Here is a 60,891-nt window from a genome sequence, read left to right as displayed (position 1 = left end):
CTAATTCTACCAGTTGCCCCACACACCTTGAGTAGATTGACACATTGTGTGTTGTCTTGGCTGGTATTTTTCTTCTTTAATTCCTTTCATTTTGGAAAGAATCTGATCTACCAGAGGAGGACTGATTTTCTTGTTATTTCTATAAGGGGATGACTGTTTTTCTGGTCTGGATAATCTCTGAACTACGATAATCTGCCTTATATCATATATTATACTGCTAATATATACATATAACTAGGCATTTCAAACAACCACAACTTTACGAATATGCATATGCTAAAGTGGGGTCACAATCTTCTCCTATAAAGGGATAAAACAAACTAGTTTAGGTGCTGTGAGCCACATGATGTCTGTTCCAACTACTCAGTTCTGCTGTTAGGGCCTGAAAGCAGCCATAGACAATAGGTAAACAAGTTATTCCAATAAAACTTTATTTACAGAACAAGTGGTGGATCAGACTGGGCTCTCAGGTTGTGGTCTGCCACCCCCCATTCTAAAGCAGTGTATCCAACAGAACTGTCCGTGATGATGGAAACGTTCAGTTACCTGTACTCTAATATGGAAGCTACTAGACACATGTAGCCATTGAGCCCCTGAAATGTGGCTAGTGTAATTAAGGAATTTAAATTTATTTAATTTTAATTAAAATGAAAATAGCCAATATGGCCAGTGGTTATGTTGGACAACCCCGTTCTAAAGAATTCATTATGGCCCGACACACTTCATTTTGATAAAAGAGGTGAAAATACATCCAAAGAATAGAAAGTCTTAAATTTTTTTAAAAATTTAACTTTAATTAAATTTTAATTTAATTTTAAAGGAGGATTTTGCCCAAATTTCAAAACCAGGTGGCTATTGTGAGAAAGAAAAAAACCCCCAAACTTCAAGGCAAAACTCTCTGTGTGTAGTAAATAATCCTGGAGACAGTAAGAAGAAAAAAAGACTTTCAATGCTAAGATAATAAAAGTTATAGGGCAACAATATCATCTCCAAAATATAAAGTGTTTCATAAAGATACAGTACCACTAGCACACAAAACTAGTAATACAACTGAGCCACTTCACTGCAACATTCCCCGGAGTACTTCGTGTTTAGGAGTAACTTTCAAGAACTACCTTTTATTCTATGTTCCAAATGAGCAGAACAATGTAACGTAAAAAGAACAAACTAAAAACTGCCCATAGTTATAAACTAGTCTCCTTTCCATTAAAGCTAAAACTCCAAGAACATACATCATAAAATCCTTTACAAAAAGTTGTCATGTCCAGGAGTCATTTGGGTTGATAACAACGATCTAAAAAGAAGCAAAAATAATTAAGTTGCACTTTGAATGTGTAAATTATTAACATTCTAAAGCAATAGACCAGATAAATGCTTACAATAATACTACACTTTGTTGCCCAGAATGATATTAGCTTGTTTAATGTCCTTATCATGATTTTGTACCAAACAACCTCTCTATAATCAAAATCACCCAGCCTCTACAAAATGGTTCACTGTATCTCCAAACAAATTCTATATAGGTTTTAGTTTTTATAATAATTGAAAAAGATGAAATTTAAAATAGCAGCCTACCTATAAAAGAAAAATGTTTCTAAATAAAATCAGACATTCCCTTCTTTAGTACAAAAATATTGCTTTTAAATTCATATCCCCCCTTACTCTTTCCTATCTGTAATGGTATAAAAGCACTAATCTTTCTTAAAGAGCACAAAACTTAATAATAGTTCATGCCTCAAGAATCTACAGCTATGTATTTCCAGAGGGACATTAATGGTGGAAACTTAAATTGTGCTAAGCAACCACCTGACAAGGAAAGAATGACCAACGCCCAAAGGAATTATGTTGTGAAAAAAAGAGTACTAAGAGCTAACTGTTCATGTAAATCTTTTAAGATATAAAGGCATCACAATAAAATTTCCATTATCACATTTCCCAGTTTCACACCTTAAACTTACTAGTATACCTACCTTGTTTCTGAATGCTGATATTCTGCTTTTCTTTTAGCAAAAATAGAAATATTCTAAAAATTACATTTTAAGTATCACATACAACTTCTTCATAGAAATAAATGAAGATAATATGTAATGTCATTTATTTCCTCTTAGTGAAGTTAATTTAGAAAACCTTCAAGAATTGAAAATAAAATCCTAAAATGGTTTCATCCTATCAATTCATGCCCTCTGCTTACAGTCACTTCTACAAAGTACCTTGGGCATGTACATTCCCTTCTCTGGGCTTCCATTTTCCCCAGATGCAATCTCTCCCAGAACCTTCCCTTCCCTTAATAACTGACCAGGCATATACATTCAACTTTACAGATGAACTTTACAGATGGTCTAATCTTGCTGATATGACTCTTAAGTCTCTCAACACTTGGGAAGACACAACCACACATACACGACAGACATTGCAGCACACTTGGGCTTTTAGAAAACTAGTACCTCAAATAGAATGTTTCAAAGTATTTTAATAGCAAAATGCCCCCAAGCCTCTGTTCTAGGTAAGTTAAGACACTTAGAACTTTTGTCTACCAGGCAACAGCATTGTAATGACTGCATACCTACAATATTTCAAACCATAAATTTTGAGAACTTAGAGGAAATGGTGGTATAAAACAAGGAAATGCCCAAAGATTAGGCAGCTGTGGTTTAAATATTAATTTGTATTTTGGGGGTGCTTATGTGTTAAGGACAGCGGTTTTATTCTGGGGTCATCATATGCTCCACGGGACGTGTGGCAATGTTTGTAGACCTTTATTTTGTCACGCTGGGGAAGTGGGGATGCTGATGTCTAGTAGGTAGATGGTATGGATGCAGCTAAGTAATGGACAAGGCACAGGAGAGTCCCCCACAACACAGGGTTCTCGGGTCCAAAATTTTAATTGTGCTGAAGCTGGAAAATCCTACACCAAAAAGGAAAAAACCTGTGAGCAAAACCAAAGATGGTCTTTGCTCGCAAGAGTTAAAAACTGTGCACATACGTCTATACATACCAGATCAACAACCAAGCAGATATTTCCTCAAGTGACTTATTTCTGTTTGCCAAACATTGATGTTAATTTTAGAGAAAACACATTTATCACTGAGTAGCTTGTCATAGCTAAAATCAAAAGTGCAATTAGTATACAAAATAAATGCTTCCCGCAGTCCTTAATACTAATTGCTGTTTTTCCACATTGATAATTTTACACCCTCTGATAATCAGGGGGGAAGACGGGGGGTAGGCAACAATATGGGACTGAAGAGAGAGGCCGAAAAAAGAGAAGGATGAGCAAATAAATTTTCCCTACTTTTGGGTATCACCATAGTGAGAATAGAAGGAAAACAAAGAAAAGATAAAATATATGACTGAAAACTGCAATTGTTTAATTTTTCAGACTTGGAGAAAATAATGAGATGTTAAGTAGAAACAGCAAAGAAAAATACCCCAAACCCCAAACAAAATAAAAACCACCCAACAATTCTATATACATGATATGATCTAAGCTACATAAAGCACACTAGCACTCAACAGTGGTCAACATGAGCACTGAGTTCAAAGGGCATTTTATTCCTCTTACATTACTTGTCTATATTTTCTATAATATAAGGATATATAATTTTTAATTAGAAAAGTTATATGTGTTTAAATGGAAATGCTTTAACTTCTTTTGAAGTTTAAACCAATCCCCAAAGGGTCACAAGTAATAATATTATCTGTGCATAAAGAGAAATATGACAAAGTATCTAAGTATCATTTCCTACTAAAAGAAACAAAGATCTCTTGGATAAATGGCTGACTCCAAAGTTGGAGCATGGAAGTTCCATACGATCCTAAGATGTCTTGTATCACAAAAGCGAATTGCTTTTAACGAAAAAAAAGTAAAAATAGATCAAACTACATAGAAATCATCCTGAGGACAAGCCACTAACATACCTGAGACAATCTGGCCATCAGAATAATTGAAAACAGCATGGATAATAACTCACTGAATAAAGTAAGAATCTACAAGTCCACACTCAATGTATTTTAGAGAAAGCAAATATATCAGTGCACTAGGGAAAGGAAAGTAATTGGGCAGAAATGAAAGTTTTCTTTTGTAGAATGCCAACTGATAAATAGGGAAGGAAACATGGAGTAGAAAATCATCATTTTGCAAACACTGCACCAAAAATTGATCCTTGCAAGAATCATCAATGTATACTGAAAGTGCCGAGACACGTGCGCATGCGGGCAGGTGTGCTTGACTATCAACAGGATATTCAGATCGCCTCAAAGCATCTTGGCAAAAATTACAAAAAGAAAAATGGTAACTCCACAGTGGAGAAACAAGATAACACCTTAAACCAAGAAACAACAGACATTACAGGGCTTCGAAGGGAATATGCTCTGATGTAATAAGGGACAAAGGGTACGCAACCCACTCTCAGATGGTTCAGCAATAAAGTAGATATCCATGTACAGAACCAAGAAGCAAAGGCAAACACTGAAGTCCTACAGACTTGAGTGAATGAGGCTGAGCAAGGAGAACAATTCAGGGAGCTGAAAGAGCCCAGGCTTAAACAACACAGGGATTTTGTATTTTCTGGGACTGCTCAGAAATAAAGATTGCCATAAAGAGAGTTCCTATAACTTCCCAGATCCTACAGAATTTGGTCAGCTGTGAAGTAGGAAATAACCCTGCTGTATGGATTGCACACACCAGTAAAAAAGCAAATAGAGCAGAAGTCAAATCTTGATTTGAAGATGCTTACAATATGTTACTCTGGTTAATATATCTCCTTGTATTTGACTCCCACGTGCAAGAAAAGAGTCCCCCCAAACACCCTTACTGTAACATCAGAATGGGGATTCTTTACACTGCTGCATACATAGACCACCATACATGAGCCAGCTATGACCTGCTTAACCAATTCCTGGAATTTTGTGTATTATTCCTGCCATGGAAATAGTCTTCTATGTTACAGGCTTAATTGAGGAGAGATTGAGAAGTATATAAAATCAAACAGTATTATTAAAGATTACCATCATAGAAAGAATGAAGTCAACAGTGAAAAAAATGTGTATGTATGCATGCAAAATAAGATGTGAGGCTTTTAACGATAAGAAGTTTTAACTTTTACTATTTCAAAACCAATACCTAAAGGCAAAATTATGGTTCCTAAACAGAAAAGGCTTTTAAAATTTTTTAAAAAAACAGACCAGTATTTTTACCTTTATATTTAAAAAAACATTTATCAAAGCAAAAATCATCCAAGTACAAAATGTTATATAATAACTGACTTAGAAAGATATATTCCAGAATTTACCTACCAAATTACTTTCTTCCTTCAATACAGGGTAACTATACATTAAACTAATACGCAGTCATTAATCGAAATTCCTTTTAATAGATATTTTTATGAATTCCTCTTTTTTTTTTTAAAAAAAGATTTTATTTATTAATTTGACAGAGAGAAGCAGCCACTGAGAGAGGGAACATAAGCAAGGGGAGTGGGAGAGGAAGAAGCAGGCTCCCAGCAGAGGAGCCTGATATGGGGCTCGATCCCAGAATGCTGGGATCATGCCCTAAGCAGAAGGCAGATGCTTAATGACTGCGCCACCCAGGCGCCCCTGAATTCCCCTTTTATACAGTGTTCAAAGGCAAAGAATATACTTATCTTAAAAAAAAAAAAAAGATTTTATTTATTTATTTATTTATTTATTTGAGAGAGAGAGAGAGAATCCCAAGCAGACTCCATGCTGAGCATGTGGGACTTGGGACTGGATCTCACAACCCTGAGATCACAACCTGAGCTGAAACCAAGAGCCAGACAGATACTCAACCAACTGAGACACTCAGGCACCTCTGAATATAGTTTTCAAAAAGCAATTTAAAACATTTATTGATGAGGTGCATGCCTGGCTTAGTTGGTAGTGTATGATTCTTGATCTCAGGGTTGTGAGTTTGAGCCCCACATTAGGTGTAGAGATTACTTAAAAATAATTAAAAAAAAAAACTAAAACATATTTATTGATCAACTGTGTTATCAACAAAGTAAATATAAAATCTCACAAAGTGATGATTTGGAAGGGCTATATCTACCAAGATATGGTTTCATGTTACCCATTGTTTGCTCATCTCATTAATATATGGTCATGTATTTTATATATTATAATGCATACCTGTGGATTACTGGTATAAGGTGTGAAAAAATACTTTTTACAGAGAAAATAATTTCTTAAAATTAATAAAATCAGCTCATCATAAATCCATTATTGCACATTTAGGGTAAATAGGGGAAAAAGAGAAAAAAATATCCATAATTCTAACTTTAAGTAATGGCCACTGTATACATTTTAACTACTGCTTAATCCTCCATTGGGGGAGTGCACACATACAGAAAACATTTAAATCCAATTCTATCATCTTTTCTGATATCACAACAAAGAACCACTTTAACAAAATTGCATTAGAACGTGCAGTCATGAAATTTGATTCAATAACATCCTCTAGGATCTTTATTTTAAAAGCCATGTGTTCTAATGCATCACTTTAGGAAAATTGGAAACATTTTATTTTATTGGGCTCTTTTAAACTGTAAAGCACTACTATAACACACTGATGGCAAAAAAAACCCAGCACAGTATAAAAGCGCATAAAAGTGAAAAAATAAAGACCACTACTTTTCAACTTTCATTCGTGATCTTATGTCCATTAGTGGAATGCCACTCCATAGAAAGAGTAACACATACTTTGACATTGTCTTATGTACCCTTTCAGAAAATGTCTGTGCATATATATCAACAAGTACACATACATGTGTACAGAAAATGGGTTCAGTGGCGCCTGGATGGCAAGCTGGTTGAACGTCGGACTCTCGGTTTCAGCTCACGTCACTTTCTCCCGGTTCAGAGACGAGTCCCGGGCCAGACTCAGTGCTCTGCGCAGAGTCTGCTTGAGACTTTTTCTCCCTCTCCCTCTGCCTCACCCATGTCTCTCAAATAAATAAATACCAAAAAAAAAAAGAAAGAAAAAAGAAAAGAAAATGGCTTGAACACTTACAATGGGAACCCAAGATATGCCAGACCATATGCTATCAAATCATCTGTAAACTCATCAGTTATACCGAATGTACTACTCTGGGGGGGAGAATGATAATGGCAAAGGCTATGTATGTGTGGAGGCAGAAGGTATTCGGGCAAATGCTGCACCTTCCTCTTAATTTTGCTATGAACCTAAACTGCTCTTAAAAAGGTAGTCTTTAAAAAAAAAGAATCAGTAGGGAGTGGTGCCAAATGCCATCGAGCAAGTGACTTTAGTAAAGCCGGTTTTGTATCAAAAGCAAAACTGGTAAGAGTATATATGACTACTAGTTCAAGCGGGAAGTTAGAAGATGTTATTATGTGCTAAGTGAAATAAGTCAAGCAGAGAAAGACAAGTATCATATGATTTCTCTCATCTATGGAACATAAGAACTAGGATGATCGGTAGGGGAAGAAAGGGATAAAGAAAAGGGGGGTAATCAGAAGGGGGAATGAAACATGAGACACTATGGACTATGAGAAACAAACTGAAGACTTCAGAGGGGAGGGGGTGGGGGAATGGGATAGACTGGTGATGGGTAGTAAGGAGGGCACGTATTGCATGGTGCACTGGGTGTTACACGCAACTAATGAAGCATCAAACTTTACATCGGAATCTGGGGATGTACTGTATGGTGATTAATATAATAAAATAAAATTAAAAAAAAAAAAGAAGATGTTATTATGACAAAGAGGATTGAAGTATATTTCATTTTTCTCTGGATTTTAATCAAGGAGAGGAAAATAGAATCCTCTAGAAAAAAAAAATAAAATAACACCCCTGACTAATAACCAGTGGGAGAATTTAGCTGTGGAGCATTTCCTTAAAAAAACATGATAATGGACTTTAAGGAAGCTCAAAGGTGGTGGTGGGCAGGCATCCAACTTTTCACATTTATGAGCTCTCTCAACCAAGGCACTCCTGCCCCCATCATCCCAGGAGGAGACCTGCCCAAGGCTGTTTAGCAGATGAAGCCTTATTTGACGTATTGCACACAAAAAATACTTACCCTACACACGAGTATTTTACAATGGGCAGAGCATGAGCCGGATAGAAATGCCAAAGCCAAGTCTAGGACTTAATGAATCACAGCACACTGATAATATGGGACTGTATTCCCTGAGAGAATTTTATAGCAGTGGACTTACAAACTCAAAATTAAAAAGACAAAAAACGGGAAACTCAACAAACAAAACAGCAGAGAGCTATAAATTCTCAGGTACACTTTTAAAAGGTTTAAACATAAAGAGAATCGTGTATTTATATTTATTTATCAAGCATATGACTGGTACTAGTCAACAGGAATTCAGCTGGGAGCCAGCCAAAAAAGGTGCATGGTGCTCACTTTCTAGCAGGTGGAGATTTGACCCAAGCACTGCACAAAAGCCTGGCAGGGTAAGTTAACAAGAAGCAATGGTCTCCAGCATGTTAAAGTGATCACACGATGCATGTGACGTACAGTTGTGTTTATTAATGTTTCAATAATTAAACATGTGTTTCTTAATTGATATCCATGAAGCATTGAAAACTTTGAAAACCAGGGACCTAACACCAGATCCTCATCTAACCATCTAAGAAGGCTCTGAGGTATCACACCACTTGCCTGAGGTCATGCATTCCATCCTAACCTTGGTGATGAAGCAGAGATGAAAGCAACAAATTCCTTCCCTCAGGAGCTTATATTCAGGGAATAGTTGGGGCCAGAATCTGACCAATCCAGTCTCCACTTAGTGCACGTTCCAAAAAGCCAACAAAAATTGTTGCCGTGTCTTGGGCAATTATTTATATGATACTCGAAGGCAGCTTTTTCATTCTTTGCCTCATAGATTTTATGGTTTCGAATTAGATAGAGTAAAGCATAAATATTAATTTTCAAGTCTGGTTCAGCACTTGGATAAATTGAATTGGCATATGCTACCTCCCAAACGCCAAATCGTTGTCCATGGAGTTCTATTAAGGAAAATACATTTATCTTTAGTGAGCGGAATTAACAGAAGTCTTGCCCCTCAGGGACATGTCAATAGAAGGAAATTTACGGCACCATGGTTTCTAGTACTACAGAAGCTGATTATCATATTGTTTCCCGTAGAGGCTCACCTCTAACAAAAACACAATCTTCACACTCCTGAATACTGATGCCACATCCCTTCCCCCAGCCAGCAGTTTCCTCTGTCCCAGCAATGTGGGGTTCTCCTTCCTGTTTATAATAACCCAATTCTATTACCCTGTACACTAAGAAAAACACATGTTATTATTTTTTCTTAGAAATGATCACATGGGACTTCATCAAGATAAAAAGCTTCTGCACAGCAAAGGAAACAATCAACAAAACTAAAAGGCAACCTACATAATGGGAGAAGATATTTGTAAATGACATATCGGATAAAGGACTAGTATCCAAAATCCAAAAAGAACTTATCAAACTCAACACCCAAAACCCAAAAAGTCCAGTCAGGAAATGGGAAGACATGAATGGATGTCTTTCTGCAAAGAAGACATACAAATGGCTAACGCACATGAAAAGACGCTCAACATCACTCAGCATCAGGGAAACCCAAATCAAAACCACAGAGATACCACCTGACACAGGTCAGAATGGCTAAAATTAACAATTCAGGGAATAAAAGATGTTGGCGAGGATGAGGAGAAAGGGGAACCATCCTACACTGTTGGTGGGAATGCAAATCGGGGCAGCCACTCTGGAAAACAGTTTGGAGGGTCCTCAAAAAATTAAATACAGAGCTACCTTACCATCCCGCAATTGCACTACTAGGTATTTATCCAAAGGATACAAACATAGTGATTCAAAGGGGCACATGCACCCCAGTATTTAGAGCAATGTCCACAATAGCCAAATTATGGCAAGAGCCCAGACGCCCATTGACAGATGAATGGATAAAGAAGATGTGGTATGTGTGTGTGTGTGTGTGTGTGTGTGTGTGTGTGTAATGGGATATTACTCAGCCATCAAAAAGAATGAACTCTTGCCATTTGCAACAATGTGGATGGAACTAGAGTGTATTATGCTAAGCGAAATAAGACAGTCAGAGAAAGACAAATACCATACAATTTCACACATATGTGGAATTAAACAAACAAAACAGATGAACATAGGGAAAAGGAAGGAATAATAAAATAAGATAAAAACAGAGAGGGAGGCAAACCATAAGAGACTCTCAACTAGAGGGAACAAACTGAGGGGTTGCTGGAGGGGAGGTGGGTGGGAGGATGGGGTAACTGGGTGATGGGTATTAAGGAGGGCCCTTGATGTAATCAGCACTGGGTGTTATATGCAACTGATAAGTCACTAAATTCTAACCCCGAAGCTAGTAATACACTCTATGTTAACTAGCTTGATTTAAAAAAAAAAAAATCTAAAAAAAAAAAAAAAGATCACAAATCCAGGAAGCTGCTGAAGTTAATTTGAAAAGCAGTAAGGTCCTTTGTGGGAATGTTCAAGAACAGGATGACAGTAGAATATTCTAAAACGGCTCACCTCGCAGTGGCTTATGATATATTCTCTGCAGTGTTTAAGAGTTGGTATTCCAGGGGCGCCTGGGTGGCACAGCGGTTAAGCATCTGCCTTCGGCTCAGGGCGTGATCCCGGCGTTATGGGATCGAGCCCCACATCAGGCTCCTCTGCTATGAGCCTGCTTCTTCCTCTCTCACTCCCCCTGCTTGTGTTCCCTCTCTCTCTGGCTGTCTCTATCTCTGTCAAATAAATAAATAAAGTCTTTAAAAAAAAAAAAAAGAGTTGGTATTCCTAAATGGCTAACAGACACATGAAAAAATGTTCAAAATCATTAGCCATCAGGGAAATTCAAATCAAAACCACACTAAGAATACCACATTACGCCAGTTAGAATGGCAAAAGTTGACAAGGCAAGAAACAACAATTGCTGGAGAGGATGTGGAGAAAGGGGATCCCTCTTACACTGTTGGTGGGAATGCAAGCTGGTACAACCACTCTGGAAAACAGTGTGGAGGTCCCTTAAAAAGTTAAAAATTGAACTACCCTATGACCCAGCCATTGCACTACTGGGTGTTTACCCCAAAGATACAGACGTAGTAAAGAGAAGGGCCATATGCACCCCAATGTTCATAGCTGCATTGTCCACAATAGCCAAATCATGGAAGGAGCCGAGATGCCCTTCAACAGATGACTGGATTAAGAAGCTGTGGTCCATATATACAATGGAATATTACTCAGCTATCAGAAAGAACGAATTCTCAACATTTGCTGCAACATGGACGGCACTGGAGGAGATAATGCTAAGTGAAATAAGTCAAGCAGAGAAAGACAATTCATATGATTTCTCTCATCTATGGAACATAAGAACTAGGAAGATCGGTAGGGGAAGAAAGGGATAAAGAAGGGGGCGGTAATCAGAAGGGGGAATGAAGCATGAGAGACAATGGACTCTGAGAAACAAACTGAGGGCTTCAGAGGGGATGGGGGTGGGGGAATGGGATAGGCTGGTGATGGGTATTAAGGAGGGCACGTATTGCACGGTGCACTGGGTGTTATACGCAACTAATGAATCATCGAACTTTACATCAAAAACCAGGGATGTACTGTATGGTGACTAACATAATATAATAAAAAAAGACATTAAAAAAAAAAAAAGAGTTGGTATTCCTTCTTATTACTTACCTCTGCCTGGGGGTTTTCTTGTGATTTACTTAGAAGTCCTCAAAGATAAGAGTGCATCTAACAACTGGGTTTTGTTTTGTTTAAAGTTTTTTTTTATTTATTTGAGAGAGAGAGAGAGAGAACATGCACACACACGCAAATGGGGGGAGGGGCAGAGGGATAGAATCTTCAAACCAACTCTGGGCTGAGCCCAGAGCCCTATGCAGGGCTCCATCCCACAACCCATGAGATCATGACCTGAGCTGAAAACAAGAGTCCCATGCTGAACCAAGTCACTCAGGTTCTCCTAACAACTGTTCTTTGAAAGTCTTCATCTAACATAAAAATAAATTGAAGTATGAATAGACAAAATATAATTCTACATCTTTCACAGATTTAAGTTATTGTTTTCCTACTAAAATATTATTTGTATAGTTGAGAAAATTAAAGGCAGCCCAAAATGATACTATATTTATGTATATATGTATGTACGTATTAAAGACCCCATTTATTTAAAAGAGAGAGAGAGAGAGACCGCGAGGGCGAGTGGGGGGAGCGGCAGAGGGACAGGGAGAAGTGGGTTCCCTGCTTAGCTCAGGGCTTGATCCCAGGACCCTGCAATCAGGACCAGAGCCAAATTCAGACTCCTAACCGACTAAGCCACCCAGGCACCCCAAGACACTACCTTTAATATTAATGTGGGGCATTATGCTTTCTAATATGTTATCACTATATTTTTCTTTTTTGACATAAACAAACAAAAGATGCAACTGATATTAAAAATCAAGAAAGAATAACAAAGGCACTGTCTCTTTGGCATTTGCCAAAAGAACAGTTCACTCAGTGAGTTACCTAAACCTTTATTTTCAAAATAGATGGTTTACAAATATGACCATTAGAACATTTTTTGGCACTCTTCACTCAACACATGCTAAATTCAGAACAAGCCAAATCCTTTCATTTGGCATTTAATTGCCCAAAAAACACTTACTAAAGAGACCCATGGCATCAATATCAACATTAGAGTGAGCTAAGAATGAAAAGTATTCTTGTGTATATCCTGCTAATATTTGTACATTTTATATTAAAAATCCAAAGATTATTCTATACCATCAAGTGTTTTATTCCCTAATAGTTACCAAGGGAAAATCCTACAGAAATTCCTAATGACAACCACAGTCCTGCATTAAGATGATTCACATTAATCCGATTATTAAATCCCTGTCCTAGCTCTCAGGTTTAACGGTTTCAGCATTCCATTGAGTAAAAGTAGGAAAAAAAATATTAGAATAGTCTGATTGGAAAATAGTCAAATTGAAAAAGTAAAAAGTCCTAAAATTCCTTTAACGGATAGATTTTTAAAAATGTCATAGATTAAATATTCAGACAGATTTTATTTAAAAAATAAACCTCACAAAGAATTTCCTACTTACTTTCTAGCTATTTGTATTCTAGTTATTTTGAATAATTTTAAATCATTGTATAATCAAGGGCAAGATATTCTAATAGATACATGATTTTCTCTTCCACTGTTTGTTTTAATGTCTATCATCAACTTCCTGCTAACACCAATGCTGAAGACGGTGGTTTGTAATTTTGAATTTAGTCTGAAACATGTGATGTCACGTTTTATAAAGTATTTGAGAGCAAGAACACCATCAAAGTGTGCTTTAAAATATAATCTACTACTTTTATGATCTTAAAAGTTGACACATTAAAAAAACACGTCTTTGCGTGAAATCATTGCTAGTTCTAGTATGGTTGGCCGTAAAACTGTAGCCCATATTTATCTTACAAATATTTATAATGTTACAATGTTTTTTATAATTGTTTTTCTAGGGGGTTGTTCTCCCTGGAATGCTGTCCATTCTCTGGCTTGCCAAATCCACCAGTCCTTTCAGATTCAGTTCAAAATCTCATTTTCTCCAGGAATTAGCCCTCCCACTGAGATCCACCCATTTTGGAATTTACAGTGGTGTCTGTACAGCTCTGGTTGGAGATTGGAGAAGGCTGTGTGGAGGAGGCGTCATTTGAGCTGAGAAGGATTTGAGTAAAATTTGATATGCAGAAATGGGTGGAGGAGGGCATTCCAGGATCAGGAAGCTAGTGGGTGGGTAGAGGAGTAACAACATTGTTCCAACTAGAGCTGAAAGATTGGCAGGCGTGAGAGAAGCCACTGGAACAAGCCAAGGGTTCTCAAAGGTATCTAACCTATGGGCTGACATAAGCAGGCCAGAGCTTTAGGACGATTACTTCATTCAGTCCCTATTGGTTCAGGGACTGGCGTGTCTCCTGAAGGATAATATAAGCCTCTTGAGGACAAAGACCATGTCTTATTCTTTGGGATTCATCGATCATAATAGATGCACACCAAGATTTTTCTCACTAACATATCAATTCTGAAATATAATTATTAGACATATCTTTTACGACTCTCTTTAAAAAAATAATTTTATCTTGGGGTGCCTGGGTGATTTGGTCGGTTAACAATCTGCCTTTGGCTCAGGTCATGATCTCAGGGTCCTTGGATCGAGTCCCACATCGGGCTCCCTGCTCAGCCTCTGCTCCTCCCTACTGCTTCTGCTTGCTCTCCCTCACTCTCTCTTTCTAAAATAAATAAATAGAATCTTCAAAAACTAATTTTATCTTCCCAAATCGCAAATAGCAAATATCCCAAATATCCCAAATAGCAAATACTAATGCCCATACAATTTTATATTGAAATGTTTTCTCAATTGGCCTATAATTGTGTTTTTTCCAACTGTAAGTAGACAGAATTGGCTTTTTTATAGCCAGAATTGTTTTTATAGAACATTTTACGGTACAGCGTACCCTCAAGCATTCTCAAAGTCACCCTATAGGTTTGGTGAGCATCTCTGGTGTATATATATGAAGAAATTGAAAGCAAGGGAAATTGCTTTGGAAAATACATCTCATCCCAGAAGCTGGAGCCATGGCTTTCTCCCTCCAATTCCCAAGGCTCTGGTTGTGCTTGGCTGGCTCCCAGAGACCATCCATAATCATTTCCTACAAGATCAGAAGAGGTTACTTAATGGGGCTGCTTTACTCGAGGATCAACAGACCAGGAAGAGATTCTGCTCAGAGGGTGATCAATGTAGTTTAAAGAGCTGCTTTGTCTTCCGGGTTTAACACAATCTCACAATAGACAAACAAATGGCAAGAGACAAAACCACCAATTTTCTAGCCTAAATGTATTAATTGGGAATTAAAAGAGAATACTAACTTTTCCCTTCTGATGCAGAAATAGCTTTCTATTTTTAATTATTGGAACCGTTCTGTTATACTCAGATAAGAGGCACCAGCCGAGAGTTTTAAACTGCACAGCAATATAGTTAATATAAATATGAGTTGAAGCTGGAGATACACTAATGTGTGCTTTAACAATATCTGGCAATGAGACTGGATTGGCTACACTGTCCTTAGACTTGTGAAGACTTCACTTTGAAGCTTAAGTAAATCTTCAAAAAATCCTTCAAAGTCTGGGAAGACATGTTAAAAATGATACAAAAAATTTCCACGTTGGCCTTGGGAAACATCAACATTTAAAAAGTCCAAAACATAAGAAGAGAAACAAACATCAGGAAACATTAAGTTATAAAGTTGTAAGCATCCAGGAAGTAAGTGTAAAAATTAGCATTTAGTTAAGCAAACCCTGAGTAAGAATCTTGCAGGCCCAAGTTCTGAGTCTGGCCCTTATATTCCTACAATAATATGTTGTCCTAACAATGCTGATATTGCTCACAACAGTTTTGGTACTTCTTTTTTGGGAAATGGTTTATGAGACAAAGAAGACAACCAGTATCTCCACTTCATTAACACCTTGTTTTTTTTCAGTTAAATTAAATATATTTGTACCCTTCGTTCACACTTGTCTGCAAATTACTTTGTCATTTTTCAAAAAAGATGAAAATTAGCTTCCAGTGAGATATTCATAAGCCTGTGACACAAGCACTGAGCAATGCCACCTACCTTTTAGTTTTGTGAAGCTAAAATGTGATATGCACAGTTTATGGAAATGCATTGTTCACAAGATAGTCCTTTGCAGACTGAGGTATAACTGTTTGAACACTAAATGAGTAATTGCATAAGCTAAACTCCAAGTACAGAGAAAGGACATTTGTATTCATATTATTTCTTCTGCTTTGTTAAACAACAACAACAATTTTTAGAGGCTGTACTACTTCCAAATTCTCCTCTTAAAAACTTCATTATGGAAAATTTCAAACATACCCAAAAGTAGAGAGAACAGTATAATGAAGTCAATGTAGTCATTACCCAGCTTCAACTGTTAACAAGTCAATTTCCTTATTAATACTCTTACTCAGTGTCTGTCCCCCATGGTCACAGAATTATATTGAAGCAAATCTCAGACATCATATAATTCCCTCCTTAAATAATTCCGCACATATCTCTAAAAGACAAGGGATCTTTTAAAAATATAGCTACAATAGTTTTTTCAAACGTAAAAAAATAAAATTCTGTAATAGCATCAAATAGTCTCTCAAGTCAAAAAATGTACCTAAGAAAATCAAATGTCAAGGAAACATTACCCAGAAAGATACAATGCTCAAAAACGAGCTATTCCCCTGCAACAAAAAGGAAACAGCATTCTCTAAAAGTAGAGAATTGGAGGTTGGGGGTTTTAATGGGGGAAATCCAGGAATGATAAGCAAAAATCTGTAACGTGCATATCAACAATTTTTTTTTCTTAGTTGACAGCATTCATCAATCAGAATGTCAAGAAGCTTGAGAATGAAACATTTGAAGACCTTCTGCCCTTGGTTACGCTGTGCGTGCTCAGTGCCACATCACTTCGCATTGCCAGGAAGGATTAGTACAGAAACAAATCCACCTAAAATAACTTAGAGATCAAACTAAATTCAAATCCGCAAGTGCTGAGTATACACTAGGTGCCAGACACTGGCATACGATTTTGAGAAACAAGGGTAAATTAGTCCAAGTTAATTCAGAGTTGAGAAAGAGATGGGGTCAAACAGATTAGTAAGAACCATAATAGAATGTCATGAGAAGGTACCTGCTTCAGGTATTTTCATGGGCAGCCAGATGAAGAAGCAATGATTGGGGTGGGGAGGCACTAGGGTTCCTAAGAAGGTAGGAGAGACGTAGAGCATGCCAATAATGGTACCAGCAACTACCCTATAAAGATTTCGCTTACCTCCCACAGAGGAAGAAATGTGTTTACTAGCATCTGTGATGCCCTCACCGGGTAAGATGGGAGAGGTGATCATGAAAGCTAGAGAGAAGGGTTTACATGTAAGTGGTATTTTGAAAGTTGAGCAATCCATCAGACTGAGGAGGAGATAAGAGACTTAGTGGTGAAGGAACGGAGGGCATTCCAGGAAGAGAAAAACAGGAACAAAGGGGTGGAAATTACTGGCATGTGAGGGAACCAGCAGTGTGGTGACCTTAGCATGTGTGGGAGGGGCTGGCTGACTGGAAATGCAGGCTGGGACCAGAAGTTGGAGCCTTCCAAGCAAGAACGGGCCTCTGTTCTGTGGCCAGTGGAAAGCTATTGACACGTTTTAAGTGAATCAATTCTGTCTTTACAGAGTATGTCTCATGCTTGGGTGGATGATGGGTGCTCAAGGTTTACTGAACTGGTGCCACCTTGAATTAGCTGCATGGAGTGAGATGAGAGAGAAGCAGGCTACGAGGAATCCACAGCAACAGGCCAGGAGAGGTCTAGGGTGGCAGTAATAGAAAAGAGAGGAGGAGACATAAACATTTCAGACATTTCAGAAAACATTATTTTTAAAAAGGTGACAAAAGAAACAGAAGAGAGACCAAAGCATCATGCAAATTTTATTATGCAGTGTGGAACAGTGTGTTTGTATGCTCCAATTTCTGTCAAAAAGTGGGAATATACATACAAGCTATAAACACATAAAATATCTCAGGAAGGATATGAGAGAAGCAAATTCCAGTGGTTGCAGGGCATGGAGAAAAGACTGGGAAAAGAGGCAAGAAGGAGGCTTTTGTACCTGTGGCCTGCTGAACCACAGGAATGTGCTATCTGTTAGCTAGTCGAAAGAATATATACTTTCCGCCTTACTGCCAGCCACGTAGGCTGAAAATAGTGGAAAGAGAAAAGGTTTTGGAGACAGATCTGGGTTCCAATTCTGCCTCTGATACTTCCTACTGTGGGGCGGTGGGCAAATTTATTAAGTTCTTTTAGTTTCTGTCCTCTTATTTGCCGAAACAGATTACATTGGCTAATTCAGGTCACTGTAACGATGGTTAAATTTAATCCCATACAAAGCATCTGCTAGAATATCTGGCACAAATTAAATACTTCATAAGAGGGCGGTAGCTATTTTATTACCAATAAAACTTCTTTGACATGAATACATTCTTAGTACCAGATAAGTTCCTTGATCAAGTTTAAGGTATGCTCATTAGCTAATCTTATTCCTACATTAAATATTTACTCTGTACAAAATGATTAATGTAATCCATCTGATGAATGCTATCCATTACACATCTAGGAATTTTAACAACGTATTATTTATTTGCATTTCTTCGTAGATGTTAGTTCTTGCCTTTAAATGGCATTGACTAAATTTACTGAAGTCATACTAAATACCAAACAGATGCCAATAAGCACCAAGAAAATAGGTAGTAAGTTGCTATCCTCGAGGAACTAACAACCTCAGTGAGACAAACAGATGTGACCTTCAAGTAACCATGGCCCCAGTTTGGCACAAGAGATGGAAATAGTGGCAATGAGGTACCCAATTCCGGACACATATCCACCATAAGATGTTCAGTCACATGTTAGAGGAGGTTACTCTGCAAGCATTTTCTTAGGTTTGTGGGTTTCTTCTGCATGATACTGTGCTTTTAAATTGATTGTAACTGTGGCAGTTAACAGCATTTTAAATGTTACAAAAGACTGGTCACTCTCAAAAGTCTTACTACTTGTTGTTTGAACAAGCCACATCATTATTAAAGCATCATCAAACAACAGTTTTTTTGTTATACATTGAGATGAATAATTACAAAGTATTTTCATGTGAGATGTTCTGGCTCAGATCTGCCCCAGCCTGTAAAGATGAAGCCTTAAAAAGAAAACAGCTGGAGTTTAGATAAGATTTTGTTAAATGCAGGAAATAATGATGAACATCTTCCAGGATTTCAGAAGTGTTAGTGAAAGCTCGAAAGAAAGAAAGAAAGAAAGAGAGAGAGAGAGAGAAAGAAAGAAAGAAAGAAAGAAAGAAAGAAAGAAAGAAAGATCGAAGGCATAAGGCCAGAGGAAAATCCATTTCATTTCATACATGGCACTGTGGGGAGAAAGAGGGTGGTGGGGATGCTTAACAAAAAAAGTCTAGATGATTATTCAAATATTTCTCTTTGAAGTAGATGGATCTAGGAAGAAAAATCAATACTAGTCCATAGAGAAACAACAGTAACACATGAACACTAATTTCTAAAGAAGCTTTCACTGAGGCCGTAAATATGTTATGGATGTGCGCGCTGGAGGAATGACTGACTTCGTATTAGCCAGCAAGACTTGCTTCTGAGCCACGGAGGGTACACACTCGTATTTACTGCAACATATTACAGTTGAATGAAGGTTGGATTAAGAGGCTAATCTAAGGCTATATATAGACAGCAACGCCAATTTAATCTCCGCCCCCACCCCCTCCCCTCCCTATTTCCATAAATCTCAAGATCTGAGTTACAAAGAGACTGGGAACTCTAGCAGAGCGGGGGCCCTTCCTTCCCCCTTCCCCCCAGGCCACCTCTCATAAACGAAGTATTAGTTTAAGTGTAAATTGTTTCCAAACATCCTTAACAGGCACCATAGGGCGATCAGATCCGGTTTTCTTCCACAGCTTCCACAGAGGCCAGAGGAGATGACAAGTAGTGTGTGTGTTTTGGACGGCGGGGGCGGGGGAGGTGGGGGTTGGCGGTCGAGGCTTGCCAAAAGAGAACTACCTTCTTCAGAGACTACTCTTCATGATGCGTTCACCTCGGTCGCACTGGGGAGCCCTCCTCCCCAACCCACCCCTAGACCAAAGCCCCAGCCCCGGCCTCTGGGGAGCCGCATCTGGCGGTGCCACGCACGAGACGATATGCACCCGCCGCTTCCCACCGCGTGGCCCGCCCCCGCCGGCTCTCTGTCCCAGGGTCTCCCCGGGCAGCCGAAAGTGGCAAGTGGCGAACCTTCAATCTGGGGTACTGATTCGCGGTATATGCGATGGTAGTGGGGTAGAGGGCAAGCTTCCCCACCGGGGGACGGGAAGCCGCCCCAGCAGGCACATGCTTCCTGCCCGCCAGTTTCGGCCCGGATGGAAGCCTCCCGCCGCAAGGCGGCCGCGGTTTCCGCCGTCTTCCGGGCTTCCCCTGTCCCACCTAGGTTGCTTCTCACCTGTCCGAGGAGGTAGCGGCGACGCGCGAGGCTGCAGGCTGCGACGATTCCGGCAGCGGCGGTGGCAACCGCGGCAGTGGCGGCGGCAGACAATGGAGGAGTGAAGGACAGACACATTGACATCGACCCACAGAGCCCGTCGCAGCCCCGCCTCCCGCGCCGCCCCGCCTCCCAGCCCGGCCCCGGCCCGGGCTGCGCCACTCCTGGGGAAACAGTGGGGGCTTGTAGAGAGAGCCAGGGACCTCTGCACGCCTTGAGCAGCCACGGACGGATACAGAACTTCTGAAAAGAGAATTTAAATATTGCCTGTGTCTAAATATTGAAGAGAGCGGCAGGAGGGGTGGGGAACGTGGAAGAGGAATCTAGTTCCCCCCTCTTATTTTCTCCATTGGGTTTTTCCTTGTCAGGCTGCTCCAATGGGAGTCTCTCGCTGCCGCCTCCTGTAGCTCCTCCTCCCGGCCTGGCCAATGACGCGCGGGCGGGCGGTGACTGTCGCTGGGCTTGCAGCGACAGACCTCCCGGCTCGCCGGAGCTCGCCAGCTGCTCTCCAGCCCGCGGGAGGGAGGAGAGAATTCGAACGCTTCCGCGGTTGGCTACTCAGCGTCCTGGTCTGGAGTTGCCCCACTGCGGTTGGCATTCCTAACACACACACATAGTTTCTTTTTAATACCTCCAAAGAAAGAATCATCTTCAAGCTGGCGGGAGCAATGGTTCATATAACGAAAGGCGAGTTGACCCAGGAAGAAAAGGAGCTGCTAGAAGTCATCGGGAAAGGTATGGGTGCTGGGCTGCAACGGGGCGCTGCCTGCCTGGTCTGGGGGCGTGGCGGAGCCCTGGGGGCGCCCCTGGCCGGGCTGACCCTCCGCTGAGGTTCTGCGTGGTTGGTGGCCTCGCACCGGGACATAGCGTTTCTCTCGGTGGTCTGGGACCGGTTGCGGGGGCGGAGAGGAGGGGACCGAGAAGCACTGCTGGGACAAGATTGGAGGTTGCAGGGGTTCGTCTCCCAAACCAGCTTTTGGAAAGATACACATTTCCAGGCCCCAGCTCAGATTATAATGAGCGATCTCTGTGTATGGGTCCCATGATGCGCATTCTTCAAAACTCTCAAGGTGATTTTGACCACCGTCAGTCTTGGCGACGGTGGCCTCGGGTTCTTAGAAGGGTGTCTAAAGGGCCGTTTGGACTTCCGGAGGCCGAAAGATCTGGATCCCATAGCTGTCCCCGCCCCCGCCTGGGGGGGGAACTCCTAAGGAGAAGGGTTCTTTATAAGGGCACAGAACTAGGTCTGTAATTTGCTACATTGAGGGTTCTGCGTCCCGGCCTCCCTGGCTTCCTTCCAGAAGCCCCCGGCCTCCGCAGGAACCCGCAGGGAAGCGAAGAGGTTGGCTAGGCGTCCACAGTCCTCGGCGCCCTTAGCACAGCTTGGATCCTCTCCCCGCGCTCTTCTGCGCCTTCCCTTTCACTCTCCCTATGCCTGTCCCACTTCCGCCGCTCCGGGTGCCGGGGAGGGAGATGTAGGCCGCCGGGACGAGCCAGAAGCCATGTTTCTCCTTCAGTCCCCGAGTGGATGTCCCAGAGGAGTTCACTGAATCCCGTTACCTGGCAGGTGCCAAGAGCGTGACTACGTGGCTTCTCCTGCAGTCACCGCTCCGGGATGGGTATGGGTGGGACTGCGGACAGAGTTAAAGTGGTTGTTGGTTTACTGTCGAGAATGAAATAGCCATATCTGTCCTGGAATGGCAGAGAGGCCAGTTGTCCCAGCTTGAAGGCTTCCCGGTTTCCAGTCTTCTTTCTGTGAAGCAGCCAGGCTCAAATCTGGACTCCCAGAGAGTAAGGCAAATTTATTCTTCATACTGACAAGGGAAGTCTAAATGTAAAAAAGAAAAAAAATCGGATTTGAACCCAACAGGTACTGATTAGCTGAGCCCACCTCATCTGATCTCAACAATTTTCAGTCAGTCACAGCTACAGTTATCATGAGCCTTCTTTGCCTAGAACCATGGGACATGGAGTTGGTTGTTTTGTTGTTTGTTCTGCACAGTTCTGGCTGAACTTTTTGGCACTGCCGTCTTTTGTTGTTCCTGTCTCTGGGTAATTTCTCCCTTCCCTCAGTGGCTCTGGGATTCAGTTCAGCAAACATGTGAGCCCCAGCTGTGTGCCAGGTACTGTGCTGGGCAAAAGGAAACAGGATCCACTCAAAATCCACCAGGGATGCACATTCTGCTTTTAAACAGTCCAGAGCTTTCAGTTTTTCAAAGTATAAACAAGTGAGCGGTTTTATAAAGTGCATTTCTGGAAGGGATGGGGGGGATCCTTGGATATTTTCTTAGGTGTACACCAGTTTTTATTTTAAAGATGCTATAAAAGAGAATTAATGTCAACTTTAGTCTGGTTAATGCTGTGATGTTTCTGGGTCTACATTGTACATCAAGGTGCTTTCTTGCAGAGACAGTGTGGTTCACCAATTGCATTGGCTCACGCCATGAGAAACTGAGACGGACTTAGTCTGTGTTACATTCTTGTCAAGTGAAGGTCCTTGGGACATCACTGTACTCTCAAAAATAATGGGAGATATGAGAAAATAACAACTGTAAGTGGCCTTTATTGAATGTTGGTATGAGCCAGGCATAATTCTTAGCACTTTACATGTGTTGATACATTTGATCTTGATGAGCTAGGAATTATTTTTAAGCAACAGCATGATGAGAGACGACATGGGATGGTGCTTCACCATGCAGGTCTGATTTGGAATCCTACTACAGTCATTTGCTGGTGATGTGGCCTTGGGCAAGTTATGGTTTCTGAGCTTCTGGTTCTCCTTGGTACCTACCTTGCAACATTGTTGGGAGGATCAGATGAATTAGTGTCTGTAAAGCATTTAAAGTGCTATTTGTCTTGTGTGTTATTATGGTAAATACAGTGATCTCTAAATTTATAGACACAGAAACTGGGGACCTGAGAAGTTAGATAACTTGTCCAGTGTCACACAGGAAATAAGTCGCAAAGCAGAGATATCATTTAGCCCATAGTCCTAGAAATACACTGGACTTGAAAACTAACTAAACAGGGGTGCCTGGGTGGCTCAGTTGGTTAAGGGTCTGCCTTTGGCTCAGGTCATGATCCCAGGGTCCCGGGATCGAGCCCTGTGAGCCCTTTGAGCCCTGCATCGTCTCCTTCTCCCTCTGCCTGCCACTGTGCCTGCTTGTGAGCTCTCTCTCTGTCAAATAAATAAATAAAATCTTAAAAGAAAACAAAACAAACTAAACAAAAAAATGAAATCAGAACCATAGCAGTCCATACCATATTCACTTCTAGAGGCAATTTAATTTTAGCAACACAGTATCATCTGTCAAGTTAAATTAATTTTAATTCTCAGTGTTACTGATTTTGTAGCTTTGTTTGCATTTAGTTTGTAAAATTTTTTTTTTTTTTTTGGTTTACAGTGGAATGAAGGTCCTAAGCAAAGTTTATGTTTATATTCATAAGAAACTTTTTTTCTTTTAAGTGGGTGGGTAGAGTTCTTAATTTTTCCCCCCTTTTAATACATTTCTCAACTTTGGGAGGTGCTAGATTAGTCAGCACTAGTACTTGGAACTGACAATAAATTTTCAGCCAAGTGTGACCTGTCATTTTGGCCAGTCCAAAATAAACTCAGCAAATTACTGAGTATCTCTCTTCAGCCAGTCATGCCCCTTCAGAAGTTAAGCAGACTGTGAGTGAGATTTGACAATCCAGAGAATACTGCACATTGCTCCTGGACACTTTTAGAGTGATTTCTTCTTCAAGTGAATTCACATGCTAGGTAGTTTACAGATTGTATATTTGTTAGAAATGCCAAAAAGAAGTTCCAGATAAAACTGAGAAGCTCTTTCATATATACCATTCATATCATAGTTAATGAAGGCATCCATTCAATGACATTTAAGAAGAGAAAATTGAAATCACTGAAGTACATCCAGTGGGCTTATATTCATGTAGATTGACCCATTTTTCTAAGTTCTAATATCTTTTTTGTTAAGCACTGAGGAAGTACTATTTCAAAACAAATTAAACTTTCCTTAAGGGTATAAACCAGAAAATCTTCCACTACTTGTTTAGTACCTGAGATCTCCGGGATTGTGGACTTAATGAGAAAGTGATGAATTTACTACTTTTTTTTTTCATTATTTACATAAAAGGAGTTATGAAACAGGCTTGGACAATAAGGTTTATTTTACCAACTACATTGAGGTATAATTAAGGTATGATAAATGGTGCATATTTTAAGTGTATTCTAGACCTTCTGTAATTTTCTACTAATGTCATTAAATTAGGAAAATAAAATTAGAAATGATCACAAGTTTTTCTTCTTTGGGTATTTTGCTCATCTATTTTCCAAAATCTGGAGGCCCAAACAGTTTGCAAAAAAAATTTTCATCTTGGTCCCTGCATTTTAAAAGGCCAGCTGGTATCCATTGGTATATGTGTGCATCCCTCGTCTTTATTTGCTTATTTTAAATTGCTTCCTGACAAGACAGATTTAACTTAGACTCTTGGCCATTGGGCTAAACATTTTATAGAATTGTTGACCTATTCTCTCACATGAGCCAAATGTTTATGATGGTAATCCCCCCCCCCACACACACACACAACATGCAGCATGCTTGGACATGCTCACAGTCCCTCTAGTATTCTCCCTTTCCTGTGTAAACATCTCCTGATCAGATGGAAAATCACATCAGTCATTTCTCACTGGATAACGGATATCAGCCAGAGCATCTTCCTGAAGTGAAATTGGGGTGCCAGAGTCTTTGTGCTATTTTAATTGCTTTCTAAAGATGTAGAAGAAAGTCTCTGATGAGAAGACCAGGTATGGATAATGTTCCATGTAGAACTTGCTTACATGCTTGAGGGCTTTCCCCCATTCATTCAGTAGCCCTTCAGCCAGTGATACTAACTGCCTTCACATGGAGTCCAGGGTCAGAAAAATGCACTATTTACAAGATAGCTGCTGTCATAATCCAGGAACTTGTAGATCATTTACTTGACACATTTCCCCAGCAGAGCTATTTCTCCGTCAATCTAGGACACATTTCTCTGTCTGTTCCCTGTTGGTGTGAGGCAACCAGATGACTTACCTAAGGAGCTGGTGAGGGAGAGGGAAGCATGCTCATCTTTATTCTGCATTCCACATTTAACGGGGAAAGCTGGCAAGCACATTCTTTTTTTTTTTTTTTAATGTTTTTTTATTATATTATGTTAGTCACCATACAGTACATCCCTGGTTTCTGATGTAAAGTTTGATGATTCATTAGTTGCGTATATCTTAAGCTGTAATTTTCAGTTGAAAAAGAGAAAAAGCTCCTAGTTGTGGGATGCTCCTATTCTTTTTTGTCCTTGTGGAGGAGAGGCTTATCTCATCCTTTCTTCCTGAGAAAGTTCAATTTCATTGTTCCTTTCCCCGTCAAACCAGAAATTTTTTGGCAGAACGAGTAGCTGACTATTATTAACGATGATAATAGGAACATTCTTTCTTGCAACTACTTGCTTGTGTCAGTATGCCTTACAAAAGACTGGAAAAACCTGACAGTTGTGGTCCAATTATAGCTTATTTCCAAATTTACAAAGAACTAACCTTCAGGTTTATGTTCAAGGACGTTCAGTGTGACAATCTACTCACCATAAGGCACTTTTCTGTGGAACCAGGCTTCAAAGAAATGTTTATGTAAGCATTTCTAAACCAAGAATTCTATTATAAGTATGTTACCATCAATTCACAGGGCCCAGTGATGACAGAGGATAGAAATACTGACTGTATTTTGAACTCCAATTATTACATTGACTGGAATTTAAGCTTTAGAGGGTGGGTTGGACTAGATGCCCTTTAAGATTTCAGTATTAAAAGTCTTACACTTTGTGGTTATTGTATCACTGCCAAAAGGAAAATATGGCCAATTTAATATACTCTAAGGTCAGTGGAAGTAAAAACAAGATGAAGCTATTTTAGTTTCTATAAATCTGTTCTTCTGGATAATTACTTGATAGAAAAAATACTATGTGTTGATACTCTATTTCTTAACAATCTAACCAGACTGTTTTAGTTTTACATATAACCCTTTAAAATTTGTTTCCATGATGTTAGATTTGTTTTTTCTGTTGTAATGATAAATAACTTTATTTTGCATTTTTTTCTTTCTTTCCTTCCTTCCTTCCTTCCTTCCTTCCTTCCTTTTTTTTTTTTTTTTTTCTTTTTTAAAGGTACTGTCCAAGAAGCTGGAACACTGTTAGCCAGCAAGAATGTCCGTGTCAACTGTTTGGATGAGGTAAAATTTAAAAAGTTGAATAAAGTGCTTTACTTTTTATAAGAATGGATAATATATAAAATGTAATACTAACAATTGTTATCTAGTATTTGTGCTTAAGTTATACTAATCTCTAAACCAAATGTAAGCAGACAGGTTACAAAAGACGAATAAACATGTAAAAACATGTTTAATTTTATTAATCAAATAAGTCCAAATTAAACCAAATCATATCATTTCTTGTAAAGTGTGAGAAACATTGGACTTTTATATACTAATGGATTAGGTGTAAATTGACATCACACACTGGAGAAAATTTTTAGAATATGTGTCATTTTTAAATGTGCATACTTTTGTTACAGCAATTCTGCTTCTAGGGTAAGCTAACCAAACCTAAACTCGACTTCCTAGAGTAATTGCTCTTTAAAATAACTTTCTGCAATGATGGTGGTATCTTTCCTGACCAGTCCACTATCAGCCATTAGCCATGTGTGACGAATGTCTACTTTATTATACAGTATGGCTCTAGTGCTAGGAAGTTAACTCAACATCACTTGCTCATGCAAAAGGGAAAGAGGTTTTATTGACCCTTTACCCAGAAATGAGTACCAAAATTAATGTCAGACAAAGTTTAAAGCAAAAAATAAAAAAAATTTTAAAAAGATGAAAACTCTTTCTCATAGATTAAATTAATAATTAATAACCCACCAAGAATATAGTAGCTTTAAGCCTTTACTTATAAGCTTATAAGCTTTGAGAGTCATAAAGAAAAAGATAGAATTCAAAGGAGAAATTTGTAAGACCACAATAAAACCTTTAAGAAACCACCAGATTAAGTAGCACAAAAAGTAATATAGGAAACAGAAAATTTGGATAACTAATTGACAGTCAATGCTCTGTGTGTAAGATGGAAAAAAATAGTACATTTTCTTTTACATGGAACATTGATAAAAATTAGTCTATGTATTATGCTATTTTATAAAGGAAATTTTAGCTAATTTCAAAGAAGTTCACCTAATGCAGTAGAATACACTGACAATAAACAAAAATAAGATCCAAATAATAAAACAACCTGAAAAATTTATTTTAATTCTGGCTAATTCTTGGGTTAAAGAAGGAATAGAAGTAGAACTTATCTATTGCTTAGAACTGAAAACAACATTTATCAAAAGCTACTATTTATCAAAAGCTGGGTTATATGGCCAAAGTGATAGAGGAAATTTTGCAGCACTTATTATTGTACTTTCAATCTGTGTGGTGTTCTGAGCTTTTAACTCAAAATTAAAAAAAAAAAAGAAAGATTAGGCTATACTCAGTGAAGGAAATGAACCAGTGAACTAAAATAGAAATAAACATTTGATGGGGCACCTGGGTGGCACAGCGGTTGGGCGTCTGCCTTCGGCTCAGGGCGTGATCCCGGCGTTATGGGATCGAGCCCCACATCAGGCTCCTCTGCTGTGAGCCTGCTTCTTCCTCTCCCACTCCCCCTGCTTGTGTTCCCTCTCTCACTGGCTGTCTCTATCTCTGTCAAATAAATAAATAAAATCTTTAAAAAAAAAAAAAGAAATAAACATTTGAAAAAACCATCAGCCACAAGCAACAAAAGAAAAAATTAAAATAAAAATTTGTATGCTTCAAGGTATACCATTCAAAAAGTGAAAAGATAATCTACAGATTGGTTTTACAAATCATATCTGATAAGGGACTTATAACTAGAAGCTATTACAAGCTTCTACAACTCAATAATAAAAAAGACAAATAACCCCATTAAACAATGGGCAAAGGACCTGAATAGATACTGCTCCAAAAAGATATTCACAGGACCAATATACACATGAAAAAATGCTTTATATTAGCTGCTAGGGAACTGCCATGAGGTACCACTTCACACCCCTTGGGATGGCTATAAAAAAAATGAAAATGAAATACAAAGGAAAAAATGCTCAATATTAGCTGCCATCAAAACCGTAGTGAGATACCACTTCATACCCACTGGGAGGGCAATCATAAAAAAGATAATAACAAGTATTGGTGAGGATGTGGAGAAATTGGAGCCCTCATTAACTGTTCGTGGGTGAATGGTGCAGCCACTCCAAAAAACAGGTTGGCAATTCCTCCATTGATTAAACATAGAGTTTCTATATGACCCAGCAATCCTAGGTATATACCTAGGAAAAGTAAAACATATATCAACACAAAAGCTTGCTCATGAATGTTTATAGCAGCATTATTCTTAATAGCCAAAGTTGGAAACCACCCAAATATCCATTAGCTGATGAGTAGATAAACAAAATGTAGTATATCCATGCAGTGGAATATTCATTCATAAAAAGGAGTGAAATCCTGGCAAGTGCTATAACATGGATGAACCTTGAAAACATTTGCCAAGTGAAAGAAGCCAGTCACAAAAGACTAAATACATGATTTCATTTATAGGAGATGTCCAGTATAGGCAAATCTATAGGAACAGAAAGTAGATTAGTAGTGGCCGGGGCTGGATTAGAGAGTAGGGAATCAGGGAGGATGTAGGAATGACTGATAATGGGTATATGGTTTCTTTCAGGGGTAACAAAAATATTCTGAAATTGATTGTGGTGATACTTATATAACTTCTGCAAATATACTGAAAACTGTATTAAATGGGTGAATTGTATGGTATGTGAATTATATATCTTGATCAAGCTGTTCATAAACGAAAGAAAAAACAAAATTATCAAGACTAAAATATTAGACACAGTTTGGAAAGTCTAAGCAAGAAAATAATGAAATAAACACTAGGAAACTAAGAGGGAGCATGACTACAGTTATAAAGAAAATTTTCGTTAAGTTCTTGTTTAAGCCAATACATATGAAAACCTATATAATAGTAACTTCATAGAAAAATAAAAATGAATATACTCATCTCATATAGAAGTAGAAAAACTAGAATAATTAAGGAAAACCTGTGTAAATGTATTTAAATGCCAGCCACTCTCTAAGGCCTGCAAACCTGAGTAAGCTTTAGAAAACCTTCAAGGACTTCTCATTTTACACAAATTAATACTGTTCATAAAAGACAGGCAGTTACCCAACTCGTTTGATAAGACTAGCATAACACTGATGCCAAAATAGGAAAAAGCTGAAGAAAACCTTAGGCGCAATTCAGTTTATAACTCAGATGCAAAAACACTAAGTAAGGTACTAGCAAATTGATCCAGTAGTGTATCAAAAGAACAGTTAGACATAATAACCCAGTAAGGTTTCTCCAAAAATGATAGGATGGTTCAGTTTTAGAAAATCTTTTAATATAACCCATTATATTACAGAATAAAAGAGAAACAAGTATGACCATCTCAACAGATGATAAGATTTAACATCCATTGATGGTAAAAGCTCTTAATGGATTAGGATAGAATAGGGTGGGGGTTTTTTAGTTTTTGTTTTTTTGGTAACTTGATAAAAGATGAACAGTAGCATCCTACTTAATGTGAAAACATTAGACACACTCTCATATTTAATGTTAAAACCTTAGAAGAATGAGGGTCAAGACAAGGAGATTCCTAGAGATGCTGTGAGTAAACTGGAAACAGATTTGGCTTCCTTGATATTCCTTGAAGGCGATACTTCTCTCCCCAAGAGTTTCCCACTTGCATTCTCTTTACCTGGAGCAATAAGTTATTAAAATCCTTTGTGTCTTCACTCCCTTCAGGAAAGGTTATGTTCAAATGCCACCTGCCTGGAGGGACATTTCTTAACTGTCCTTTTTCAAATAATAATCTCCTTTTGCTCTCTGGCATTGTGTTTCCTTCTTACTCGATGTTCTTTTCCTAGAGCACTTGTATTACCGCCTGCCTTGTCACCTCAACTAAAATTTAACTGTCAGGGACCTAGCCTAGAGGGGCATGGAATTAGTTCATTGCTATCCACAGCACATAAACCTGTGTTGGACATATATTAGGCACTCAAATATTTGTTGAATGAATGAACGCCGTAGGTAATGATACAGAATTGTAACATAATAGGCTAATATTGGTAAATTCTTTGATTTAGGAATTATGGAAGAGGAGCTTCAATTCTTTTTAGGGTCATTAATATCTAAAGAATTCTAGCTGCTTGTTTTTCATGCAGTTCAGTTATGCAGACTTTTTCCAAAGCTGCCTTTGGAAAACGACCACGAAGTGAGGATTTTTACTCTTGGCATTTTAGTGAATCTAAGATGCCAGACATTTTAAGACTCATCCAGATTTCAAAGATATTAAAAAATGAAGGGAGTGGAGATTGGTGTTGATTTGTAAGATTCTAATATTTGTAAAGTACAAGTCAATTTCAGAGATGTTAAAATATGAAAATAAAGTGCTTTTTATAGCATATAATACTGTGATAACATTTTATGAAACCTTATTTCTGCTTTCCTAATTTGAGTAGGGATGGACATTGGGTATTTTGTTTTTCTAACTGATATTAACTTGTTCCATTTGTATAACTAGAACATGACATTTTCAATTTAGTTTATTTTGAACGTGGGAATATTCTCTTCTATGTCTAGTAGATTGATAGTATTTTAAATTATTCAGTTCCTTTTCTTGACACTTATATTGGAATATATAAAAATACTAGAAAGACTAAAAAATTTGTAGGATGGTAGCTTTATATCTGTTTGGAACGTTAGAATTTATTAATGTTACTTCCTTTTTTTCTTTGCCTATTGAAATGTTTTCCACAAATAACAGGCAGTACTATAACTAAGATAATACATAGTGATCATTGCATTCAAAATTTGTAATTTTTTTTGTTCTTATAATCCAAAATTGAAAGACAGTATATGTGATATCCACTTACATGGAAAGCTTCTATATATTTCATAATATATACATAATATTTCATAGTATATACACAATATTTCATAATATATACAAATATCAAATCATTATGTTGTATACCTGAAATTAATACAACGTTGTATGTCATTTATACCCCAGTAAAAAAAAGAAAAGAAAAACTCAGTATAAATTATCACTTAACACATGTTTGGCTTCTCTTACCCAGGATCAACAACCCCAGCACTGAAATTTGATATGGGAAAAACATACTTTGTGTTGTAGACATGACAAAGATAACATGTTCAGAGATTGCACAGCAAATGATATGATTGGGTTTGCTCATTGCGTCTTTCATTGCTCTGAAAAACCAATTCCTGTGAAGACTGCTGGTAAATAAGAAAGAGCAAAGAGAAAGAAAATTAAAGAAAAAGGGGGGGGGGACAGGATCAGGAAGCAGGGAGGCAGACAGGTAAATGGACAGAAGTGATCAACACAGAGGACAGTTAAAACACAAGCAGACATTAAACAGGTGAGGATACTTTGCAATGTAACCTCCAAAAATTTTGCACAACTCCTTCATTCTTAAGCATCTTTTCACATTGTGTTGAAAGCTCCTTTAGATTTTTTTTTTTTTTAATCTAGGGCAGTATTATAGTGTCAGGCTTATTTACTCAGAGCTAGATATAACCTTTCCTTGTAGGGATTGCTGTGTGATTGGCTGCGCACCTGCCTGTCCTGTGTCTTTCCTTGCCCCTACGCCCAGCCTACATGCTAGCTTCTTACATCCAGGTTAGAGCATCCTTTGGGGGCCACCACCCTAGTCATGTCTGAATATATTTTTGCCTCATTCAAAAAGTAATAACTATATAGTTCATTCCCACTTCCCCAAAACTGCCTCTGTGTAGTGAGATCTGATTACTCACATGCACCTGAGCCACTCCCAACCTTGAAATACCTCATCCTTGTAGATACTGCCAACAAAGAGAGCCTTAACATTATAATCTTATCAATGTTTTATTATTCTCAAGAAACATTGACTACTCCTACCAAGATGTCTCCTGGAGAGCCACTTCGAAGGTCCCAGCCTTCCTATAATTCTCACGTCAGTAACCCTTCAGCAATACTGATGGCTTGGGGGTCCTGAGTGGCTCAGTTGGTTAAGCGTCTGCCTTAAGCTCAGGTCATGATTCCAGGGTCCTGGGATGGAGCCCGACATCGGGCTCCCTGCTCCGAAGAGAGCCTGCTTCTCCCTCTGCTTCCGCTGCTCCACCTGCTGTGCTCTCTCTTCCTCTCTGACAAATAAAATAAATAAAATCTTTTTTTAAAAAAGAATATTGATGGCTTATGTTCATAATAATAGAATGGAATCATAAAGAACAATTCACAGTATGTTAGTATTCAGAGGTTTACTACAGTAAGAGATTCTATGTTTCAGATAAATTTTTATCAAAAACAGCTTTGAAATGCCAGCATTTATATAGTTTATCCTGGTTTACTTTGAAATTTCACTTACAGAGAGCAGCTTGTTCATTTATCTACCAAATAGTATCAGATACCCAGAACAAGTAAGGTTGGACGTTTCACTGGATATGCCCAAAGCACATGGAGACTAAACAATGTAGTGTAAATACTACCAACCATTTCTCGATATTTATACAATCATGTATATGATCAAATCATATATATAATCAAAATATACATGTGGTTTGGGGTTAATTATTTTGAAAATGATACCATGATAATGTACATTTCCTGCATCTTGTTTTTCTCATTGGCAATAATTCTTGGAAATTTCTCCAGTTCACTAGATGCAGATGCATTCAGTCAGTAGCTTCGTGGTATTCCATGTTGTAAATATTAGATATTTCATTCAGCTTTCTCTTTGATAGGCATTCTAATTGTTTTGAGTTTTTTTTTTAAATATTTGTGCATTTGTATCTGTTGGTTCATTTGTTTTCCCCAAAACTAAGTATGTGTGGTAGAGATGAGAGCTCCCATTATCTAGGTCTGGTGCCTGCCTGGCCATTTTACTTGTTAGGTGAGGTTGAGCAAGTCTCCTCTGACTCTGTTTGCTAATCTATAAAAAAAAAAATCAGGAGGTGCCTGGGTGGCTCAGTCATTTAAGCATCTGCCTTCTGCTCAGGTCATGATCCCAGGGTCCTGGGATCCAGTCCCACATCAGGCTCCCTGCTCAGCAGGGAGTCTGCTTCTCCCTCTCCCCCTGCCTCTCCCCCCTGCTCTTATTTGCGCTCTCTCAAATGAATAAATAAAAACCTTTAAAAAAAATTGGTTAAGAAAACCATTGATTTTCCTCAGCAGTTTATGGAAGATCCAAGTGAGGAAATCAACATAAAAGTACTTCACCGATTATAAGGATGAATTTATTAATTCATGTTTCTTTTATGTTTTTAAATTAATTGTAGGAATTGTTCATAGGGAAAGAGGTAAATAAGTAAAATTAATGCTTTTTTCCTTTCTGTTAAAGAATGGAATGACTCCTCTAATGCATGCTGCATATAAAGGAAAACTTGATATGTGCAAATTACTTTTACGACATGGAGCTGATGTAAATTGTCATCAACACGAGCATGGATACACAGCCCTCATGTTTGCTGCACTTTCTGGTGAAGTTTTAGCATTTATTCTAATATCTTAATATTAACCATCCATACAAATTTGTTATAAGTACATACATACTTTTAAATTACATGCTTTTGTATTATAGTAATTTTAAGATCAGTTCTTATAGAAAAGGTAGGAATTGGTTTTTGAAGTTATAATGTATGAAATATGTTATATAGTTAATTTGGTGATATGTTTCTTCACTTATTTAAATCACCTGATTGTATCGACAGTCTATTTTGTGTAGAGTTAAGGAGTTCGATTGTTATTCTCTCAGGTTAGTTCGGTTGATGTTCTGTGTCTTTGTATTCTGAGGTAATCTGGAAACTTCTTTGCTGTTCTCTTGAGAAAATAGGTGCTATGACAGAGCTGTTTCTGCTTCACTGACATTTATGTATTAAATTATGCCGATCCAGTTAGAAACTTATTTATTCATGTTGCTTGTGGTTTGTGAATAAAGACAACTGGGAAATATTTAAAATTAAGTGGAGTTATCTGTAATTGTAGGGTTTTTTTTAAAGAAAATGAAGATGTGATATAATATTCTTACACTTTAAAAGCAGTAATCTGTATTTTTATAAGCCTGGAATGGGAAAGCATTGTGGGGGAGGGGTAGATGGGCTAAATGGGTAATGGGTATTAAGAGGACACTTGTGAATCACTAAATTCTACACCTGAAACTAACATTGTACTATATATCAACTAACAGGAATTTAAATAAAAACTTGGGGGAAAAAAGGAAAGCATTTCTAAATATGATATATAAAATACATAATTCAAAAAGGACATTGACCAACTTGATTATATATAATTTTAACATTTCCAAATATAGAATATACCATATATAGAGTAAAATGCAAATGAAAAACTAAGGAAAATATTTATTACATATCTTTAGGGGTCATATCAGTATATATCGGGAGTTCTCATAAATCATTTAGAACCAAGTGCTACAATAGAAAATCCGGCTGAAATTGAGCAGAAAACAAAAGAAATACACCTGGCTCATAAGGATGTAAAACACTTTCAACAATAAACAAAGTAAGGCAAAAAAGAAGAATAAAGGATTATTTGTCACTTACCATATTGGCAGAGGTTAAGAAAGAGTCATAATGTCCAATACGGGCGTAGGGACTTCTCTGCACCATTTTGGGATATGCATATCAGTCCAACCTTGCTGGAAGTCAGCCTGGCAAAATGCATTTAAAATATGCATAACTTTGATTTCTGCAGTGTTTTCCAGGAACTGTTCCTAAGGAAATCATAGTTTGAACTTGCTAAAATTAATGGAAAATGCTGGTCACTGAGTATAGTTTATAATAGCATAGCATCTGTAATGATTACATTAGTGATAGAATGCAAATAGAGTAAAGGCAAATGGATGTTTAGAGAGAAAAGAGTATAGAAAGATAGACCATCCCCTGTTAAATCATTATTCCAGGGCCTATACTTGTGAGGATTGGGATGGGTTCATAGATACTAAGTGGAGACTTCTTTATTGTTGGTATTTTTTGTTTTAGCTTTATACTAAGCATTATCTGTAAGAAAAATATATTTTGTTTTGTTAAAAAAAAAGTGATAATTCCATGCTAACATTTTTATATTGCCTGAAGGGGTTTTACAAAAAATGAGGTTAATTCCTATGTGGGTTTTTGTATCATTTTCCTCTTTATTGTGGTTATGATTTGCATTTTAGAAAAAATGAAAATATTCACAGGGTGGAAACCTAAAACTAAATGGGGAAAAAGGGTCCAGATAAATTAGAAGGAGGTATTTGAATTGTGCATTCTTTAATACTAGCTGACATGTTCCTTTTTAACGTCAGGTAACAAAGACATCACATGGGTAATGTTGGAAGCCGGTGCCGAGACAGATGTTGTCAACTCTGTCGGAAGAACAGCAGCCCAGATGGCAGCCTTTGTGGGTGAGTTTTATGGCCGTTTTAAATGTAAGTTTTATCCAAAATGTCCTCCATGAAAAAGTACTACTTTCCTTCTCAGAGTACAAATACTGTCATGTTTATTTTTTAAAAGCCAAATGTTTCCAGTTTATTAGGTTTTGTCTAACTTAGTGTAACTATCCAGGGACACTTTGGAGAAAATGAGGAGGCTGTTTTGAATTTCCACTTTGTGAGATATCAAGAATAGTGGGGCCATTTTGGTTGTAGTTAAATGCTTTAAATGAGTATATTTTCTTTCTCTAAGGGAAGTAGTTTACCCTAAAATCAAGAACATGAACTGTGAAGTCAATAATCCTCAACTGAAATTCTGGCTGTGCCACTCAACAGCAGGTTACTGAATCATTCTGACCTTCACTTTCCTCATTGTAACTTGGCTCATGGTTACTCAAAGGATTAAATGAAATATTGACCTAAGGAGCTTTACAGGTAGCACTAAATAGATTTGATCAGTTACTGTTGCTAATAAAAATTTCAACAATGCTATTTCTTCCTACAAGGGAACATTAATAATAATAAAATATATAGTTGCTTCATTATCATCCTCAAGTGCAGACATTTATTGTGTATGCCCAGTATTTCTTGGCATATTAATCCTGTTCCTGGACATAATATGAGGGGGTCTGGAAGGGAATGGCACGAATATTTGGTCATTGGTATTTGGGTCTCACTGAGTTGGCAGTTAAGGGGAGTCCATAGATGGACAAGCAAATATATAAACATCTGATCTATTGGGAATGCAGCAAGTGGCCTTTGTGGGACTAATAAATCATTATACAAATACTTAACGTTCACAGTCTATATACCAAGCATCACTGTAGGTGCTTTGGTTAGAGTGGCAAGCGAGTGGCGGGCTCTTCATGTATTCATGGCAGCTAGAGGCTAACAGCAGTGACAGGCATTGTGGAAATACACTTCAAGGGACAACTTAAGGGTTTCATAGAAATATATCAAAGAGAGGGTTCTTTTATCCTATTCCAAGGGGGTTTCGAGATAAATTACATTTAAGTTGAAACATAGCGGGAATTAGTCAGATATAGGAGGCAGTAACCGTATGTTTTGTTAAATTTTGTTATTAAATTATCTTGAAACTACTAATAGTAGCTACCAATGATTAAGTCAGATAGTCACTGAGTCACTATGTGACCGCTCTGTCAGAGCAAATATTCTTATTTTACCTCAATTTCAGGAGGATTTGAGAAAAGTATGGCCTTGCAGTGCAACCTTCAGAAAAATAATTTTTATCTCTTACCATTAGGGGCTCCCTGGATCCCCCCAACTCACCCCTATGCTACTTTGAGGCTGTCAGTACAAGGGGAAAATAAGACTAATCTAGGAATCTTGATTCTCATTTTTTAGTTCTTGTCTGCTGCAAAATCATTACAAGACCATAGGCAAATCCCTTCCCTCCAGAGGCCTCCATTTTCTGTGCCATGAGGCCCGGCAATTAGATCATAGGAAGTTCAACTGAACTGCACAAGTTTGCATTGTGTTGATGTAGGAAACAGAGCCCAGACAGAGATTCCATAACTTTCCTCGGATCACAGGGCTAGCAATGGACGAGGCTGTTCTTTGAAAAATTAATACAATGCTCTTTTCCTTTTCTTTTTCTTAACACTACTGTATCCATAAAAATCTCAGGTAGAAATTGTCCACAATCCCATCCTAAAATAGGAGAAATAAGAGTGATGTTTTTGTTCCATTTTAATCTATATAGATTAATTTCATAGACAAAAATTAAGCCTTTTGGTCAACATTATATATTCCATTATGGTTAGTCTTTTTAAAAAGTCATTGTCCTCTTTTATTGCCCTCAAGTGGAAAGGTTTATATAAATATGTGCACACATGTGCAAGATTCTTATCTTTTAAAAAAAAAGATTTTTTATCTTTTAAAAAATATTTATCATACAAATATATTCCTTGGGACTTGTTTCCTTCCCTGACCAATATGCCGTAGAAGTCCCTCTCATCTCAGTAGTTCTGAATTCAGTTGTTGCAACAGTTACCTAATGTTCCATGATACAGGCACCCACAGTTCATTCTGCTCTCCCCTATGGATATATTTTACAGGTCTTTTTCAATGATTTTATTTATTTATTCATTTGAGAGCAAGAGCGTGTATGAGTGGGAGAGGGGGTGGCAGAGGAGCAGAGGGAGAGGGACAGACAGACTCCATGTTCCTGTGAGGAACACAGAGCCCAGTGCAGGGCTCAGTCCCATGACCCCACAGTGGTAACCTGAGCTGAAATCGAGAGCTGGATGCCCAACCGACTGAGCCACCCACCTGCACCAATTTCACAATTTTTAAAAATCACTGTAAATAACGTAATAATGATCCTTGATCTTATATTTCTATTAGCATCTTCATCAGAACTGGGTGTTTTCACTCTTTCATTTTTGCCAATCTGATAGTTGAAAAAATGGTGTATTGTGAATTTGCTTTCCCCTCATTATGCATGAAATTCAGCTGCATCTGTTGTTGGTCATTTTTTTCTGTTCTGTGGATGGCTCTCTTACTCAGTACGTACTTTTCCTTTGGGCTGTCTTTTTCTTACTGCTTTCAGGAGCTTTATGTGTATTATGGATGCTAACCCTTTATCTACCAAATGTGTTTCCAGGAATTCATTATATATTTTTCTTTTGACTTTATGGGAAATTTTGCCGTAGAAATTTTATTTTTAAATAATCGTAGTTTTCTTTTATAGCTTCCATGGTTCTTGTCTTGTCGAAGAGTTCTTGACTATGGGTTAGATAAGTATTCTCCTAAATTTCCTTCAGATTTTGTGTGTGTGTGTGTGTGTGTGTGTGTGTGTGTGTGTATTTTCAAGACTTAATTTTTTAGAGTTCATTTCCCCCTGGATAATTTAATTAATTGTGATAGCACCATTTATGAAACTACTCAACATTTTCCTACTGAAAGTGAAATACCACTTTTGTGGTGAGTTAAATTCTCTTATATACTGGTATCTATTTCTGGACCTCTTACTCTCTTCCATGGGGCTGCTTGTCATTTTCTATATTAATACCACAGTGTCTGATCACACTGACTTTAAAGCAAGTGTTCCTTTTATTTATTCCTCTTTGAATACATTCCTTCCTCCCCTCTTTTTGTTTGTTTGTTTTTTATTTTTGGTTCTCATTGGACTCTCATTAAATGGTTATGTACTTACTTGCAGAGAATTGGCTACTGTATGATAAGACATCCTATTCAGTTGCATGGTATGCCTCTATATATCGTTTTTTTTTGTTTGTTTCTTTTACTTGTTTTTGGTCCTTTGGTCATATTCATTAGATTCCCTCATAGCAGGTCTGTCTTTTAAATAAAACTACAGTCTTTTCAAGTTTATTTCTAAATAGTTGGTAGTTATTTTCCATACTGTAAGGAGAATTCCCACCACCACTTCCACACTCTGTCATTCCTAGCTGGCTATGGGTAGTAAGGAGAGAGCTATTGATTTGGTTTTGTCTTGTCATTTTTATTAGAGTCTCCTGGGTTTTATAGCTATTCAATTTCATTTATTTTCTATTTGAATTAGCTCCAGGCTTCAAAGTAAGAAGAAATAGTAATAGTGTCAATTGGCATGTCAGTTTTTTTCTATTTTTAATGGAACTATTTTTAGCTCTTCACTTTTTATGATATTGCTTTTGGTTTTACCCTTGCCGAATGCCACTCTTTGTCTTGTTTCAATTTTTATTTCTACTTTTTCTGATAGGCCATTTTTTTTTCTTTTTTAGGTTTTATTTAAATTCAAGTTAGCTAACATATAATGTATTATTAGCTTCAAGGGTAGAGTTTAGTGAATCATCAGTTGCATATAATACCCAGTGCTCATCACATCAAGGTCCCTCTTTTTTTTTTATAATAATTTTTTATTATGTTATGTTAATCACCATACAGTATATCCTTAGTTTTTGATGTCGTGTTCCATGATTCATTACTTGCGTATAACACCCAGTGCACCATGCAATATGTGCCCTCCTTACTACCCATCACCAGCCTATCCCATTCCCCCACCCCGCTCCCCTCTGAAGCCCTCAGTTTGTTTCCCAGAGTCCACAGTCTCTCATGGTTCATTCCCCCTTCTGTTTGCCCCCCCTTCATTCTTCCCTTCCTTCTCCTACCGATCTCCCTGCTATTTGTTATGTTCCATAAATGAGTGAAACCATATGATAATTGTCTTTCTCTGCTTGACTTATTTCACTTAGCATAATCTCCTCCAGTCCCGTCCATGTTGCTGCAAATGTTGGGTAATCGTTCTTTCTGATGGCTGAGTAATATTCCATTGTATATATGGACCACATCTTCTTAATACAGTCATCTGTTGAAGGACATCTCGCCTCCTTCCACAATTTAGTTATTGTGGACAATGCTGCTATGAACATTGGGGTGCATATGGCCCTTCTCTTCACTACGTCTGTATCTTTGGGGTAAATACCCAGTAGTGCAATGGCTGTGTCATAGGGTAGCTCAATTTTTAACTTTTTAAGGGACCTCCACACTGTTTTCCAAAGTGGCTGTACCAGCTTGCATTCCCACCAACAGTGTAAGAGGGATCCCCTTTCTCCACATCCTTTCCAACATTTGTTGTTTCCTGCCTTGTCAATTTTTGCCATTCTAACTGGCGTAAGGTGGTATCTCAGTGTGGTTTTGATTTGAATTTCCCTGATGGCTAATGATTTTGAACATTTTTTCATGTTTCTGTTAGCCATTTGTCACATCAAGGGCCCTCCTTAATGTCCATCACTCAGTTACCCCATCCCCCCACCCACCTCCCCTCCAGCAACCCTCAGTTTGTTTCCTAGAGTTAAGAGTCTCTTATGGTTTGCCTACCTCTCTGGTTTTATCTTACTTTACTTTCCCTTCCCCTATGTTCATCAGCTGTCTTTCTTAACTTCCACATATGAGTGAAATCATGTGGTATTTGTCTTTCTCTGGCTGACTTATTTCACCTGGCATAATACCCTCTAGTTCCATCCACATCATTGCAAATGGTAAGATTTCATTCTTTTTGATGGCTGAGTAATATTCCATTGTATATATCTACCACATCTTCTTTATCTGTTTGTCAGTCCATGGACATCCAGGCTCTTCCCATAGTTTGGCTATTTTGGACATTGCTCCTATAAACATTGGGGTGCATGTGCCCATTTGAATCAATATTTTTATACCATTTGGATAAATAGGTAGAAGTGCAATTGCTGGATGGTAGGAGAGTTCTATTTTTAACTTTTTGAGGACTCTCCATACTATTTTCCAGATCGTGGAACTGGATGCACCAGTTTGCATATTGTAGCCATTCTTGATTCCTTTTTGGTTTTTTGCATTTGTCAGTAATCTCTTTGCCCATCTCCTTGTTTTCATCTTTGTTATTTCATTTTAGTAAGGTAACTACTGCCATACCTATATGTCTATAAGCCCATGTAGGTGTGCTCTGTTCTCCAACCCAAAGTGATAGTCTCTGGCTATTAACAGGTACTCAGCTTGTGTGTATATGATTACTGATCAACTTGGTTGCATTCCTCCTCTTTCACCTCATTTTTTTTACACTTTGTTTTACTTGGTGGTTGTTTTGCTTGTGCTTGTGTGTAGTGTGTGTGCGTGTGTGTGTGTGTTTCCTTAACGTGACTGGCCTGGCCATGTTCAAATACATTTATTTCTTGTTGACTTGAAAGATCGAGAATGCTTTCCCATTCCACTAATGCTTACTCTCCTATTCACAACACTCCCAATTAAACCCATATTCGTCAGTTAGTTAAAAGCACAAACAGAACTATCCCCCATGGCCCACCCACGAGGCACTGCATTTGCCCATTTAGCAGTTCTAACATGAGGAAATGCTTCTAACTCATTTATTTTTCCACATTCTCTGTTTTCGCCTCGTCAGACAACACGCCTTTCGTTTCCTCCTCTGCCACTGCCACCAGCTGTGGACTTGGCTGAGAGGGGTTAGTATTTTTAGTACGAAAATGTTATTCAAATGTCCTTCATCTGGGTTACTTCTCTTTGACTAATCCTCACAGTCAACAGGATAATTTCTCAGTCAAGTTGCCTCCACCCATTATTCAGATTAACCATCTCTGCTGCCAATGGTTGGTGTCCACTCCCCTTTCCCTCCCCCTTGGTCTGTCTTCAGCTGTCTGTTCCCATTTAGGTTTGGGTTACAGGACTTTCTCGGATGGTATCTAGGTTGAATATGGTTTGAAACCCATCGTAACCTAAATTCTCTTTCTTTCCGAAAAGGAGTCGTACCAGGGCTAGTTTTTGTGGTTCTTGTATTACTGTTCTTTTCCCTCAGTCGTATGCAGAAGTTACTTCACCCTTTTCTAAATGCTTGGAAATGAGAATTTATTTTCCTTTGTAAACTTTCCATATCTCATCCTGGAGGCATGTTTCAATTTCAGTTTATCCTAGAAAATAAAAAATGTTACTGAGATGTGTTTCGTTGCGTGTGTGTGCGTGCATGTGTTCTGAGTAATCCTGCCTAGGACTGACTCAGTGAGCCGCGTTCAGTCAGGGAGACTCATGCCTAGCCATGGTAATAGTTGCCCCGGATGCACTGCCCAACCCCCTTGCCCAACATTTATTTTCTATAATAGTAGTACTATTTTATTTGTATTTATTCCAAATTCATCAATGAAATTAAACACCTGTAAAACTAAATAGTTGTTTCAGTTATAAACATTTAAACATAAATTAAGTAAAAGTTTATGAACTTTAAATATATCACTCTAATATAAATTATTAGCAGATTAGTGAAAATAAAATATCAAAATAATCTAAGTACTACCTAAAATGTAAAAAAAGATTAACCCTGAAGTAAAGTAATATTATGTTGTCTTCTTACAAAGGTGTAATCTTAGGAGACCTCTAGTCCTGTGATTGTGTCATTGTTATGTAGCTGGTATTTTACTGTACAAATATTGCCAACTACTCTGAGGGGTTTTCCTGACTATATTAGTGGAGAGATTGATGAGAAAATAGAGTAACAAGCTAATTCTGTATTTCCCCTGACTCCTTTGTCTTCAGCTCATTCTCCATCAATTTTGATTTTTTGTAGGAGCTCTTTTATTTTATTTTTGATTTAATTTAATTTTATTTAAATTCAATTAATTAACATATAGTGTATTATCAGTTTCAGAGGTAGAGTTCAGTGATTCATCAGTTGCATATAACACCCAGTATTCATTACATCACGTGCCCTCCTTAATGCCCATCCCCCAGTCACCACCCTCCCACTGCCCTTCTAGGAGCTATTTTAGAACACTTTTTTTTTTTAAATTAAATAGCATCACACATCTGTTTATTAAAGCTGGATGTAGATTGTGTTTTAAGGAAACAGTGTAGTTTGTCTTCATCTGTGGTTCCTTCCTGCACTGTTGTGAATTCCCATACACAGTGACCTGTGTTAATTTTGATGCCGTCATGTTCATATCCTGCTAGTTGTAGGGGATTTGCTTGATTATTGTTGCCCCTCCCTTCATGAACGTTCTAGAGATACAGATGATCATTTGCTAAACAGAGCATCTCATATTTTTAATGTATGCTATTACCGTTTGACTTCTCCTTGAGATACATATATGAGAGCTTTCTGATTTAAAAAAAAAAAAAGAAAGGAAAGGCAAAAAGGAAAAAAAAAAACCCCACAAAAACCCTGGTGTTTCAGGTACTTAAGAACAGCATTAAATACCAAAAATGAGATTGTGATCATTTAAAATTTCCCTTCAAAGCAGGGACATGTTCTTCTATCATTTATTCAGTTATTAATTCTCCATCCATTTCTCTTTTTCTTTCAGGGATTTCGATTACTTTTCACCTTTACATTTCCTGGATCTGCCCCTCAGCTCTCATCTCTTCCATAATGATTTCCATTCCCTCACTTTTCTCTGTTTTGAGATATTTCATCCACTTCGTCTTCTACATTACTATTTTAATCCTCAGTTGTAACCTGGATTACCTTTCAGTTTGCCTGTTAATTTTAATTTTTATTTTTTTAGTCTATTAATTTAAACATTTTGAATCTTTCTGCAGTCCACAAAACTTAACATTTTGTAATTGTTCTGCTTAATGTAAGTGTTCTTGTTCGGTGATTATGCTTATGGTTCCGTTGTGGTTGTGGTCCATGTTGTAAGTTTACTTCCCACCGAAGAAGCCATCTGTTGGAGGCAGTGCCTAGTCTTCCACGGTGCTGGATCCCTTTGGGTACTTCACTCCTTATCTCCTAGGCAGCTACGTCAAGCTGACAGGGTTATGGCACAGTGAAGAGAAGGGCTACTCTTTCCATACCTGTGGGTATAGAACTCCAAGAACTCCCAGGCAAGAAGGACTGTCTGCCAGCCTCAAGTACCAGAGTCCTCCCTGCCCACCCTGCAGTCGCCCTGCAGGTCACCTTGTCAGCAGGATCGAGCACACGCTCCCAGAACCACGCACAAGTGGAATGGGGCCACATGTGCCACCCAGAGCAGACCACTCTCCAGGAGCCCCTGTATAAAGAGGGCCAGCTGTGATTTAGGGAAGAATGACCATCATTTCTGTAGGGGTGGAAGAGGAGACATTTGAATTTAATTAAAAATAAGCAGTTTCTATCAAATATTTAGGGTCAATTGCAAATTGAACTCCATTTTTTTTTTTTAATTCACATAATCTTCATATATACTGTGGATTCTGTGTCTTTATAAGGGGGTTATGTTTTGGACTTCAGAAAGCATACTTATAAATGTTCCTCCAAACATTTTACCTCTCCTTGTCCTCTTCTACTTGTTTTTCCTGAAAATTAAAGATGTTGATGCACGTTTACTTCATGACAACACAGCACTATAATTAATTTAAAAAATTGCAAAATGCCGTATTTTGAATAATAACATAACAAATTTCCTGTTTTTCTATTAAAAGGTCAACATGATTGTGTGACTATAATCAACAATTTCTTTCCTCGAGAGAGACTGGATTATTACACTAAACCCCAGGGGCTGGATAAAGAGCCAAAACTGCCTCCAAAGTTGGCAGGCCCACTGCACAAAATTATTACCACAACCAATCTTCATCCTGTCAAGGTAGTGTCGAGTTTATTGTCTTTGCTTTTTATTTAAATATTCCTTCAGAGTTTAAACTGCTCTGAATTATATAAGATCGGAGTTGCCTTGGTTGGGTCTTGTGGATACAGAACTTGAGATGGGGCTGTGTTGTTCAGTCAGCACAGAGAAGGACAGCTCTCGCTTTAAGCCTGAGAGAGAGTGAGGGACACAGGCTAGACCAGGAGGAAGAGCTAGGCAAAGAGGTGGGTTCAGCTGAAGCCCACCTTGCACCTCACCTCCCTGGGAGCTCTGGACTGTTAATGGCTCCAGAGAGGCAAGGGAGCCAGGCTTTTGGATCACTCAGTTGCCATTGGCTGAGGCCTGTCCCCCGAGAGAAAGGACAGGCTCCCAGGTAGTGCCAAGGAAGGTGGCTTCCGATGGATGAAGGGAGTTCCCTGGAGCAGGAGGCAGCTCTGAGCCCCTAGCAGCCAACACTCCCAGAAGCCGGGACCAGTTACTCAGGCTGGTAAGGGGATTTTGTTGGGGCACCAACAGCATCTACTATAATAATTAACCTTCCAGGTAATGTCCTGAAATGTAATCATGAGCACATATTTTAATGCAAGTAGCTATTTGATGCCCGTGAATAATATAGTTCTTCCAGTATTAGTCAAATCACACAGAGTTTCAAACTTTTTAGACCAACCCAAAAGTTCAGTTGGCTTAACGGAGAAACTTTGAGAGCCATTCTGAACTATCTTCACTGCTCTTTTCTTCATAATTTACATATGGCCTTTTTTGTTTTTTACAAAATTTTTTCCTCTTTTTTTTTTAATAAATCAATCCAAATGAGTATAATTACCTCAGTGAATCATTACAGAAAACTCTATGTGTGCTACAGTGATGCTGTTCTCTTTCAGATTTCACTGATCCATATCTTCATTCATAATGTGTAGATTTGATAGTAATTCAGGACTGTTTGGGAAGCCAGGTGGTAAATTGGATCAAACACTGAGGTTTTCCCTTATTACAAAATGTTATTATAAATGCAGTAAAATTAAATTTCCCTTAAAGTCTAATATGGTGAATCTGTGGAACATACCTAACACCATTAAAATAAGTGAGCAGTTCTCATAAAGTGACTCTTTTGAAGACTGGCATTCATTTGAAGATACAAGTTCCAAATGATATGTCATGTTATCACTTCATTGATGCTTCCCTTTGCATACAGACATTGAAGCTCAAGAAACAAGCAAACCAACAAAACATACCTGTCCTGTGGCTTTCCATCCAAATTACTCTTCTGGGCCAGCAAGAGAGATGACAAACTCGCAGATCCTTTTCCATAAGATAGACTGGTGGAACCTGTTCTGTATTTATTTTTCAAAAGTTAAATGTTTTCCTTCACGTTTTGAAGGAACCCCAGGCAGTAACATTTGTGATCCTAAGACAGCAAAAAAGAAATCTGGCCATGAACCCTCTGTTTGTATTTACGGTGGCGATTATATGGAACTTAGAATTTAAGTTTTAAAAAATACTTAGCCTCTTCTCTATCAGTGGCTTTTTTTCCCTTTCCCAGTATACGCAAGCAAAGAGAGTACTTCCATCTAGGAGCTGCTCGGTCAGTGGCACTATTTCTCTTAGTGGTGGGGCAGGCTGGAGTGGGAAGACAGGATTTTTCCTAGGGATGCAGTATTTCTCAATGTAGAGAATGGGTGTGATTTTAGAGGCCCCTCCTGTTCTCCCTCCAGCCCGAGCATTATAGGATCTTTGGGTTTAGATTGATTTGAAGAAGTTCCCTGTATTTCCTGATTTACTGTCTTTTACATCTACGTTTCTACCCCCTTGAGGTTGTAGTAATCTCAGTAATGGCGATAATTGAATATGTGGAGTAATTTTTGATGTTCACATGGAACCTAGACTCTCAGGGTTAAATGTCCTAAGAATTCTTGTGTCTCTAATTGTCTTTAAGAGCACCTATTTGACTAAATTAGGATAAGGGTATATTTATTTATACAGGCAATAAATGGGTAAATGTATAGAAACTGAAATAACCTACATTCTATTTTTTTAGTGCACTTGGTCTCATAAGAGACTTTATTCTATGATTATAGTACCTTTCTTCAGACTAGACCTTGTTCTTTGTAGGTATAAATGATCTGTTCACTTGAAAACCTTTTTTCCTCCACACTTTGGATAAAAGTTGTGTAGTGCTTTTGTGGTGCCTTATTTTCATTGCTTTACCCCTTTCCAAGACAGCGAGGGTCTTCCTGGGGTGTATTATAAAAAAAAGTAACTAACAGCCATTTTATAAAGTCAAAGACCTTTTAAAAGCAGCACAGAAATCCTCCTGGATACACAGTTCACCTTTTTACTACAGTGCACTTAACACAGCTGCATTTGCGTCAAGGGTAAGTGGCTCCTGTAGCATCAAGGGTGTTTTTTTCCTGCAGGGACTCGGACAATTGTGCTGATGCCCAGAATACAGAGGTTATAAAGGAGAAAAATAGAATCACAGGAAAAATGACACCACAATTGAGCCGAGTCTCTAAATGGTCAGGAGACAGATGTACACGAATGATCCTGTCTTTGATTATTAACTTGTTTAACCCCAGAATTGTTGGTTTGGTAATTTTTTCTTAGAGGGTATTTAAAAAATAAAAAGAATTCAAAATGCCACTCTATAAACATATTCTGACATGTTTTGGGGAATGAGCTGTATTGGGCTTTTTTGCTTAAAGGAATATACTTATTCCTCTTCACTAATTCATAATGAGATTTTCTTTATAATGGATTACTTTGTAATACTGCAGAGATTAGATGAAGGAAGCTAGTTCAAATATTATTCTTTTGTGTGTATCTATGAAATGTTTCAGTAAGCTCATAGTAGAGCTGTGGTTATATGTCATTTTTCTTTGGTTATAGTGGTGTATACTATGGAGTAAAAAAAGCCTAATGTCTTAAGAAAGAAAAAAAAATTAGTCTGGGTTCTAAGATTTTTTAAAGTTTTTACTTATAAGTTAAAGATCCTATGCTTTGATTTTAAATGCTTTATACAAAAATATTGAACAGTTTCAAATGATTACAGTTGACAGTAGAAATCTAAACATGTAATTAATGAGCCTTCTCTGCCGAAAGTTGATTTTTAATATGTGTTATTGTAGGGAACGTCGTCAGCAAATTTACCAGCACGGCTTCTCATTATACTTACTTCATGACCCCTCATTTATTGTTGAGTGCTATATTTTAAGTAAAATACTAGATTATACATCAATCTAATAATCTCAAAAATGAGTACAAATCATATTTTAATTTCACAGGAGCACTTAATCTATGTTAAATTTCCAGGTAGGAGGCTAGGCATGAGATTCATAGAAGTTAACCAGTGATCTTTCTTCCTGTCGGAGGAAAAGGATCTAATTCATGAAATCTGCTGTCTGTGATTCCCTGACATTTACATTGCCCAGGATAGGTATTTCGCTGTAACACATAGATTCACAGACACTGACTTTCTGCCCTGTGCATACGGTTGTGCCCGTGTTACACATGTGTTTACGTTACTGTTATGTCATCACAGATGTTTACAGTTGCCCTGTGCAGACCTACTTCAGGTAGGTAATCATCTACCCGATAACAAAGCCAGTAAAAAAAGGTACTCCTTGTTACACTGATTTTGCACTTAATCTGTACCTATATGAGAAGTATGGGACTCCTAATGCATTAAATTTCATAAATCTCTAATATTCCTCTTTGAAGTCTTTTAATTTTTGCTTTCCTCTTTGACCTATTCTCATTACCATAGATGATTAGAAGCATATCATAAAAATTTCCACAGAGAAATGTAGTTAATTGGAAAGTAATACACCTTTTATTTTTAGACTTCTTTCTGTAAAAATCTCACTTCCTTATAATTAATAAGAATTAATGAGAATTACAGTACTCCTAGCCATGAAATTCTAGTAATGTTAGCTAAAGTAGTAATTGCTTGGTGATTTGAATCTGTATATAAAGGATATGTAAATATGCCATGTTTATCTTTAGTAAAAGTGCTTTTAACAGAGAATCTAAAACCATGACTCTGAGTGGCATACTAACACCCTGGTTTAGCTTGATGGCAGATCACAGGATAACTTAGATATACAGAGTTCAAGAGATTTCACGATGCCGAGGTCCTTCTGTATTAGTTTTATAACTTTGATCATTGGCAATTTGCATTCTAATTTGAATTAATATAGTAAAAATAGGACCCCAAGAAAGACTTTATTCGGTAATCGGTTGCAATCAGCCAAAACTATGTATCCAATTTGTGCATGGAAAAGTCTCTCGTGGAATTTCTAAGCTTGCTGGAATTTCTTCTAGATCGTGATGCTTGTAAATGAGAATCCTCTGCTGGCAGAAGAAACAGCTCTGAATAAATGCTACAAGGTGATGGATTTGATCTGTGAGAAATGTATGAAGCAGAGAGACATGAATGAAGTATTGGCTATGAAAATGCATTACATCAGCTGTATCTTTCAGAAATGCATTAACTTCTTAAAAGATGGAGAGAATAAACTGGACACTCTGATCAAAAGGTACCGTTTCTACCATGTCATGTGTAAAATATGCTCAAATGGGTAATGTTTTATTATATGAAGCCTCATCATGGATTAAAAAGTTAAGCATTTTAGCAGCAGTTGTTGTTGGGCTCACATTAGTCTGCAAGAAACAAGAGCAATATTACATTCAGGTTGAGTGATTATGCGGTTCCCTACTTTTTACAACAATGCTTTTGTTATCCCCGGTTTACAGGTGAGGGATCTGAGGTTTGGATAAGTTTCAGTAGCATGTGTAAGATGGAGAGAGTGACCCCAGTCCAACCTCGAGGATGGGTATGCCAGGCTGCAGGTGGTTGTGCTGGGTTCATCATGGCGCTCAGCACATCTCCATTACTGAACCTGGGAGAGCTGTGTGTTATCCTTGTCCTCAGACCATCAGGGGTCAAATTCCCCCAGAGTTTTACCAAGAAAAGTGAACTATGTCAGAAGGGTGTAACTTAATGAGAGTTTTCACTCTGTACAAATAACTGGCATGGTAATAAGTAACTAGCTACTCTGATAATGGCGGTTGGTGTGTTTTATGGCGGGGTCCCTTTTATAAATACCTCCCAGGATCCATAAACCTGATAAGGGCTAGCCTAATGTGCAGATAGAAGAGCAGTTTGGGTTAAGTCTGTCGTCATGATTGGAAGAGACAATAAAAATCTTCAGTAGCACAGAAACTACTAAAAGTTCATGGGTTCATCTGGGAGGAAATGCTTAGAGATTCAACTCGTTACTTTTTAAAAAATATCTTTCAGCTTGTTAAAAGGCCGAGCTTCAGATGGCTTTCCGGTATATCAAGAAAAGATCATAAGAGAAAGTATCAGAAAATTTCCTTACTGTGAAGCCACACTCCTCCAGCAGCTGGTGCGAAGCATTGCTCCTGTTGAAATTGTAAGGCTCCTCATAACTAAGTTAACTCTACCAGTAAGACCTGATTATCATATTTTGTACAATTCGAGGCAAGTTCTCTTCAGCATCATTAATAATTTATTTATTTAATAGAGAAATAATTATTTGTTATTTTAGACAGTTTTCAGGAACAGACATGGCGATAGGTATACGTGTTAACCCTGTTTCTGTTCGTCCGTTTCCCCTCTCTTGATCCTCTTTTTTTCATTTTTATGTAGCTCATGGTTTAAGAAATAGTATTTCCCTGTGTTGGAATGTAGATGGTTATATAGAAAATTACATTTTAAAGACCTCTGTGAAACCTGTAAAGGTGGGTACACTTGCTATATAATAAAGATACACACATATACACTTGTAGCTCATGAAAAACCAGTACAAATTTGGGCAATAGATGAGAGTAGGAATTGATTGTCTAGTCTGATGATTTCTGGTCAGTGGGGATGTGAACGGATGAGTCCATGGGGAGGCTCATTGTTTGTCCTGATAAAAATCTCGAAGTATGTCCCAGCTTCTCATATTCTACCTTAATGCCTCTGATTATAAATGTTCCATACTCAACAAAATTCCATTTATACTTCCCAGCTATAGGAAGCAAATTTCAATGTTATTATCTGTTCTTTAAATTATTTATTGCCCTTTTACCATATATTTATTTGAGTGGTATTTCAGAAGATACTCCCTGACTTTCCTGTTTTGAGCGCATTTCTGTTCACTGTATCTACACCAGTCATGCTTTTATACATTTCAGTCAAATCCTTTATTGGCCTTTGTCTATTGGGTAAGAAGTTGATCCTGACGCTAGTCCCATCCATGGCTTCCTCCTGCCCTCTGGCAATGTTGGTTCTTCTCTGCCTTCTCTAGGCTGTCCCATCCTTCTCAGTGTGAGAAATGAGGACAGGTGGGTTATTAGGGCTTCTTCATACATTAAGACATCATCTATTCAGAGTCATGAAATCAGAAGGACCTGAAGACACAAGATGATTTCATGAATTCATGTATTGATTTATCCTTGAGAGTTCTCCATGATTTCATGTAGAGATTTTTATCCTTATTTTTCAATATACTTGGCTATTTTGTATTTGAGCTTTTAGAAGATTAAAGTTAGCAAATTATGAGGGTAGTCATCAATTATGAATGTGTTTTGGTACACATATCAAATTCCAATTAACCATGAATTAAATCAATAGGGTTATTCATTCCCATATACTCAGAAGCACAAAGGTAGGCAGACCAGATCCATCACAGTGGCTCAAAAATGGATTCCCATTTTTCCACCCAATATTCTTTAGCCATATAGATTATCTTACACATGCTTATGACCTTGTGGCTGCCATGCATCGGATGCTCTTCCTCCAAGGTCACATTTTTATCCCAGGAAGGCAAGAAAAGGAAAGGGGTTTCTAGCTGGCTAACACGAGCTCTCCCAGAAACATGCTGCCTGTGCGATGTGACCACTCTTAGCTTCACAGGTTGTCTGGGGAAATGAGCGGTTATGGCTGGTCTAGACTCTGCTACTCTGAATGAAGTTATGCTTCTCTTATTGCAGAAGTTGGGGGAATAGACATTAGAGAAGCAACTAGCACTGCCCGCCGTGGGGTGTTTTCAGCACTAACAAGTGGTAGCCAACATCCCACCTTCAAAGGGGAAAACAGCAATACTAAAAATAGCCCAGAGTACTTACAGAAAAGTCAGAGCAGACCAGTGTGGGGTTGAACGAACGATTCATTGTAGCCCTGTATCATAGAATAATTGTCCTTCGAGTTGATGCAGTATAATTGTTAATGTTTATCTTAGTGATCTGAGTCATTGAGCAAAGGTTTATTAATAGAAGATAGGATGTAATGCATCTTAGACAATTTTCTCTCTTTAAAAATTTTTGTTCTTTAAGAGTTATGTATTCTCTCTGGAAAACTTCATTTATCTGGAGTGCCTGTGGTTGTGAATGTCCCAGGAAGCCACTGTTTACTTCCTAATGGGTTTTGTTAAACTCACAAGTTCACAAGCCACTGAAGCAATACTAACTATTTCCTGTCCCGGGGTAAGTCTCAGGGTTGGCTGCCAGGAGGATCACCTGTGGCACTTTCCGACAGCGCTGATGCCTGGGGCCTCCTGTAGAGGTTTCGGTTCCCTCTGCCTCCTGTGGATCTCTGGCTTCTCCCTGTCACAGAGCTCAGCAGGAAGTGTGAGGCATGGCTACATTTAAGAAGTGTTGCGTCAGCACTGTAACAGAGTATACTATTAAAGGTGCTGTGGGACGCCTGGGTCACTTAGTCCCTTAAGCGTCTGCCTTCAGCTCAGGTCATGATCCCGGGGTCCTGGGATCAAGTCCCACATCAGGCTCCTTGCTGAGCGAGGAGCCTGCTTCTCCCTCTATGCCTCCCTCTGCTTATGCTCTCTCTCTCTCTCTCTCTGACAAATAAATAATTAAAACCTTTTAAAAAAAAAAAAAAGATGCTTTGCTTTATCACTTGACAGCATGTATTTTAACTTCTGGTAGACTAACTAATGTTTCTGATTTTATAGGATATGTTGAATAAAGCACCCTGTTTGTTTTTAAGTTGAATATCTTTCCACGGGAAGAGCTCTGGTGCCTAAACAAATTCTTATTTAACAAAGTAGATGATGAGAGTTTGTATAACAAGAAAGAGTTCTTGCCACCCAACAGTGACAAGAAAGATTCCTTGTCGTTATTCAGCTGTGCCCTCAATTCTTTTCTGAAGCAGTAGTTCATGCTAACAGCCATGCTCTTGTAAGGTAACATAGATAAAGTCTGTGTCACCGCCACCCTTTTACTGCCTTTGTCCCTTGTGCGCCTGCTTCTAGACAGCACTGTTCATGGAGTGTCATCTCTGTAGTCTTGCCACGGTGATTTTAAAGTGTGTTTTCCTCTTCTTCATACCTGCTCTAGGGTTCTGATCCCACTGCATTCTCTGTACTTACCCAAGCCATCACTGGTCAGGTGGGTTTTGTGGATGTGGAATTTTGCACTACCTGTGGAGAAAAGGGAGCAAGTAAAAGATGTTCCGTCTGCAAGATGGTAAGAGTGAAGTTCTTTGAAGTTCGTTGATCTGGTTTAGATTTCATATCCAACTTGATAATTGACTTTTAATATTCTCTAAATATCATTGTTGACATTAGTTTTCTAATCCATTCTAATATAAATTCTAATTCCACGTATCTAATACTTAAAAGTAATTTTGAAAGAGCAGTACGTTCTGTGGCGTAGCTTCTGTCAAACTCCAGGCTACCCCAGCTTCTGTGCAGACCACCTCCAAGAAAGAAAGAATATGAGTGAATGAATGAGAGAAAGATTATCCGTAAGGCATTGCGGCTGGTGCGGACATGAGAGCCTAGAACAGGACAGTTCATAAATATGCCATCTTAAATCTTCTGATGGTGGCTTGCACTACAATCTCTTCACCATTTCCTCCTTGTAAAACTCCAACTTCCTTGTTACTGCCACCAATCTTTACGCTCGTCCGGACTCTACGCCTCATTTCTGCCAGCATGATCTTTGTAAAGGGCGTATCTTCTCACCGGTATTACCCACAAGCATTCATCTGTACATTCACTTTACCCTCTAAGTTATATTAATTAATTTATTTAATTATATTAATTTCCCATTGTTTTTAAGGTTGGAATTCTTCAGCATATTAATAGTACCCAGCACATTTTGCTTTAACCTACTTCTCCACTTTCATCTCCTTTAATTACTTACTTCTTTGAACCTCAGTTGTTTCCTTGTATGTGATATGGGGTAAGCTTGTGAGAATTCATTGAGACCACCTACATTGGTTAACTGATTCTGCCTGTAAAACACTTAAAACAATAACCATTTGCTAATTTCCCATGTTAGCGGTTGACTAGGGTTAGCCAGGGCACCTTCTCTCCGTGTGTCTCTTATCCTCCTTGGACCAGCAGGCCAGGCTGAGCCATTCTAATAATGATGGCAGAGGTAAAAGGGGACAAGTAGAAACACATGAGGTCCCTTTGAAGTCTAGTCTTGAAATTGTCGTGCTCTCATATTCCTTTGGCCAAAACAAGTCACACGGCCAAACTTAAAGTGAATTCTCCTTCCCTTCAGCGAAAAGAACTTTGAAATCGCATGAGAAAGTGTACACATGAAGGGAAAAATAAAGAATCAGGACCAATGAAACAATCTACACCTACAAATAGGTGTCCTCTATATATAAGGGCTTAGCACAGGCTTGGCATATAATCTTGCAAAAATCCAAGCTCCATTTACACAAACGTTTTATTGTCCTCAAACATATAATTCACTTCCTTTCTTGCATTTTTGTACAAGGTAATCTGTCTGTTTGGAATGCTTCCTTCCCATTTCTCTGTTGACTGACTCCCTTCATATAGAGTGAGTCACCGCTTCCTCTGTGGTCCTGTTGCTGTTACGACCTGTACTAGGATGTGAATCATGTCGTTGGGTATCTGCCTCACTCCGTGCTGCTCTGTCCAGCTCTTTCTCAACCTTAGTTTCCTCTGAGACAACTATATCTTCCTTGTCACTGTACAATCCTGACACATGGTAGGTTCTTCATAAATCATTTGTTAGAGTCTGGTAGACTGTTTAATATATATCTATTGTCATAAAGGATAAGCTAAACATTACAAATATAAATTAGCGCCCACCATGGTTTTAAAAGAAAGCATAGGGGCACCTGGGTGGCGCATTCGATTGGGCATCCGACTCTTGGTTTCGGCTCAGGTTGTCATCTCAGGATCACAGAATCAAGCCCTGGGTTGGGCTGCACACTCAGTGTGGAGTCAGCTTGGGACTCTCTCTTCCTCTGCCCACCACCACCCCTGCTCTTGCTTGCTCTCTCTCTTAAAATAAATAAATCTTAAGTAAAAATAAAGGAAAGCATAGGAAACAACCTTTTCACAGCATAGTTCTTGGTTTAATGTCATAGTTGGACTATCATGCAATCACAGCTCTTGAAGTAAACCTACAACTGTTTTCAGGTTATATATTGTGATCAAACCTGCCAGAAAACACACTGGTTTGCCCACAAGAAAATCTGTAAGGATCTAAAGGACATTTATGAAAAACAACAATTGGAAGCTGCCAAAGAAAAGAGTGAAGAGGAAAACAGTATGTATATAAAAAGCGAGCTCATACTGCTTCTCATTGGGCAGAGGAATGATATTATTAATGATACTAAGACAGGCACCAAGGAAATGAGTGTTCTCTGGGGACCAGGGAAACTTGGAGTTTACCAATATAAGAATCACATTTAAATGTGTCCCTATTTGGGGTTGTTGGGATAACGTATAGAATATGATTAGCCTAGAAGTTCCTGGAAAACAGAGAGGTATAGAATTCTAAGGAATATAGTTTATTGCGTATTCTACATTCTGACTCATGAGAATGCCCTGCAACGATGGGACTCTAAATGAGTGTTCACTTGTACTCGGCTCACAAGGGATGTTAAGGTCTTTGACTAAGGAAATCATTAAATTTCCCCTAATGGCTACCCGAAGATTTTAAGGTTGGGAACCTTTAATTTTTTTAATTAAAGTACAAAGCTGTAGGTGAAATTACAGAGTAAATTTATAAATTACAGATTAGATTGCAGCTCTAATGTACAGATTAGGTGTCTCTCAGTATCTGGGCACTGAATTCCATGGTACTTTGTCTCTCCCTCCCTCATGAGTTATATGACTCATTTTCATCAGAAACAGTGAGTCGCTTCAGCAGCGATTCACAGACTATAGTAGAAACCATCTCCACTCCTGCGCCCCACCCCTGAGAATATATCGTATGTTCTGAGGCATGATCTAGTTTGAAAAAATATATCGTATGTTCTGAGGCATGATCTAGTTTGAAAAAGTTGCCCCATTGACTGATACAAAACACTTCAACCGCCACCCCTCAGAAGACTGCATTGCCTTTACCACCTGCTTGAGAAACACTAGGAGTAGGATTGAACGATTTGTACAAAATTTAATGTGTATAAATAAATTTATAAGAGACTCGTCAGGCTTTCTGACTGCCATGCCTTCTCCTGTTGTCTGGACCGAACTTCGGTATCCTGCGTGTTGTGGACAGAGGCTAACAGCTGGTCCTGTCACCAAGTGAGGGAGAGAGTAAGATTGTCAGGAGAGTGGGAATTCCAGTTGGTCAGCCGCAGCAGGTGCCGCGCACTCTTCTAAATGTCACAGCACCTTGATTCTCCAGCAGGTGGGCTAGGCTTTGTGATCCCCACTTTACTGGTAAGGAAACCACCCTGCACAGCCTGCTACCTACCCAAAGACCTCCAGCTCGTTCGTGGCAAGGCTGTCTTCGAAGGCAGGTCCCAGACAAGCATTTCGATTTCAAAGCCTGGCTGCGGAGCCGGAGGCCTGCGTCCACATCCTGGTTCTGCAGCTGTGCACTGGCTGTGAAGGAAGTTGCCAAAGCCTTCTCTTCTCAGTTTCCCCATTTGTAAAAATCATGATTTACCTCACGGGGCTCTTGCGAGTATGCAGTAACTTAATACACGGAAAGCCTTCAGAAGAGAGACTGACACACGGTAGGAGCAACAAAATGACCTTTTTTTTTCTTTTTTCTTTTTATCAGATGGCAAACATGATGTCAATTCTAATTGTGTTAGTGAAGAGCAGCTGGAGGCTGAGGCAGAAATCTCCCAAGGGGATTGTCACCCTAAGGAGTCTGTGGAAGGGGAGAAAGAATGTTCTCAGAGTGGTGCCGGGCTGGACGGCTTACAGGGTGCCCCTGCTGGTCTGCAGGAATCTGAGGAGTGAGGCCGGAGCTGGTGGCAGCGCAGACTGGCCGTGCCCCGGCAGGTAGCTGGCGAGCTCATGCAACTGTGTCCTCACTGCCTCGCGACACCCGCATGGGACTCGGGCAGGATTCCGTGTTTCCTAGAATAGATGCCTTCAAGCAAAGCTCCATCTGCCATGCCCTGAGCTCCTAGTGATTTCTCTACTGTAACTGGACAGATCCTCCAAGGGAAAAATTTGTATTTCAAAGTATCACAGAAACGTTTTAATGCCCTTTCTGAGGCCAGCTTCCCAGCAATTGTTCTCAAAGCAGAAGAAATCCCCTTAAAGAAGAAATGTAGGCTCTGGGGAACAAAGGGGCAAGCAGAACAGGTGTAGGAGAGAGATTTTCAGGAAAGAAGAATTTTCTAGCCACAAAGATGGGTAGTTAAACGAATCATAACTTATATGTGAATACAATGCATATAAATAGCATTTATAATAGTGAAGTCCTACTTATTTAGATGCAGTGAAATGAGGAAAAGTTGTATGTTACAGGCTCTGTCACAGTCCAGCTCATTGTAGTTTTATAGAAAAATGATCCTGAGCAGTCTGAACTTGATACAGTTCCTGCAGTGACGTTTTATCTACAGTATCTGTACCTTCAGAAATGTCAGAACTAAGGCATAGCCACGGTTCTCTCAGCATGTGCACTGAAAAGGATGTTTCATGACATTTCTGATGAAATAATGGCTAACCTTAGTGTGTCCCCCGTTATAAAAACAATTCACAGGCCATATTCCACTTGAAAGGCTTTTTTTCTTCCTGTCAGCTTTACATGGACCTCTTCCTGCCCAGAAGCTGATTTATAACTGTCAGTTTAGAATGTGCTGGCCCCAGGTTTTAGCATACGTGGTGCGGAAGCGGAGCCAGGGCCCGATCGCCGAAGACGGCGCTGTGTTTCAGAGTCTCTTGTGATGATTGTAAAATAAATCGTGCCTACTGATATAACCAACTCCACATCTTGTTTCCTCGTTTATTGCTGTCGAGGGATGGCAAATATCATTTTAGGGAATTCAGCAAATACTAGTGAACTAAAGAAGTATTCTCGTGTGTACAGTTGCGAATCAAAATGACTGCAGTTCCCACCTCACGTCACCGATGCTGTTCTTCTGTTTCTGTGGTTCCCCTCTTCCTTCCACTCAGTGACTTTCCCCTCGGCCCCACAGCACCGCTTCTGCAGGCCCTCTGGCACACCGGCTCCGTGTGAGCACGTGCAGGGGGAAGGCTCGGCTGGGCAGGAAGTCAGCAGGCAGACTGCACCTGACCGTGTCAGGCGTACAAGCCTCTCCTCACCGGTCAAGGTACCTCATCCACGCGCTGAGAGACATTCCTCTTTGACGAGTGAGCTCGTCCTCCTAGGCTGCCCTCTCCCACCAGTGTTTTTATGTGTGTTATTTGGTTTTTCATTGCTTTTTTTTTTATTCGTGTTACCGCCGTTTTGTGTTATGATTACGATGCCCGTCTTCAGATACCATAGAGGGTTATGAAAAAGCAGGAGGAAATAGGAAAACCGAGAGGCGTGGCAATGGAGAGGAACTTCTTTCCTTCGTTGAAGGGAATGCGGACAGGAATCAGGATCTAACACCTCTGTAACTGTCAGTGCATGAAGAGGACTTCAGGGGTAAGGCATGTCAACATTGGTTTCCCACCGATATATTTCGGGGAAGAGGTGGTCGGAAAACGGAGATTAGAATCCCTTCCTTCGTCATACATAATCTCAGATAGATGTTTCCATTATAATACCATCAAAATAGGTGGTCATCTGGTTCATTTTGTTTTTAGCCATGTTGAATTATTTTCAATATGCCATCAAGAAACTTCTCTTGGGGCTCCTGGGTGGCTCACTTAAGCGTCTGCCCTCGGCTCAGGTCATGATCTCACAGTCCTGGGATCCAGCCCTGCATGGGCTCACAAAGGTCTGCCAGCTTGTTGGCCTGCCCTGCAGATTTCAGACTCAAGACTGCAACATCAACTCATTCTTTAATTTCTAATCTGCCTTGGCCTGCCTTACAAGTTTAGTATTTGCCAGCCCCCAAAATGGCATGAACCAATTCCTTAAAATAAATCACTCTCTCTTTCTAATGCATATACCCTATCAGTTCAGTTTCTGTGGAGAATCCTGACTAATATGCTAGGTATCTCATATTGGGCAGCTAACAAATTCATAAACTAGAGTGGCTTAAATAATAAACATGTACTTCTCATAGTTCTGGAGGCTAGGTGAGATCATGGTCGAGTTTTTGGTGAAGACCCTCTTCCTGTCTACAGAGGGCCATCTTCTTGCTCTGTCCTCACATGGTGGAAAGAGGGTAGCCATCTCTGTGGCTTCTTAAAAAGGCATTAATCCACTTCGTGAGGGCTCTACTCTCATGACCTAATTACATCCCAAAAGCCCCACCTCCAGATACCATCATGTTGAAGGTTAGATTTCAATATCAGAATTTTGGGGGCGGGGACATGAATGTTCATTCTGTGACATCACGTATAGTTCCTAAAGGGCACAACCGCTCTGGGGATGAGAATAACAGTATTAGCTGACATCTCTCAAGCGCTGACTTTGAGATAGCTGCCCCACCTAACACTTCACATCCGTTGTCTAACTTAATCCTTGACATTGTATGAGTTAACTATGATTTCCATTTTAAATAAGAGGAAATGAAAGCTTAGAGAAGTTAGCTAACTCGTCCAAGTGACAACTAGTAAGTGAAGAGCTAAGCTAGATCCAATTCCAGAGCCCCAGGTTTTAGCCACTCCCCTATATAGATCTGTAAATCAGTATTTTCGGTTTCCCGGTCATGAGAGCTCCTGAAGGATCTGAAATATACTTTCACTTGAGTCAGCTTCAGTGATTCTCTCTTGCTTAAAACAAAGAATTTAAAACACCCTCTCAATTGTATGTTCCATTTTGTAGAGATTTAGGTCACTTCAGTAAGGATCATGTCTTCTATTTTGTGTTTCTCCCCAAACGGTATTTAATACTATTTGCAGATCACAGCCACTCAGTAGCCCTTCATTACTGAATATAAAATACTGAGGAGTGCATTTTAAAGCAAATCTTTTTCTTCATACAAAGGACGCATATTTCCATTAGTTCTTTAAAAAGGAGATTATGTAAAATTTGCTAGCCGTATTTTTGTAATTGGAATAATTTCTTCATCCTTTTTAGTGATTGTGGGATTAAAAATAAAATATCAGGCCACGCGTTCTTTTACAATTCTTTTAGTTGTTAACCTGGATATTATAATATCTAATTTATTGCAATCTAATTCAAAATTAATATTGCTTATGCAACGTACAGGCCAGCTTAAATCTGATCCCAAATGTACCATTTCCATCATGAACTAGGTTGCTGCTCTGCCTACCCAACACTATTGCTTGGTGGGGCTGATAGTACTCAGCTCGTGATGAGTAACTTTGGTCAAAGTTACTTGACGTTTGTGGGTCAGGCTCTCAGTACTAGGACGGATGCAGTAGCCATTCCAACAATGACCAGTTCTCTGCTGAAGGTAGTATGGCCTTATTCAAGATCCTTTTGAGACTGTACCATGACTTTCTTTGACTTTGCAAAGACTCCACAAAGCCTCCTTACTTACCACAAGTACTTCTAGCACCATGGATTATACTGAGTTATTCTATCCATTATCTATTGATGTGTAAGAAATGACCCCAAAATGTATCAGCTTGAAGCATCAATAAGCATTATCTCATATAATTTTTGCAGGCCAGAAAAAGGAGCAGCTTACCTGGGTGATTCTGGCTTGGGGTTTCTCGGGAGGGTGTAGAGCAGCTTTTGGCCAGAAGTTCAGTCATCTTAGGTCTGCTGAGATCTGGAGGATCTGCTGGTAAGACAGC

At 38.8% G+C, this 60,891-nt stretch overlaps 1 protein-coding gene across 3 annotated transcripts; it reads left to right on the top strand.

Moving 5' to 3' along the window:
- The first annotated feature begins 20,588 nt into the window (after positions 1-20,588).
- On the top strand, positions 20,589-57,996 carry ANKMY2 (ankyrin repeat and MYND domain containing 2). 3 transcript variants are annotated; one of them, XM_002917400.4, is made up of 10 exons: positions 20,591-20,868; positions 26,332-26,396; positions 33,660-33,798; positions 35,622-35,720; positions 44,646-44,806; positions 49,127-49,341; positions 50,106-50,241; positions 53,168-53,296; positions 55,237-55,366; positions 56,834-57,996. In XM_002917400.4, exons 1-10 carry the CDS (start codon positions 20,802-20,804, stop codon positions 57,016-57,018), a joined length of 1,326 nt encoding a protein of 441 aa, XP_002917446.1. In that variant the 5' UTR covers positions 20,591-20,801; the 3' UTR covers positions 57,019-57,996. The 3 variants fall into 3 exon arrangements, with proteins under 3 accessions (XP_034524554.1, XP_002917446.1, XP_011220900.1); XM_011222598.3 differs by lacking the exon at positions 20,591-20,868 and adding an exon at positions 21,398-21,924; XM_034668663.1 differs by lacking the exon at positions 53,168-53,296 and having other exon boundaries at positions 20,589-20,868.
- The last annotated feature ends 2,895 nt before the right edge of the window (positions 57,997-60,891 follow it).

This window comes from Ailuropoda melanoleuca, chromosome 1 (assembly GCF_002007445.2).
Source record: "Ailuropoda melanoleuca isolate Jingjing chromosome 1, ASM200744v2, whole genome shotgun sequence".
Lineage (NCBI taxonomy): Eukaryota > Metazoa > Chordata > Mammalia > Carnivora > Ursidae > Ailuropoda > Ailuropoda melanoleuca.
The sequence above is the reverse complement of the archived record's forward strand: the minus strand, read 5'-3'. Positions and strand labels throughout refer to the sequence as shown.

Excerpts from the sequence above, each read along its gene's own strand:
- ANKMY2 (XM_002917400.4), top strand. The coding sequence starts at position 20,802 with ATGGTTCATATAACGAAAGGCGAGTTGACCCAGGAAGAAAAGGAGCTG. Across the intron at positions 33,799-35,621 it reads CATGTTTGCTGCACTTTCTG|GTAACAAAGACATCACATGG; the intron begins GTGAAGTTTTAG and ends TTTTAACGTCAG. Across the intron at positions 53,297-55,236 it reads GATGTTCCGTCTGCAAGATG|GTTATATATTGTGATCAAAC; the intron begins GTAAGAGTGAAG and ends AACTGTTTTCAG.